The 60,948-nt window shown below is 41.0% G+C and overlaps 1 protein-coding gene and 1 long non-coding RNA gene across 6 annotated transcripts; both read left to right on the top strand.

Annotated features, from left to right (window-relative positions):
- Nucleotides 1-1,206: 1,206 nt before the first annotated feature.
- LOC118156282 lies at nt 1,207-4,221 on the top strand. Its single transcript, XR_004746215.1, has 3 exons — nt 1,207-1,369; nt 3,077-3,140; nt 3,626-4,221. It is a non-coding gene; the product is annotated as an uncharacterized LOC118156282 (long non-coding RNA).
- Nucleotides 4,222-9,045: 4,824 nt separating this feature from the next.
- C1H12orf75 (chromosome 1 C12orf75 homolog) lies at nt 9,046-27,180 on the top strand. 5 transcript variants are annotated; one of them, XM_035345882.1, is made up of 6 exons: nt 9,046-9,198; nt 16,418-16,442; nt 22,620-22,655; nt 23,694-23,773; nt 24,580-24,615; nt 25,994-27,180. In XM_035345882.1, exons 1-6 carry the CDS (start codon nt 9,156-9,158, stop codon nt 26,023-26,025), a joined length of 252 nt encoding a protein of 83 aa, XP_035201773.1. In that variant the 5' UTR covers nt 9,046-9,155; the 3' UTR covers nt 26,026-27,180. The 5 variants fall into 5 exon arrangements, with proteins under 5 accessions (XP_035201773.1, XP_035201769.1, XP_035201787.1 ...); XM_035345878.1 differs by having other exon boundaries at nt 25,991-27,180; XM_035345896.1 differs by having other exon boundaries at nt 24,575-24,615.
- The last annotated feature ends 33,768 nt before the right edge of the window (nt 27,181-60,948 follow it).

The raw sequence follows: 60,948 nt of genomic DNA, 5'->3' as shown, positions 1-60,948 counted from the left end.
GTTAGAGATTCACAGGTCTTATACCTTGGGTAGGAGTGTGACCTCTAGAAAGGGTGGCAACAGGGCCAGGCTGCTGCTATTAGCAAAGTAATTCTTCTGTTGGCAGACAGAACATTGTCAGTGCACTCAGTGCACTAACAGAGTTTTTCCAGGTGAAAGGCCAGTGTGAGTAAGCTCCAAGCAAGATGATAACCCACCAGGCCACATGCAGCTTGCTGGCTGTGAACTGTCCACTGTGCGCTGCTGCTTGAGCACCTCACACCAACTCCAGGATTTGCCTTGCAGCAGAGAAGCTGCCCTTCCTTTTTCTTTCTACTGTATGATTTGTGCATGGTAGGTGTTTTGCAACACCTATGGTAATGCTTTATATTATGTGTGCACTTGGCTACATAGATCCAATTCTTCAAACACAGATACTTGTGTTTGGCCTGTCGAATTCCTGGAGATTAATCAGGCATATTAATGTTGGCCAGACCAGTAAATAGTTTTCCAGCTCTTTCAAATTCATTTATGGTAATACATTACTTATCTTTGTTTTTCTTTTTTTTTTCTTTTTTTTTTCTTTTTAGAAAATAATAATAATAATAAAAAAAAAAAAAACAGAACATTTAGTACGACAGTCACATAAGTCATTATCTTTAAATACTCTGTAAACACAAGTGCTGACAAGATCCTAGGTCAGCAAGCATGTCTCTTTGTGATAACCATGAAGCATGTGGACAACATGTACAGCAGACAGAGTCAATAGGACCTAATTATATACATGAGGTTTTCTTAGAAGGGACTCATGGTTCCTAATTAGTTTTTCACTCTCTGAAATCAAACCTGTATGAAATGGCAAAACCAAAAAAGCCCCAAACAGAACAGCAATGCAAATCTATGACTGGGAGAAGAGGAATAATAATGTCATGGAAAATGTTCTTATCAGCATTTAAACGAACGTAATGGCTTTGAAAGAAATCTATGACAAAGTCTGCAGAGTTTTTCAGCCCTCGCCTGATGGAACTGCTTGTGCATACAGCTCCCGAGGTCGTGTTATGTTTGATTTACACTGTGTCACAGCACTGCCAAAAGGAGCAATGTTCAGTACCTTAAAAACTAAATCGAGACCGAGTGGCTTAGTTTCAAAGAAGCTGTCTGTTTATCGTTAGGTTGGAGCCCAGATCTCGTGACACTGCTGTGTGTTTGGTTTGGTGCTGCCGGCACGCGTGGTTTCACTATTGCAATGTTCTGGGCAGGCTTGCTGCGTGGGGCTACCAGGCCTGTAATTCCCCAAGCAGCGAGAGCTGCTTCTTGCGAGGCAAGCAAGATTTCATTTTTGCTCAAAAAGCATTTTTTGCACCTCCTTATTGTGGAGGAAAGAGCAAAGGTAAGGCCACAAAATCTAATTGTTCACTAATCGGAAATCAAAGAAGTAAATCTCCACAGCAATTATTTGAAGCTCAGATCATAACTTTTATGCAATCCCGTGCATTTTCAGAGCCCTAAGTTATGATTTTTTAAACAGATTTACACATGCAAGTAGCAGTAAGCAAAATACTAGTGTTTTTGGGAGTACTTCCAGGAATATTTTGAGGAACAGCTAGTCTTGGGTTTTGGGTTTTCCTTATCCTGTTGAACCTGAAATTAATGAAACTAGAGAAATGTTTAATGGAGAGATTCCCTATCTCTCTCTCTCTCTTTTTTTTTTCTTTTTTTTTTTTTTTTTTTCTCTGTGTCTCTCTCTACCCTTCACCTCTGCTTGTGGGTCCAGAAGCTGACACCATCTCAGAACAAGAGTGAATTTCTTCATCTTTATTATTATAAATGAGAGGACATTGTCCCCTTTATGTAGGTGCTGAAAGGATCTTTTCTGTGAGAACATCATGTATCTGCACACTGATTGCCTGCAGTTTGTTTTATTTTGTGTGCACAAATACCCTGCTTTTATAAATATTTCAAATTATATATTCAAAAACCTCTAAGTGCTTAAAATTCATTCGTATTTTGTCTGTCAAAAATCACATTCTGATTAAAATTCAGTGTTAAAACCATACTTTTGCTCTTTGTCAGTCAATGCAAAATAATATAATTACCCTATGTGGGTGTCTTTTTTGAATAAGCTAACACACTGCTTCCATGTTGCTAATTGTATGAATAACTTCTGTTTCCCATATGCCTAATATGACAGCAACTTCAATTAATCAAAATAATTAGCATCCTCTAGTACTAAATGCATACTTATAGGAAGAGGTGCAGTTTTGATAGGAATATAGTTCTTTTTTTTAAGGTGGCAACTATTTGCTGAAGCAAAGTTCATTTTTTTTCAGTAAAATGGCACAGACAAGTTACAACAGTCCTGCCCAGTGTGGATTATATATAGCCACTATGAATTATATATAGTCATTGTAAAAATTCTGGCAAATTTTAGTCTAAGTCTTCAAAATGTAGTATGTTAAATAATCAGAGAGACATAAATACGTGAATTTGATAATGACATTTTTCATCCTGAGGATGTGTCTCCCATTTCTACAATCTCCAGGTACACTGCACACAAAAAAGAGGCAGCAACTGTGCTATTTGGCTTCATTAGCAATATATGGCAAAACCAATTACTGCAGGTGGAAATCTGTAATGGAAATCTATATCAACAGTTCTTCAGGGGAAGAATTTACATCTGAAAAAATGCCTGAAAATGAAAATAAAATAGGTACCATTTTTCCCATAATAGTGAGGAAAAAAGAGCCTTGTGTACAAAGGGGTCTTTCTTGAAAAGACAGTTTAGGACTCTGCAAGACAGACCAGTATATTGTAATATTCTGAAAAGCATGCCTTTTTTCATATATATTTTTGAGACAGGGAATTTAGAAGGGATGCTCTGCTGCACTGACACCTCAATGACATGTCAGTATAATGTTCTTTCCTCTAGCCTTTTTCCATTTTTTAATCGTTTAATTTTTCTGATCCCTTCTTTGTTTGTAAAAGCTGATTTAGATGCATCTTGCAAATTAATTTATGTAGTGAGAGACAGAAGAAAAAGATCACTCTGTCTGCATATCATATTAAAAGAACAGAGCAAGACGCTTTTCTCCTCCAGAATAGAGCTTTGGGAATCTGGTTGTTATCAGAGCCAGTAAAATTAAAGTTGAGTGACCTCGGAGGTAAGGAGCACTGTTATGCATCTCCTTTTTTGTTATAAGACTTTTAATAGAAAGATCTAATATATCACATATATCAACCTTTTGGGCACAGAAAGAATGCCAAACTGCTTTTGAATACACAATGTAAGCGTTTGTTGTGCCCATCTGTTATTTTCAAGGGCACCTACCTTGGATTTTAGCAACAACTGCACCAGTACTAAACCAAGCATCCTTTTCAAATGGAAGAGACGGGAATTAAAAAAAATGTTTCCATGAATTTAAAATCGTAGTAATTGAAAGTCACTGGGGCTCTCTACTTGCTTTTGCAAATGGAAAAGGTGGGGTTGTTACCAAACCACGAGTGAAGAAATAAGACATGGGCAGTCAGAATTGCATTCCAGTAAAGATCTCTGTGGACATTTTCTTATTTTCTCTGTCTTTCGCAGAGAGGACTCTGATGGCTGAAATGTGACTGTATTTTGAAAGCTGGTAATTCCCTCTCCTAGGCCTGAACGTGCTGCAGATATTGGAACTTCATTTCAGTGCCGCTAATATGAATGCAGCTATCTATGGGGACTGATAAAACATACCTTCTAAATCACCTTTGTGGTTGATACAGTGATTCTTACTCCGACAGAGTTCCTATGAGCTTGGCAAAAGCTTGGGTGTACAGCCCAAAACCCAATCATCCTTATGGCACTAAAAGAAAAATCTTAGAGGGAGCGAGTAATAGCTGAGCTTGGGAGCATATCCTTCAAAGGCTCTGTGCAAGTGTGTGGGCTAAAATCTAGACCTTTTTAGGAAAAATGTGACACTCGTGAAGATACTGGTGTTGAATTATGACTTAATTCTTCTTCATGAACTTGCCTTTGAAAATGTGATTCTTGAACTCCATTTCTACCTTGTGAAACAGCTAAGAGTCATATGTCCTGGACAGTTAGCTTTAAAAAACAAGCAGATTTTCATGACTATTCACAATAATCACATTCAAGAGGTATTATTGCAAAATTAATTACATTGATTCTGTCAGATCTAGGGTTTTTTTTTTGTTTTGTTTTGTTTTTTCTTTTAAGCTGCTGCATTAGCTAATGGAGTATTCACATCTCTTCCACTCTTACTGTTCACTTAGTGATATGTTAGTGCTTCTCCATGGCTGACCAGTGGATTCCTGTTCAGTTCTGCCAGGTTTTAGAGTACGCTACACTTTCACTGATTTTGTTGATTCTGTCCCAGTCCGTGTCTGATTTCGCCCAATAATTAAAATTTTATCTGTCACTTCCAGGAAAGCTGGGACAAAAAGATGAGTGAAAATCTTGCCTTATGAAGAAAAATATCCTTGTTCCTGACACATGATTTTTTGTTTGTTTGTTTAAAGTGAAGAGTTTAAATTATTTTTTTCTGAAGTCAGCTTCCACAGACTGAGTGTGGGACTCCTGGGCAGGCAGAAAAAGCAAGGCAGGGGGGGTGGGGGGGGGAAGAGAGTTCAGAGGGAGCTCTTTGTCCACCTTTTCTCCTTCCTGACACAGAGTGCAAGGAGGGACACAGTGAACAGATTACAGTAAATCTATAGTGGGCACAGCAGTTTGGCTGCTGCCTCCAAGCAGAGTCCCCGCGCTGCTTTCTACATATGCTCGATGTTACTGGCACAATTTAATCACTAGAATGGCTTTTTAAAGTCCTTTCACAGATAAGCTCTTTCAAAGTATGTTCACTACCTATTGACACAGCTGCCAGGAAATGACAGCTTACCATCACTGCTGCTAACTGCAGTTGGGTATAGGGGATATGACAAGTTACAGCGGTGAGCGGCAGATTGTTTCCTTGCTGTTTATTCTGCTGCAAAGAACAAAAATCCTGAATGGCTCGGGCAGGAGAAATGCTTCACCAGTGTTTATCCCGATACAAGGAACAATCAGCAGTTGAAGTGGACAAGAGTTGTGCTTGAGGCAAACAGAAGGAGGTTCTTCAGACCAGATGTGGCTGAGAAGTGGAATGTGGGATATTTTGGCTGCCAAGGGCTTGCGTGGGCTTACGGGCAGGTGGGACAGGTTCACAGAAAAAAATCCGTTAAGGATTGCTAAATATATAGAAAACACATTTGTTTCAGGAAGGCTGTGATCTGCAAATGCTGTTAAATGGGGGAGGTTTTGAGGGGGGATGTATCATATGAGTTTCCTCCGTTCTTTCAGCCACTGTCAGAGAGAGGGTCCTGAGCAAGGTTATCTTTGGGGAATTGAGAATTTTCCAATTTTCCTTTTGGTAACTTACGGATTTTGTTATGTCATTTGGCTTCTGTTCTCCAGAACAAAGTTGTTAACACTTGTTAAGAAGAGAAGAAAGGGGAGGAGAGGGAAGGGGAGAGGAAGGGAGGGGAGGGGAGGGGAGGGAGAAGAGAAGAGGTTTTCTGAAAATGTTCACAGCAATGTAGACATCTCTATATACAAAATCCTGAACCATTTCCCTCTGCCATTTAATAGACACTCTGAATGGTTGTGGAATCACGACAGCTTTTACTAATAAGGTTGTGATATTCTCTTTTTTTAAAAAAAAATACTACTTCTTTTTTATTTATATCAGTGATAATAATTGATTTTTATTTTTATTTTTTTTTATTTTTTTATTTTTTGAATTTGAAAGTATTGATGCACTGAGCTTTGTTCACTGCCACGTAAAAGCAAACCCCAAGCTAACCCAAGAAAGCTTTTGTTCATGGTAGGCTTGGGCTAATGATTTTTTAAAACAGAATCATCCCTGTAGGTTTACTGGGAAAATGGGCTGTAACTGGCTGACCTTCCGTGACTAAATGATCACAATCGCCATCTATGCAGCACCACAATATTTGAACAAGGCAGTGAAAACTATTAACCAAGGTTGCTAGCTATAAAACAGCAGCGCTGTACCAAGACTATAAAACTGTCCAGGAAGAAACATAATACACAGTAGCATGAAAGCACTGGAATTTCATTCAACCTGAAAACACTAGAAGTGAGAATCCACCAGAACTTTTCCACTATTTAACTCTGATAAATGTTTTGTAGTGCAACCCTTGAAGTGGGAAAGTTTTGTCTTAATTAAATTCCTGTTGTAAATTTGTTTTGAAAAAAAAAAAAAATCAGGATGGTAACTAATGGTGATATTTTATTTTTTATTTATTTATTTTTTTTTCAGGACACTTGGGGTTTTTAGGGCATCTATATCTAAAAGATATTATTCAGAAGAAAACACCTAAGAGATGGTATTGGCACTATCATTTTTCTCTACTTGCGAGAGCTGAGATACAAACCTTTGGAAACGTGTTTTGTTAGAAAAAAATCATGGATGAATAAGGTTTTTATACAGATTAATAGATAAAAAATAATTCAGCAAAATATACATTCTCATACAAATAAGGGCTGTTACTAGAAGTAACTAAAGGGTTTTAGTTACCAGAAGTAACTGAAGGATTTGAAAATATTCTCCATAGACCTGCTTACCAGCTTGACAGACAGAAATAGTTTGGATGTCAACACTCAGACTAACAAAAGTGTTCAAAAAGGGAAAGTCACCAGAAGTTCAGGTCTGGATAATCCCTGTTAACTAACCTGCTCTTCCAACTGCGTAAATTTTAGGTTGATTTAGGGAAAGAATAACACAGAACTTTCTCACGGAAGTTCATATCCATACTCCTCCCGGTCTTCCTCAGAGGCAATGGAGTACACAGGGTGAGTGATGGCAGGTGCCAGGAGCTCACTGATGGAGATAAAGCACCGTTCTTTAACACAAAGCATTTGCTTGATACACTTGCTTATGTGACTGCATTTTGCTTTTCAGAAAGCATTCTGATTTTCAGAAATAATGTGAAATATTCTGCTTGTGCAGAGCACAGGTGAAGTTGAAACTAAAGTGTGTCTTCTAAATTGAAAGAGGAGACGCCTATAATGCAGCTGCCAAGAGACAAAGTTTGCCTGAGGGCCCTTCTTTTAAGAGGTTCAGGAAGGGCTGGCTCCTAGCAGTTCTGGACAGTACATACAGGTACGTATCACACTGCCTTTCTCCTAAGTCTCCTGGAAATGCTGTTAGCTCCAGCTTTGGGTGGGTATGCTGGAAGTGCCTTGCCCTGTTGGACTCAACCTGCACCCCTTAATTTGTGCACATAGGTCCCTCAGCTTCTGTTTGGTAGACTGAACTTGTAAGACAAGTGGAAGCGCTTAGAAGGATGATGCAGTGTCCTTCTGATCTCTTTGAACCGCAGGTTTCTGAACCAGACTCATATCTTCTCCTTGTGGCCATGGCAATGGCTCAGTGTGAAGGCATCTCCAGGGGATTTCGGCCTCCTAGCCACCTCTTCTCATATGTGAGGAGATGGCTGCTGTGCTCACCACAACTGCTTCCCCTCAGGTAAAATTAGGTATTAAAACCACGCTCATAGCTTAGTCCACAGTAGCAAGTTTATGGTCAGTGTGGGTTGCTGAGATCTTTTGTTCTCATATTAGAAAACCATACAGGATCTCAAGTAGCATGTCTTTCAGCCCTGCTTTTCATAGGACTCTTTCTTCTTTTTTAACTCTGCCATAAAAATGCACTTTGGGCTGATGCTAGGCACTTGAAAGCTCAGCCTGAGAATTTGTATTTCTATGTGATTTTCAGAAAACTGGCCATCAAAAGCATGTGCCTTTGGGAGATTCTTGCTGAAGCAAAATCTGTGCGTGTGTGCCTGGGGCTCCTGGTGGTGAAGGAGTAGTATGGCTGTGCACATGTGCCCATTAGCTCTGCCTTATTAAATTTTGAACCGATTGTTCAGTTTCATTTTACCAGGAGGGACAGGCAAAGACCTGAGATGCTGAGTTTCTGCAGATGTGATGGAAATAGGTGGCCAGCCAGGGGAGGGAGAACTTAAAAATGCACACCCTGCTCCAAGGTGTGCTCACTGCTGGGTAGACATGAGGGAGCTCATGAAGAGACCCCAGGGCATAAATCTGTAGGAGACTGGACATTATTGACTCTGCTGTGCATGGAGCTGCTTGTTCTTAATATGCTTGTTGGGAAATAGAAAATTGTGATGTCTTTCTTTCTCTGCTCTGAACAGACGGAAAGATAAAGCAACAATGTTTGCTATCTGGTTCTATTGTAGTAAAGACAGTTATCAGTCATTAGGAATTTGTGATGCTTGTGGCATTGATATGGCACTCCTAAGAGTTTTTTCTATGTCCTTAAACACATTTATTGCAGCAGTCATATCTATCTAACTGGAGTATTTGTGGTTGTATCCATTGGGTTTTGGCTCTCTGGTCATTTGGAAATCCTGAGCAAGATTACCTCCACAAGGCTTGGAAATATTTTAGCGCCCTGTGCGGAAGAAAGGTCTGGATTAGAAGAAACTTCAAATTCTTTGGGAGCAATGATGTACATTTTAAATAAAAAAGCTTCCTTGCAGACATTGCAAACTCATCTTCTCTGTGCTCTTGGCATGAATCAGGAAAAGTGAATCCGTAGCTCTACCAACCCGGTGGGTCTCCGGGGTCAGCGGGGCGCTCCTGTAGGAAGACCAGATGATCTTGAAGGTCTCTTCCAACCTCAATGATTCTGTGATTCTAAGAGGAGCTCCAAGAGGAACTGGCAGACACCTGCGAAGTTGCCCCCCGAGGGCAGTGGGGTCTCGCCCCACCCGACCCGTGGCAGCACCGGGCCCACCCGAGGGTCCCAGGGGCAGCCGTCGCTGAGTCCCGCGCTCGGGGTATGCGTGGGGAGTAGCCCTCGGGGTCCCTGCACCCTTGTGGGGAACCGCACCGGGGCTCAGGAGCCTCGGGGTGACGCGGGGCCGGGCGGCGAGGTGCGGGGGGGCTTTCCTCGGGGATGCGCGGCGCTGGGGCCGGCGGTTTCCCGGGCGATGGGTGGGGAGAGGAGGAGGAGGAGGAGGAGGAGGAGAGGAGGAGGAGGTGGAGGAGGAGGAGGGGTCCCCGCGGCTTTATCTCCCCCCCGGCTCCGCCCGCTGCCGGCTGCCTCCCGTCGCCGCTCAGCTCCGCACCGCTTCGCTCCGCACCGCTCCGGGCGGCGCCCATGGGCTGCGGCAACTCCACGGCCGGCGGCGCGGGCGGGCGAGGTAGGGGGGCGGCACGGGGGTCGGGGGGCCGTGGACGGGCGGGGAAGGCGCCCCCCCAAGCCGGCTGTGGGGTGGGGGCTGCCCCGGCCGGGAGCATCCTGCTCTGCCGGCCGCCATCCGCCTCCCCCCGGGGATGGGGGCGGTGTGCCCCGCCGGGGGCACCGGGGGTTTTAGGGTCAGCGCCGCGACCGTGAGGATCCGGGGGTGCCAGCTCCGTCCTCCTTTGGTTCCCTGTGAGGCCACTTGTGCCCCTTGGGAAGTGGCTTCGTGCCCGTCTGCCCGCCCGAGGGGCCGGGGACGTGGCGAGCCCGAGGTTTTGTGCACGTCGGGGTGTGGGTGCCCCTGGCCGGGCCCTCCGGCCGGCCCCGCTCCTTCCCCCCTGGCTAAAAGGGAGGGGAGAGCTGGGCAGGCGGCGCGGCTCTTCGTCCTGCCCCCGTAGAAGGGAAATGTATAGAAATAATAGTGGGCATACGCCGTATAATTACAAATACGAGCATTTATAACTCGTTTTTCATCCTGACTGCACCTGGCAAACAGTGCTGCCTAATTAAATTCCCGTCTTAAGTCTTTCAGCTGTATTTATTAAATCCGTAACCTCCTGACAATGCACAGCCAAATAGCGGCCAGGCCGGGGAGACCTGCTGGGTCTCAGCCTTTTGCAGCGTTGACTTGTTTTGACAGAGCTGTGGTGTGCCTTGGGTGACAGCAGGGCCGATGTGCGGCACCGACACGTCTCTGAGCGTGAACAGCAGTGACTCCTGCAAGTTGTAGGCTTGTGCGGTGTGCTGCCGTTCTCCCTGAGCCCCGCGCATTGTGCTCACAGGGGGAGGCTTTTCTGCTCTTATTGTTTACTTGACTGCTGTTAAATGCTTATAAATGAGGTATCACGTATGTGTCGGAAGCCTCTCTTGAGGCTTGACCTTCCAGCACTCTTGTCAGGGCTGTCACATTTGCAAATGCATTACTTCTCTCCTGCTAGTTGGTTCCTGCATTGCCATGACTCGAAGTTGTTTCCCTGCTCGTCCACTGTAGCTTCATAGGTGGGATGATGCTTGTTCACATCCCACGTTTGTTTGCTGGGTAAAAGCACCAGAGCAACTGTCAGAGCAGCTCAGGGGAAAATACTCATTTTGGGCTGGTTATTAGTCACTTTGTGGTAGCGTCTCCAGCACCGTTGGCCTGGCCACCGCATAACACTCCTAACAGGGCACCAACAGGTGAATGCTGAATGTGAACTCTGACAGTGGTGGTGTTTAGTGAGTTACTCTGAGCTAAAAGTTTGTAGGTTTAAATAAACGTGTCTACAATTGCTTTAAAGGCAGCTATTTTCAACAGGTGTTGGCTTCTTATATGATTTTCAGTGAAAGTACAGCCCCTTTGGTAATTTTTCTTGCCTGTGCTGTTACTCACAAAATACTTCAGCTTGCATTTCATGGCAACCTCTTGCATACTCTTTAGAAATAATCCACAGGTCTCCAGTAGTTTCACATAGGCTAAAATAACAATGCAGTGTAAAATCCACATTCAGTATACTGTAATTATTACTCTTACGCTGATAGAACTTTCCAAAGCAAGTATAGCTCTAAGAGGTCCAGGTCTGTTCCCAGTTCCACCAGTGTGAAACTGTGGTGTTACAGTCACCAACAGCTGGTAGTAGAATTAAGAAGTTCGCCATCTACTAGTTGTTTTTTTTTTCTTCATTTTAGCACTCCTTACATAGTGTGTCTATAAAACTAAAGTAATTTTATGTAGGGGAAGGAGAAGATGTATCATTTTTAATCCGAATTCTGGGGCTTTTAAGAAAAGTCTAGCTCTCAACATCTTACCAAAAGACATGAGTACAGCATGAATACAAATTAGTTTTGTGGCTTGCACAGCATGACTACATCTTCAACGGTGAAGTTATGACTATTCTACAGTCAGTAATGTCAAAGCTGGAGGTGCATAACATATAATTAACCTGTAACACTCTCTGTCATATTATATGACTAAGGATAATATTATAGCATACTTCACAGAACAGAGTAGACATGGGTTATCCTACTCCCCATTTTCTTCCTCTGGTAAAATTTTTGTTTTAGCCTGATGAGATTTTTCCTAAACAGACACGTATATAATGATAGTTCAGCTAATGATATTATCTTATGTTGCATGGCTGGACTGACATCAGAGGAGCTATCAGCCCTATGGTCTGCAAGACCTAAACTAATAGACATGATCTAGAATAGCATTTCTGTCTGTGGTGCAGCACTCCAGAATACCAATATAATTGACAGAGCCCAGCTTTTCCTTCCAGAGCATCAGACAAAAGGATTTGAGGCCTAAAGGCTCCTCAGCTGAGAAACAGTGACTTGTGTTATCTGAGCAAATCGATGAAATGGATCCTTCTTATATCCACCATTTTAAATGTTAACTATGGATTATATTTATTTGAAAAAAATCCCATTAAAGTTTTTATTACCACATAACAATTTTGTTAGCAAATTGTTACTTTCCTGATGTTTTGTTGTCTCATATATCCTTCTTTCATGTTATTTCCTGATGTTTCAGAAGCTCCAAAGAAGCACTTCTTTTTTGGTCTTTAAAAAAAACACACACCCTTACACATTAATTTCCTTCTTTTCTGGGCTAAGGCATTTCCCTCCATTCTAGTGTTGTTTCACAAGCAATTTTTTAACTGCCTCCTTCTTTCTATATCAATTGTAGTAGCAATGACAGCGCCTTAAATTATGGTACTCAGTGGAGGCTGGCAGTCTAGCCTTGATTTAAATATACAGACAAGCTGTTACTCTGTGGGAAGCTTAAAATACTGCCAAATTACAGTGAAGGAGAACTTTCACACCAAGTTTATACAGACTTATTAACTTCAGATTGGTGGAATACCCAGGAAACCCCTCTACCGTTATATTTAAAGCAATTTTTGAAATTAATGTTTGATCAGGTCATGTCTATGTACCAAACTGCCAACTGATGAGCTGAAGTAATCGATGTCAGGTACATTGATTTATTTCTACCCTCAGTTACACTGAATTAGATCGAGCATAACTCCATGGAAGTTAGGATTTGATTCCATGTTGCTTTTTTTTGGAGCCAATGAGAAGGGAACAAACAATAGAAAACTCATATGTAATCTTGTGTTGTATATGTGTACACGTAATTTTATTTTTTATTTGATTTTTATTACCATTTGGAATATTTGCAAGAAAATATTGCATAAAAATGTTCATTAGAAATTAATAGGAAAATCATTCATAGTCTGCTTTAAAGCCAGATGCTGGCATTTTTTGCATCCATGTTTCTGTTCATGTAAGTGGTTGCCTCTCATCCTTCTGTTTTTCTGATTTTTTTGTCTTCCACATTTGCTCATGGTGCATGCCTCAGTGTAGAACAATATACGTTGTGGCCATCAGTTCCTCTCAAACATTTTTGAATTTACTGAATTTTAGAATTACTGAAATTCTGCAGGGATACAAGTAACAAGCTGCTTTTGTTTTGAAAGTGCAGACCCCCTCTCACTGAATGGAAGATGCTTTGGGATGATATATATTTGTCCTTCTTTTGTGACTGTTTTAATGTCATGTTTTGTGAGGGATCCCAGCCCCACCATTCTATGCAGAATGTTTTTCCCCTGTAATCACTCGTGTTCAGAGTGATGAATGTCTGAATGTGCCTCGTTTATTCTGCGGGCTGTATTCCTCCTCCTCTTCTTGCAGCTGTGAAGTGCTAAAATGCACCCATGGTCTTACTGGTAGATGTGTAAGCAGAGGGGTCATTCAGGAGAACTCAGTACTTTATTTGTTATTATCCTGGCTACCATCAGTCTATTTCTGTGATTCGACTGGGAAGTTGCTAGGGAAGTGGCTGGAATAAGGCTGGGGAGTCCACAGAGTTCAGCTCTATCGTTTAGAGTTCTGCCAGGAAAGAAATGTGGTGCCTGTTGCAATTCCTCAGGTTCCCAGTCTTCCCAGCAGGTTACCAGAGAGGGTTCAGCTGTCTTCACTGCTATTACCTCTACTTAGAGCTTATCCATTAGCCACGTTGCAAAAACAGCCTTGGGCGGCCCAAACCAGCAGGAATCTATTAGACAAGGTTTGTGGGGTCAAGTGCTACCTTTTATTTTAGACCAAACTGATGTAGCTGGAAAAATGAATAGCCTTTCAAAAAAGCCTTTTTCAAGTAATTTTTATGACTACAAGAGCACTAAGTCTTGCAGCTGTGAAATAGCTATGCACTGTTTGGGAACTGAGAGTAAGCAAGGTACTTTTGCTGAACTTCTGGCGGGAGGAACTTGACGAGCTATAAAGCAATGTGTTGGTTACTAAACATGGACAAATTAGAGAAACATATCTGTGAAGTAACAGGAGTGAGGGTGAGGGAGCAAGACTTTAAAAACAAACACAAGCCTGTACAAACTGTGATGTTATTGGATCCATTGTGAAGTAAAAAACTGTATAAAGGGGTATTCTCCCTAATGAAGAAACCTTATTAGTTTTTACATAGAGATAGTTACGGGCTACCTAACTGAAGTGATGTTCATTCCCAAGCTTATAGTACTTCCAGCAAGAAAACTGTTTTGTGAACTGGAACCACTTTCAGGTCTAGATCAGATACTTTAGTGGAACCCAAGTGAATTTGGACTAAGTTCTTTTTTCATTTCTGCTAGTGAAAGTTAGAAATAACACTACTGAAAGCATGATGGACTCCCATCAATGGAAGTGAGGATAACCTAATTCTTTGTTCTTATAAAAACAATTGGAAACGAGCCAATAAAAATGATCTTTTAAAAAGTGATTTTGTTTTCATCATGCTTAGTTCATTGTGTTTCTTTGTGAGGTGCATTTCAAAAAGTTGCAGTGAGTTTTGGCTGTGGTACACCCCCCTAACATCAAAGGAAACGAGTGCCGCGAGGTGGGAGTGCTAGTGGCATACCTCTCAAACACATTCACAGCCATGTGGCTCTACATGAAGCCCAAGCTGGTGGGTCTGAGAGACAGCTCCTGTCCCAGAGTACTCATAGGGTCTGCCTACCAGGTAGACTTCCTCGGATGAGTGCATCCCTGTGTCCAGAGCTGGAATCTGTGCAGAGTACTGAGGGCACTGAGGGCAGCAGACTTACCGCATGGGTACCGCACTGAACCTGGGCATGGTGTTGAACAAGGGCATGGCATTGAAGTGTGTTTGGCAGTTGACTAAAACCTGACTATCTCCATACAGAACTGCAGCTGTCCTGTAGACATGCCATTCTTTCCACCCAGTTAAGGTTTCAGTTTGCTTATCAAACACTTTTGGTATACTTCCTGCACAGAAGGTGTTACAGATTTTTTAAACCAAGACCCAATGTGCTGAGAGGCCTGGCTCAGATTCAACAAAGGTTCAGCAGAGGCCTCACAAAGGGCTCTGAACCTTTTTGTAGAAATTGGGTTTGTTTTCAGTGAGCTTAGGTTGAGGTGAGAAAATGAGAAAGTTGTGGTTCTGATGCAGAAGACACAAATGGTTTCTTCTGGAAAAAAAAAATCCTGCTAGCTACAGCAACAGGACTGGGCTTTTCAACGTGTGCTCTCTGAGCTGTTGCTGATGGCTGGGCTCTGTCTGGGTGTGCAGGGTGGTGCCCTGAAGATAGATAGCTGAGCTAACTCTTAATGAACTAGCCTGGGTAGCAGAAGACATCTTCCCACATCAGCTGAGATTGAGGTTTGTAATGCAAACCGTACATCTGGTCACAATTAATTTGGGGGGTTTATAGATAGTACCATGTAGATATGCCTTTAGAGCCAAAAAGTCTCAGAAGGCTGCTTGGTAGAATGAAGTGTGAGAGCTCAGACCTGAGCTTATCATGCACAGTGCTTCCAGCTTAATGAAGAGTACCTTTGATACATACAGCTCTACTGAGATTTTGCTGACTCTGGTATCAATGCCAATAGAAGAAATGTGTATGGTCATGCAAGATGAGTCTATGTTGTTGCTGGGAAAAGGAGGGATGGTCAAGTAATAGGAACCGGGAATGAAATTACACTCAAGAGTTAGCTATAAAGAGAAGTTTCCTGCAATTCAAGCTGTCCATTCAGGTAGGTACTGCTGAAAGGCCTTGCAGGACTGTCTCTTCCTCCCTGGGTTTAAAATCAGGTCAGGGAAGGCATATTCTCATACATCAGAGTGCAATGAAAGATGTTTGCTCTTCATGGATATCTTTCAGTAGCAAAAATAAAGTTTTCTAATAAATGAAATGCCATGGCTGGAAAAAAAAATCTCTAAACCCGTAAAAATATTTTTGATTGGCAACTGTAGTTTCTTCAGAGTGAGCTCAGATAGTCTCTTCCAGATAAATACTGAGAGGAAAGGGAAGAAGTGAAAGGTCCTCTAATGTCTACCCTAGCCTGTGTAATTAATAGAAGGGATCATTTGCTGGTTACTCAGCTGAACGACATACCAGCAATAGCAACGCGTCATTAATAACTTGGGAGGAACAGGAAGGAGTTTGTACTTGAGTGCATGTTCCTCTCCCAGCAAGAAGCATCTGAGTCACCAAAAAATCAATCACTGAAATCAGGCAGTCTAGTTGTAGCTTTTGTCTTTTTGCTTTTTTGTTAAGTAGCATGATGAATTAAGGGGTGGTTGATCTATTTAGATGTCTGGGGCTTTGGATGGATGGTGTCCCAATGTTTAGATTATTTCTGTCTAGTTGTTTTATAAAACATTGTTTATCTGGCAGGAAGAATGGAGCAGTGTTTGCACACATAGTGCCATATCTACAAGTGGATCAAATGGCACGTGCACAAAATTAACAGGCATTTGGGAGTAACTGCTTGGTTAGCTGCGGCCAGTTTGTAACACACAAAACCACCAGAGGACTGAGCAAAATGAAGCATAAAAAATTCAGGAAGATGAATGTTATCTCATGTTGCTCTCATCCTGAGTGACTGCAGCTAAGGTGCTGGTCCACTGCACCATCATCTTACCCTCTGAGAATTTGGCCCAGGTCTAAGTATGACAGACTGAAAGGCTAATACAGATAATCATTAAGAATAAACTAGATAATCATGAGAAATCTGTTCTCTGACAATAGAAGATGCCTGTTACTATATCTGCCTCTTTTTTACAGTGCATGTAAGGAAGTTGTTTAGGACAGAAGGGCAGAAAAACATTTACTGTACTATCAGTTTGTTTCAGGATTATGCCATTATCTTGTAAACATATGCTTTTTTTTTTTTTTCCATTCTAGGTGCCACAGGGACTACTAAAGATGTGTAAGTACTTGCGCTACCTTTTCAAACATGTAACCATGGACTTATCTTCAGACCTACTAGCCTTATACTGGATTTAGTCATTGTAATGATTCATCTGGTTCCTGATATGTAATCAACAGCACCAGATGCTTATTGTCTTTAGTGACAGCTTCCATCTCCTCAAAACAACCTCACATCTTGTTTACTGTTCTGCAGATTCCTTCCCCTTTTATTTCTCTAGCAGAAATGTCTTTTCTTAGCCTCTGTTGAGAGAGTTGTCTTCCAGAGGTGGTCATTGTATGAAGTGACCACATAAGTTTCCACCAACCCCTGTGAGAGATTTAATGAGCCAGTCAAGCAAAACTCCCCCCTTTGCCGGAGACCTGGTAACCCATCCAGACTTCCTTTAGAAAACACCAACCTTCTCTATTTAGCTGCAGATGAGATCTTTAGCTAGTGAAGGTTATGACCCTTACCTTTTCCACATTGAAGATAATATCTATCAGCTCCTTTTTCTGTCCCTTATCTTTGATGCTGAGGAGCAGTGGGCAGCCCTACCCATCCTGTTTTTCTCCAAACGTGGAAGGCCTGAACCTCTGTTGTCCTGCTGCCTCTCACCAACTTCTGGTTTACTGAAAAACAGCAACAAAAGATCAGCCTTTGTCAACCCATTTTTCATTTGCTGATGCAAAAAATTGCAGGAACAGCTTTATTCAGCTACAAATCTATTTCCCTATCAAAGGAAACATTAAAGAAGTCATCCCGAGGTCTTGCCTTCTTTTTCATATAATTGTTATTTGCCACTAGAGTTTGAGCCTGAGGGACCGGGTAAATATTTTCATATTATGCAATAGGGATGTTCTTCAGCTTTATTTACTTCATTTAAAATAACTACTCTTAATTAGTCGGAAGAATCCTGGAGCAGAAATAAGGGCTGTCAAGTCAGATAAATGTGGGGAGAGAAGAGCATAAGAACAGGCTTGTCTTTGCTATTACAGAGCACGGCTGAGAACTAAAGACAGGTCTTGCTTGGCGGATGAGTCCTGTTGTCACAGATACTCTTGAGATCTATTACCCGTGTAATCTGTTTTCTGGATTTGCAGTCTCAGACAATAAATAAATTACAGAAGGCAAGCTTATGAGGAACCTCCTCTTGATATAGCCTGCAGCACCCATGCCCTCAGTACTCTTAGATAAACAAAACCACTGTTTTCAATTTATATTAGGGTCTTCTTATGTTGTCCAGGCAATTGAGATAATTTAAGCGACTGACTTAGAACTGCATTTGTTTCTTTGCTCTTTGGTAATTTTAAACTTCAAAATCACAAGCAGTGTTCAATTAAGAATGTAGTAGGCATGTTTCTGTGCCTGAATGTGTCAGCACATGTAGAACTGTGTTTTTGTGTGCATAAATGCTTGTAGGGCTGGGGCTTCAAGACTTAAGCTGGGAAAATACTGCTTAATAGGGATAGATCCTCTGTAATGTTTCAGAAAAGTATCAAGATAGCTTAGAAAAAAACTAATTACTAGTGCAGACTTCAACAAGGGAAGGGGTCAGTCCTGGAACCATTACTCATTCCGATAAGTACAGTGGAGCCAGCCGAACAATCCGTGTGAGTAATAGCATGATTGAGCCTTCAAGTCAGACACTAACAGATCTGTGTTTCTAATGAGGGGGAAACTGCAGTGATGACCAGAAAAGCCCTAGATCAATCATCCTAATATTTAGCAGCAGATTTTTACAAAGGAAGTAAAATACCAGAAAAAAACTATTTCAGTCATACCGTCTGTGGTTGAGAAAAGCGTTTGAATGCTCACTTGCATCATACTTTTCAGTACAGGATCCAGTTATTTTAATTCAAAAGATTTCTTGTTTCCTGATGGCGACTCATTGCAACTCCAAGGGCCAGGTGGATTGAGGGAGGGCTGGATCCTGCTCAGAGCCCTCCCAGGTGACTACAGACAAGCTCTTTTGCCCTTTGAGCCTTGAGTTGTTTCACTAGTAAACTGGCAACGGTGGTACGGTCTTCCTATGCAAAGTGCTCTGAGGGTTGAGGTCTGCACAATGACAAAAAGGGCATATGATCTGGGAATGTGATCTCTTCCTGCATACTCCAGCGCTCAAAAACCTGTTACCCAGCTTCAGCCAGCTGACGTACTAAAACAAGTACATTGTGGTAACTGGGAAAGTTTGGATGTAAGAGGGGTAAAGTATATACTACAGACTAACGCAATGCCTATTGTATTCAGAATGTGCCTGGGTTCGGAAGAAGATTAATAGCAGTATGAAGGAAAAAGGACACAATTCAAAACTGTGTCAAAATATTGGGAAGAAATCCATCAAATACAAATGTCAGTCCCTTGGTCCCAAGAAAGACTGTGAAACTAAGGTGACGAAATCTGTTGCTTGTGCAAAGTTTAATGAATTATTTCTGGCAGGACTGCTGAGTACTACTAGAAGGAGCCTGTATAATGCCAGAGTTCAACATGAACAAAGTCATAAAAACTGAGACAGGAAAAATGTGGATGGAGTGAATTAATGTGAATGCCTGTCATTTGATATTTAAAATATTACGTGAAAAATGGCAGTTTTTTTGCCATCAAATGGGCACAGGACTGATGGATGTAAAAACTGACAGCTGGAGAACTAAGAATATTTTTCAAACTTAAGATGGTGACAGGAGCCCTCTTGGGACAGACAAATCCTTACCAAAAGAAACATTTCTTCTAGCTGAAAATAGATGCTGTTACAGGGATTTGCTGTTAAATCTGCCTACCAGCTACAGGACTCCACCTACGCCACCTGCTGAAAAATGTGATCTCAGCTCCTTTGCAGTAGATGTCAACAGCATCTGAGAGCAGATGCAGTGACACTGCAGCAGATCAGTGCAAAGCGCATCAGGCTGTCTGGTCCAGCCTGTTCAGTTCCTTTTGCCATCCATTCCTGGGGCAGAAAGGCTTATCATAGCTTGCTGTTCCTGGAGAACACTGTAAGTGGAGGCTCTTTGATGCAGAGTGAGATATTTAAAATTTATATTTTGTGCTTTTTTCCCTAAGATAAGAGGAAACTAGAGACTCATTAGAGGGACAGGTCATGGGAGAGAGAAAGAGAGGTTGTGCTGAACTCCTGCATCCTCTGTGAGTCTGGGAGACATGGCGATCAGAGCACTGCCCAAACCAAAGGAGCTTCCTTCCATTCTCATTTCCACAAAGCATGCCAAACAGACATTTCCAAGTGCCACCACTGCAGTGCAACTCCCTGGGGCCACCTCTGTTCATGCCGTGTGAGCACAGAAGCAGCAGTGGTCCATCTGCCTCAGCTGGCAAATTGAAATTTGAACATGTGAAATCAGTGGACACTTCTTGAAATGGTGCCTTAAACTACAGACCAAAGTGTGTGAAAGCAAGAGATGTGCAAAAATGTGTAATGTATACCTTGGAGCAGCTTTCTTTCCCCTGCTGCTTAGAAATGAGTCCTCAGGAAGGTGGAAAATGGCTTCTTCCTCCAGTGTCACCACCAGAATTTTTTGTTCTTTTCCTCTCACGCTTCCACATTCCTCCTCTCTGTTCACCCCTTCTTTCCCAGCAGCAGTATGACCGATTGCACCCAGTCATAACTCAGCCCAAGAGCTGTGGCCTGCTCAATCCCAGACTATTTGCTACTGAGCATTTAAGGGAAAAGGCATTGTAAAATCAGACTTTGATTTGTAGCTGTTAAGAGGAAAGGAGGAAAGCAAAACATTTAAAAAAAACTAGCCTGCTTAACCATAGACCTGGGTAACTTGTTTTGGTAAGAGAATGACAGTAATGGTCCAGTGATGCCCCGTTACAGAACATTGCTAGAACAGAACAAAATAGTCCTGTTGCCTAGTAGAGGCTTTTTTAAACATTGACATTAATTTCCTGTTGGACAATAGTGATTATTATTCTTACAACTCCATTTTAGTGGCTTTGAGCTGCTCATGAAATTGTCAGTGCTTTTAAAGGATTCTTTTCTTTGCTTAATGGTTAATCTGGATTATAGAAAACGTTTCCAGTTGTATGAGAAAATCAGTCCTGTGACACATTTGGTTGCTTCAACAGAAGTGATTGTTTGTGATCTTCTGTCACCCAAGGTCCCGTTCTTAAAGTGCTGTCATTTTTTTATTATTTTTTTTACTAAAAATATACATCTCATTCCTACCCATTGATATGCACATTCTTTCCTCTTTCTTCTGCTGGAAAACTGGCCCATACTAGGATAAAGGATCTTTGCAGCCCTCAAGGAAAGGGGTCTGTCTGCAGGAGGACTGAGTGACTGAGGCTACATGGTGGCAGATGGGCAATGCCTTCTGAGGTGGCACTTGCTCCTCCAAACAGGAGTGGCAGGAAGACCAGGGAATGAAGAGTTTATTGCTCAGTGCCTCTTGAGTGATAAGACACAAGCAATGACAGCAGACAAGGAGGCTCACCCCAGGCAGTGGTATGCCCTGTGTGAATATCCTTTAGGAAAATGCAGTGTTCTTAGATTTACCCCAAACCTCTGCTGTTAAAGGACTGGTATAACCATATCTGCTGTGCTGATGCATAAAGGATAGTTTATAATGTTCTGCTTCTTAGAAAGATGTGTGAAATTATCTCCAGTTTGTAGCAATATTTTTAAGGTGCTTGCTATCTGCCCCGGAGAGTGCTGACTGAGGTCTAAGGGCCATCTCCCTGCATTTAAGGCCGTGTCTTGCTACCAGCTCTCTGCACTTTGGGCAAAAGCCCCCTTGACTTCAGGGGTCAGTAATGGCATACAGCCCTGATTATTAAACAGTGGGCACACATACCTTTCAGAACAAATAAATTAAAATAAGAAATGTCATATGTTATTGTTCAATGTCATAGTTCAGCAAAACCTTTCACAGCTACAATATAGATTTAGCCCTAAGGCTGGGTAGAGGCCAGCTCTCAGTTTTGTTGCATGGGGAGCAAACCAGAAATTCATGGCTCAGCTGATGATGGGGAGCATCTTTTCATTGCCCACATAGTTCAGGCAGTTGGTTCCTAGCTGAGGATATCCAGGCGACAGCATCCAGGTGAACAACCTGTGCATGAGCATTTGCACAGCAGAGCTCTCCTTGTGTCGGGGTGCTCCCTTCCCTGTTTGCAGCCTTCCCCTGCTGCGGCCGCAGCTGCGGTAAGGTTGGGCAGGTGTCACCATTACCCGCCGCTGTAGGGAAGGAGTGCAGGATGTCCATGGATTTGACAGCACTCAAGTTCCTTTGCCTCTATTTTTATTGCTAGGTTGGTAGGTTGCAAGCCAAGCTGACGTGCAGCAGCTGCCCTGATCCATACCCAGCCATGCATGAGGCAGAGCTCAAAGTCCAAATATTTAATCAAAGGCGGGTGAGTGGTTTGGGTGAAGGCTGATGCTGGGGCACAGACTGAGAGCACAGCACAGGCACTATACCCACGGGTAGTAACAATACCATTTTTATCTTTTAACCACATGTGCCTTCATATCAGTGCTGATTACTTTACCCCGTCCAGGTTCAGCCACGCTGGACAGTATTTCAAGCAGGGGGAGTCAAACCTTAGTGACTCCCTGTTCATTTTAATCTAAGGGTAGAAGAGAAGTAATTGTCCATTATGAAGGATTAGTAACAGTTGTTTGGTTTGCAAACAACTCTGACCTCAGTTGTAGCAGTACCTCACTTAACATAGGGGTTCTGTAGCACATTTTGGCACAGCTGCTGTCAAAGTTTCTCTTTCTTCATCTTCATTCCCATGCCAGCATGGATGGCCAGTCCCTTCCAGTCCTCTATTGGTGGAAGAACAGCCAAGGCTTGTTTCTGTTACGCATGGAGCCTTTATGTTCCAGTTATACGTGGAACAATGTTGGGAGCAACATCCTTTCACTCAGGAAAGATGCTAATCTACCAGCTTTCAGCTTCCAAGCCTACTTTCAGGCATCACTGGAGGGGGCTGTGGAAAGTAAGCTGCATCTGTTCTCAATCCTTTTCTTTTCTCCATACAGTAGATTAGAAAATTGTCACTCTTTTTTTTTTTTTTTTTTCATCCTTTGTGAATACTTTATTGAACTGTGGATGATCTGAATTAAACTGGGATCACTAGTAATCCCCTTCCTCCTTTGCCCCTGAATCTACCCAGATGGTGGCAGAGTATCTGAAATAAACTGTATGCTAATGTGTTCTGTATCTTTTGGTGTTACAGAGCAGAAGAATCTGTATCAGACGATGACAAAAGGAGGTAGGTCCTGTACTGGCTTAATTTGGAATTGACTGCACTGAGTTTTGCTGCTGGCTGTACATTCTTCCTTTTCTCCTAAGCCCCACCAATCTCATCAGAACAAGTAAAAGAATAGGAAAATTCACATTTTGATGATCGTGCTCCGCCCTGTTAGTGTGCTGGGGGAGGGAGCTTTGCAGTAAGATGAGCACACTGTCTCACAGTTGTAGATGATTTGGTCCATAATGTTCAGTGACCTCTGCCTTCCCACCAGCCTTGCCACAGATGGCATCAGCACCTGTGGGAGATCTCCACTGGGCTAGAAATTAAAGGAAATGTGACTCCATCATCAAACAAATCAGAAATCAACTCAGATCCCCAGGGATGTGGTTCATTTAGTACCTAATGGGTGAGAGCAGCTACCTCCAGGCATGGCAGAAATTTTTAAGGACCCCATTTTTCCACCCCCTTTCAGTCCTTGCTTTTCATACAGGTCTCAGAGCCAGAAAGTACACTCTGTAAGGGTATGAGAAGGAGAGGGATGGGCTATGAAAGTACCAAATACTATTATGTCTCTTTCTACTAACAGTCTTCTCCAGTTGTGGCCCTAAGGAGGGAGGTGCAGATCCTATTTATTAATGAGGAGAGGTGAAAGTGTTGTTTAATTGGTGTGCATTGTCTGAAGTGACATGCTTCAGCGGTCTCAGCATTGGGGCACTGCTGTCAGACTGTCTGTCTGTTGGAAACTGGTGTCCAGGAGAAGCTGTGCAGGTGACATGTATTGTCACAAGGCAGGTGGGATTTAATGAAAAATAACAGGAACTTGAATGAAATACTCATTTCACAGCCTTAGGTCCCACTTGTGAGTAACAGCCAGCCTCAGGAGTTTTTTCCCCCCATAGCTGTGGGAAAGGAGGGCTCTTCTAAGGATGCTTGTGCAGAGATGCATCTTCTCTGACCGTGCATGGTTTTTGTAATGTCATTGCGTGACACTGATGTTATAGGAAGAAGTGTTCCAATTAAGCTGTGTTGTTTCTTAATTTTTTTTTCTCAAATCAGGAACTACGGTGGTGTGTATGTGGGTCTGCCATCAGATGCAGCTGCCATGGTTTCCAGTCAGACGAAAGCTGCACCGAAAGGTATTGGAAGGTTGTGTATTGTATTTGTCCTGCTTTCTCAGTTTAATTTTATCTAGCAAGATGTATTTATCCTTTAAAAATCAATGATTACTTCAGACAGACCGACCAGCCTTGGTCCCTCTTGAGGCTGTGAGGCTATTTATAATCGTCAAAGTGATTGCTCCCATTTATTTAAGTTCTAACACACCTACTTTTGTCAAAGGATCATAGAGCAGATGCTGCCAGGGTAGTACATTGTCTTCTGAACAGCTTCTTCATGCTCTGAGTGGTGTGTGAATTCAAGGAAAACAAAAACCTGTTAGGATTAAGAGGCTATGATATATGCACTTGCAGAGCCTTGGCAGTATTTTTAGTTTTGAAGGTGTTTACTTGCATTGTGGTGAATTCCAGTAATAACAGTTAGTAAATGCTTGCTTTCAGGTTTATTTCTGTTCTTATATGAAACCCAGTGCAAACTGTTTATTTTCCATGTTATGTTTTTAAACAGTGGGAAAAACATTTGGTTTATAGGTACTTAAAGACAAGTCATAAACATATTTATGAAATCATGTAATATTTTTCAGATTTAATACAACAAAATGCTGCTGTCACTTACGTACACCACAGAGCTAAGTCACTGACTGGAGCTTCCAAAATGTGCTGCAAAACAAAAAAATGAAGAAAAATAACACTATTTACCGTAATAATAGTACTTGTCTTTGGAACAGTGGTACCTCTGTCGCATGCTTTGTTAAACCATGTTCTAAACTGGCAATATGTTACAATGTTTTAACCATCTTTACCTTTTGTTTTCTGATTAAGATTAGAAGGAAATAAACACAGCAAGATCCAAACAGCTGGAGGTACGGTATGGCTTAATTAACATTATGTCTTTGGGATGTATTAGTTGGAAAGAAACGAGGTGGTGATGCTCCCTGAGATACCGGGTGGTCTGGGAATCAGCTGGTGGCGTTCTCAACTGCAGCGTAATTCTTCTGAAGGCCAAAGCAGGGTGTCAGTGCTGCAGACATAAATCAGACAGTAGGTAAAGTCACCTTCTCGATGAGAAGTGTGAAGCAAGGGAGCTCCATATAACCTCATTTGGGAATGAATAAAAATCAGATGTCCTTGTGCTCACCTTCAACCACACCACAGCTGGTCCTGCAGCAGTACTGAGACAAGTGTCCCTGGAGACAAAGCTTTTCCCAGGAACAAAGAGTTTGCAGTCAGAGTACTCCATTTCCACTCTGAGGACCAAAGTGAGGCACCCACAAAGGGACACATTGGAGCTTTCCTCCAGTTACGAGAGAATTTGTGGTGCTTCATTCTCTGCTAGCTACGACAGGACAGGGAAAATTGATAGGCTCTATTTCTGAATAAAAGTTTCAACTAACTAATTAAAAAAAGTTTTGTGCTTTTTTTTTTCTTCATGCCTGAAGAAAAACAAAACAATCTAATCTTCCATTCAGAATGTGAACTGAAGAAACACTGGCAAGTGTTTAGCTGGTAGGGAGGGGGAATTATAAAGCTGCCAATGCTTTCCATAGAAAGAAAAAATGTTTCCTAATTTAGATGAAGAACCAGAAGCAGTTCTGGCTGGTCTCGGTGCTGGATGCAGGGCCAGCAGAGCAGAACATGGCTATACTTGTTACTTTTAGTCATGCGAATGGTGAAAGCTCTCTGGGCTCTGCTAGGAGCACTCGTATACAGGGAGACCTGCAGTTGGTCGTCACACCTAATTTGAGTAACTCAGCTGAGATGTCTGAGCTGGGAACACTGACACCCTTGATCTGAGCAAGGTCGAGGCACTTTCTTGGGGTTGAAGCTTTCCGTTCATGGTCGATAACTGGAGTCTGAATTAATTACATCCTTGTTTAGGTGCTTCAATTGAATGCATGAGGTTGGGTGGAATTGATCTCTTGACTTTTTTTTTTTTTTTTTTTTTTTCTGTTCAAAATAGTTGAAAGTTTATTTTGGCTCCATTGCTGTAAGATCAGGGAGTGGGTGCTGATTCAGGCTACAGAAGCTTTGTACAGATGAACACCTTTAAACCTGCAAAGGGGCTTGTGAACTGCAAGAATATATGTGCTCGTGTGTCTGGAGGGCATGTGCCACAAATATCAGCTTCTACCACAAACCTATTTTGTGCTTTATTTATAGAGTTACTGTATAGCTTTACCAGTTCAGCTAAATCTGTTCATCCCTTTTTCTTTTTCTTTTTTTTTTTTTTTTTTTTAGCAGTCTTCTGCAAAGACCATTTGCCAGTGCTTTAGCGAGAGTTGTCTTTCTGCTGAAGATTTTTATATTTACATAGCCTTCCAGAGAGCAAAACAGATCAGAGCACCAAAAAATCAAAACTGTTGCAAGTTCCAACTACGGGTAAAGCTCAAAGTACAACATTGGATCAGTTTGCTATGATGGTTGCATTATGGAAACCTCCTGCTGTTCTCCAGTGAAAACAAAATTAAGGAACTCATGGTGGATGTTTCTGCACAAGAGCTAACTTTGATGATCTGCAACTTATTTCTCAGTGGCCATATTGCAGATTTCATCAGCTATCAGCTACGCTTCGTATATTTTCTCCAACAATTTTTGATAGATTTTATATAGAAAATCATTACTACTGTCCACTTAATAGTTCCTATGGTAGGTTCCTATAAATTTATTGTTAATTTACTTCAGAGTAATATATTTGACAGGTTTGCATCTTTTTGGTAATATTGCAAATTTTACTATTTTTGCTGTGAAAACTTTAAAGTGAAATAGGCATAAGACCATTGGGCTCTTTATAATTGCTACCATCACTTTTATACAGTGAAATTAATATTAGTGTTTAATTTTCACCTTTTAAAAAGATACAGCTCAAGGAAATTTATTTAAATAAGGACAGTGTATTCCATCATAATATGTACATCTGTTTTTATTTTCTTCAGCTTTATCTCTTTTATAAAGCATTACATGGAAAAAAATACTAATCAAACAAACTATTATGTTGTCTTCCCTTCTATGTGATATTACAATAACATTTCCTTGCATAAGGATGAAGTGTTGGTATTGTCAGAGATAACTGAACTAAACTCCAGTGTTGTGTCTTTTGAAATGTAGAAGAGTTTTGATCCCTATTTGAGTTTTGCGTCCCTGACTTATCTCCTAGCATCTCAAATATGGAAAACTGTAACAGAATGAGTGTGGTTATTACTACAGCAAATTGTTGTATTAAGTAATGGATGGGACACTTTAAAATTCATTACATTTATAACAACTGCAGGTTCCTCACTAAACGTAAAACAGATTGTACGTTTCCATAGCTGAACAAGTATTTAAATTATTAAAGCCTTTTACATCATTCTTTAGTCAAACTCTTTAATAGGCCATGATGTTATACATTAAAAAAAAAAAAAAGTCCATATGGCATTCATGTTTTACAGTAGATCAGTGACCACTTTTAAAATTAAAAGAAAAAGCAAAATTTAGACATGAAGAAGCGAAACACTGAGAACCCTAAAATTCCTGCCCATTTCACCGACATGTATTAAGACAAACAACTAATGGCTATGATTTCCAGGAGCTTGCAGATCTGGCTTTAAACTATGTGGTAGTTTATATGGTGTGAGGTCTGTAAAAAGAAGTACTTAAAGGTACTCCTTGCTTGCCCTCTTTTTAAGTGTTTGTGGCAATACTTACTGCTATTCTTCAGAACTCTGCTTCTTGCCTATCAACACTTTCAAGTCTCCAGCTCCCAAAGACAAATACACAGCTCATACTTGACCCCTTCAACCTAGAACCAAGATGAAATAAACTTGACGATTAAATATCTCAGTATGAATGAATGTCTGTAAATTACACTTGAAGACTCTTGTTCTTACAAGCCAAATTCATGAGAACTCAAATAGCACTGGGTAATAAACATGTAGGTTTGCTTCCCACCTGCTTACGATAGCATAAGGATATAGTTTCCACATTACATGTTCCACAAATGGTTTGAAGAGCACAAATTGATTTAGCAGAAATCATAAGGCCCATATCTGACCTAACCATGTTTACCTTTCCCAAAAGAAAAAAGCAAACCATGTAAAAGCAGTTGTCCTAGAATAGATACATCAGAGTTCAGCTAGTGCTCAAAGAGACAATGATAGACACTACTAATCTCCCCAGTTATGTCCGCTTCTATCATTTGCTTGCTGGGAAGAATCATCAAAAGGATGGACTGAGCTAAATTCAAATAGCACTTGTTCTGCTGCTGACATCTGAACCCCATGTGTGAAAATAAGTGGTGATCTTTAATGAATAGCTCCTAGGAGTTGGTGTTGGGACAGTTGCAAAGTACTTTTTCTTGTTTTACATCATCACCTAATTTTTCCTGTGCAGAGTTGCAGAGAAATGAGGAGCAAATTACAGAACTGGCTTCTTAATGATTCATCCCCTGAATGTGTGGGAGGTATGGTGGTTTCTTTCTTCATATTTTTGTTCCTCTGCATCTTTTCATCTCAAAAACTTACTGATCAAATGTCAAATGTTTCAGTATCATGGGCTGGAGCCTCTGCAATAGATCTGCATTCACTTATGCCACGCAGGGCTGTACTCATCAAACTGAAGAGCTAGGGCCATGGCCTTGTCTTAAATTTGCAGGCTCTTGTCTTTTGTTTTCTCAAGGACCTGGAGCTGTAGAAACTATGACAGGACAATGTATTCTGTCTTGGCCAAACTCCACTTAGGGAATTGATTTTCTGTTCATCAAGATTCCTCCAGGATGAGTAGCATTTCTTAAGCCTTTGTTAATAAGAGCACATGACATTTCATGGAGAAATGAGTAAATTATTTCAAAACGTACGATCTATGGATATTTCTGTTAGGAGGAGGAACATAAAAGAAACCCTATATGCCAGCTGACAGCTGTGTATTTGATGGCATCCTTGGAAGATACTTAGGCACTCAGTGATGGTTCAATGTGAGAATGCAGACAGAACACAAGAAGCCATTGAATGGGAGAGCTATTCTTGAGGAATAGCTTTTTTGTCAAAGTGTCTTGAATTGCCATTTGTTAAGAAGGGACATTTAAATGTTGGGGCTGCGATACTATTTCCTTTGCAGTTGTCACTCTCCAGCCAAAGCTGAGGAAGTATCTTTTCACTCTGGAAATACTTTAGCAAAGACAGTGGATTCAGGCTTTATAATCTCATATGCTCCAATCTGGAATTATTTGACAGCTCAGAAATATTATGCTTGAAGTCACATAGCTCAGCTCAGACAAGTGATTCTTGAAAAACTTATGCCACCAAAGCATAGGATTGAAACTAGTTTGTGATTAGCTTAAAAACAGTTGAGATTTTTACTGGATGGAAATTTTGGTCTTGTGCAAACTGTTCCACCTAGAAGACATCTGTTCCTTTGAATTACACTGATGAGACAGTTTATCTATTTATTTATTTATTTATTTATTTATTTTCATAATGCAGAACCTGGGGCTTAGCCATAAGGACTCAGCTTCTCAGTATCTGGGTGGTCCAGGTGGAGATACTTCCCATCTTGTGTGTGCCATCCATGTTGCAGCGTAGTTCAGAGGATGTGACATAGCTTTAAACTTCTGTGTTGCTCAAGCATTAGATCCATCACTAAGAGGGTTGCAGACAACCTGGTAAAGGCCAGTGTAAAACATCACATAGAGCTCAGTTAGGATTCACTCACTAGGAGTGAAATCCTCTCATAACAGAGACAACACGAGGCTGAAGCTGCAGAAGAACGTAAAGTTGAAGTTTGTCTCTAATGAACACAAACACGAAGTACTAATTTACTTGATTTCATCCTACATCTCTAGCAAAGGAGTCTGTGCTGTATTGGATTATGGTTGAAATGGCATCAGTTTTTTTAGTAACTCACTAGCATATTGTTCTCTTTCACCCACACAAGTCTAGTGATTCTCAATAATCATGCTTCCTAAGCAGTTGGTGAGTCACTACAGATCTGTTTTCTGCAAAGTAGCCTTCTGTTTTGTTCCCATGGTGATCAGAAGTGACAATTATTACAGACTGCTACTACAGTTCCTCTACTGCCTGTACCCACTAAAGTAGCTCTTATCTGCTTATAGTTCCTTGGAGTTTTGCAGTACATCATCATCACTTCCTATTGACAGTAATTTGAGCACTTCAGGTGAATTGGCTTTGTGGAGAACATGCTGGAGGAGGGTGATTTGTGGAGTATTTTTGTTTTGCAATGCATTTAGAAACAGACCAAGAAAATAATGGTTCTGTAAACTTTCCACAAAGCAATGGTATGCAAGTATTGCAGGAAATCTTTTGAGGCTGGGCTAAATGATTCAACCTTTGTTTTAACACCAAACATGCAGAGAACTTAGATTAATCATAATAAGAGCAATTTCATTTTACACGATCTGGCAATTTTTGCTGTAATGCTAGAGTTTTCAAACATAGGAATATTTACCAGACAGTAGAAACCTGCCTGTGAGTGTTTGGAGTGGCTGTCACCCACGCTGTAGGAACTCGTGTATACATGAGCACTTAACGTGAGCATGAGCAAGTGCCTAAAGGTGAAGATAGGACCCTGCTTGTGAAACTGATCATTCCATGAAGCACAGTGAAACTTCTTAAACCAAGTCTCATTAGCTTAACTCTAGTGAGAAAAGAATAAGAAAGATACCATGGGATGGAGCGTGCATTAAATGGATTTAGTGTGCCAGAAAGGAAGAAGTCCACAGGAGGAAGAGGATTATATTATTATGCAGTAAAGATAGATGCAGAAGGAGGTTAGGAACTGAAAATGACGTAAAAAAGGAAATAGTTTAATTAAGTATCTGCTCCATTTCTCTGTGATTCTCATCTGTTGAAAATATAGCAAGAAGTAGACTACTGCCAAGTCATTTTAAGCTGAAGATAAATGTGGTTGGCCTACTGGTTCATTCCCATTCCAACTACCAGAAGTCTGAGATTGTGAACCTTTTGGGAAACAAATCTCTCTCTCTCTCTCTCTCTTTTTTTTTTTTTTTCTTTTTTTTTTTTTTATGCCCAGAATAATGAGTCCATGAACCTTATATGTCCCTTTATGTGGTACTAGGATATATAAATATTCTACCTTCTCTTTCAGACTGTGTTCCCTTTGTTTACATCTCTCTATGCAGACCTGAGCTTCTAGTTACTTTGGAAGTTTACACCATGTTTGAAAAACAACTTGGTAGGCTGAGAAAATACACAAGATGTAAAAATCATTACCAGGCACAGTACAATAATAGATTATAGAACATGCAGAAAAGAAACAAGAGCTTAATCTGAAAAACAAAGCAGAGTTAGAAACAAAGCTTTGGCTTAGTTATGACATGTATTTTACATGTCTCATAACCAGTGGATCACTGTGCAAGTGATTAGTTTGGATCACAGCACCCTTATCAATGTTCTGGGAATTAGCAGCCCATTTACAGAGTTCTGTTTCTGGTCTTTGACTCCAGTGTTGAAGGAGAGGGCAGTAATGTGAAAAACTAAAATCCACCCTTAGCCATCTTTGCCCATGTTTTATTTGCCAAATCTTAGTGTTGTCTGTAGGATGGCTTCAGCTATATAAATGCTGAGCTTATTGGGTTCTTACTGCAAGACTATGATTCAGATCAACATGTTAATTGGAGACAGGTCATTTTCAATAACTGTTTTGTGGGGGATACCAGACTGGAAGAAAACATAAGACTTTATTGGGGCTAAAGAGGTATTCAAGTTTTGGAGAGAGTCCACGTTGTGTCACTACCAAACTACTTGACAGAACACAAACATAGCACCAAATTCATAAAGAAATAAAATCTAAGAGGTAATGCTCACCTTTCAGCTTCAATCTATTATCATATTTATGTTTATGTATTACTGGACACTGACCATGACTTTGAGCTGTGAATATCTTCTGTCAGCTAGGTTTGTGTTCCCAAAATATTATTGTTGTAAGGAAGAAAATTGGAAGGATTCCTACTACCTGGTTTTCCATAGGAGCCTTACATGCTTTTGGGAAATCAGCCAATTTTTTTCTATAATATTAGAAGATTTAATTAGATCTTAATGTTTAAATGGTATTAATTTGAGCAAACTCCAAGTATCTGGTTATTATAACAATGCACTTCATCGTTGAACACTTGCAAGAAACCAGTTGCTTACTTCTTCTTCCTCTTCCAAATTGTGGGTTAGTTTAATAAATGATTAAATTCTTTTACCGTTCTATCAAAGGAACTGCTTTGGATCATCAGATAAAAGGAAACCATTTTTGGCAGGAAATTAATTTGGAGTAAGGAAACTGTGCCAGCCAGGGGAGATGGATCTTGTATAAATTCTAAATTCTGTTTAATATAATGACTAAGAGTTGGAGTACTTGCCCAGCATTGTTAGAGAGTCTTTGTTCAAAACATCACTGTTTGCATAACAATTACTTATTGAGAAACCCAAGATTTCCAGTGACAAGAACCTCAAAAAACTCTAATTGGAAAATAATTGTTGATTTATGACAATAACTTGCCAAGAGCAGCATTATATTTTTTCCTTCAAATTTCAAGAGGAAGCCAATTTCTCATCTGAACCAGTAAGGTAAACAAGCAACTCATCCTTCACAATTGCAGACAATTCTCATTCAGAGATACAGGAAAAAAGAGGTAAATGGTATTGACTAATTCTATCGTAGAGACATATATGCTTTTATACTTCAAATGAATATACCCCCCCCCCCCCGATGAATTAAACTTAATTAGACTAGTCTAATCTGTTTTCCTCTTTCAGGTATTTTTATTAAACATGATCTTATTCCTTCATTTTTATCTTTTATTATTATTATTATTATTTTAAAATCTTTTTTCCTCTTCTTTTTTTTTACTTTGGCTGAAATAATCCATAGCAAAAATATATTTATGATATCCTTGTTATAAGAATTTGTGATCTGTAGTAATTTTCCAAACCTCTTGCACTATCCCCCTGGGGGGGCCCCCCCCCCGCGTGGGTGGGGGGTGGTTTTTTTTAATCTTGAACACAGCCTCTGACATAAAACTCTGCCACAGACCAGGTTTTACCCAAACAGCTGGGTTTGCACATGGATAATATTTGGTTGTTCTCTAAGTGTAGCTTTTACTGCACATCTATCATCTTGGCATTTTGACTGGCATGGTTTTACGAGTCTTGTTGCTCACTACAGGGTCTTGAAACTTCATCTTACACTCAGCATATCTCCTAAAACTGTGTCTTCGGACAAGCAGTTTTGTGCTGCAAAGTTGGAATGCACAAAATGGTGGGAAAGTATTTCCATCACATTCCACTTTGAGCAGTGATGTGCAAAACAAGAGTAAACATTAGTAGGAAATTAGGTGAGAAGATAACTTTGCAACATTGCACAATCTCTTTGGAGAGGCTTGAAAAGATGACAAAAAGTGCAAGATGATAAGAATCCGGTCCTGTGATTCACTGTCATAAAGGCCTGTATTAGACATTGCAAATTATACTGGACTCCCTTGTACTGTCATTGCAGTTGCCTCCAAGTTGTTGCAGTCTTGTAATAATTTCACCTGCAGAATTCCATAGCTTGTAAGGGAAATTACTTCCAGGTGACTGTGGCTGACCATTTGACCCAGAGATTTATTTTTTTAGCCTAGATCACAGGGTATGTCTGATGTGCACAGAGTATAGCTCATCATAGTCCCCAAACTCCCTCTTTTCATCATGCTGGTTTGGTCATGTGGCTCTGCAGTGCACCTTTGTGGTGTCTACCAGTATAAATAATTGAAGTAGTTTGAAATAGGCAGCTGTTAGGTTGGTGGGGCAGAAGGACACCTCCATGACATACTCCTGGTGATCCTACTGTCTTCTTTGCACTCTGGATAAGATACAGCGGTGTCCCACTGAAGGACCAACCACATGCTATCCCCAGGTGGGTTGTACCAGGCCATATCCCAGTGAGAGAAGACCAGTGCAAAGAACCCTGCTGTGCTGGAGGGGCTGGCCTTGTCGTCAGCTGGCTCAAGTCTTACATAGCGTTGGGATTTGTTTGTCTGCTTTCCGTGCTCTCTTAGCAGCAAAGCCCAAGTGACTGCACTGAGTTTCCTTTTATGTGCCTCCTGAGCAAGCCTTACGTTCAGAGCCGTGCTGGTGACAATCAAATTAATCACAGCCCCATCGGCAGCTGAGCTTCGAGCTCTCCTGGCACCATCAGAGGAGGCAGGCTGTAGCCTGGGATGTCAGAATAAATCCTTGTCCAAAGTAGGTCAGCAAACTGTGCCTGGCCTCGAGAAACAGCTTTGTTCAAAGACAGCAAATTTCTTGGTCTTGCTGGAGATCAGTTTCTTCAAATGTCTTTCGTGGGAAAGAATCCTACAGACCTGTATGGAAATGCTGATTCCCTGGGGTCTGAACCCTCTGGCAGAACTGTGCAGAAAAAATGTTCTGAACAAAGAGAATCCCAAAGGCTTATTCAAAAGTCCTAAAAATGCATGAGGGAGGAATCCTTTCGAAGGAGTCTCGCTATACCTCTGTTGTCCTCATTTCTGTAACGTTCAATTGTTTCCTTCCTTAAAAGATATAAATGTCTTAAATTTCAATTTTACAGTACCCATACATATAATTGTAGCAGCTAAAATTTACCTGTTCCAAAATACTTATTTAAAATTTTGAAAAGAGTTACTCTATGTATATTATTCTGATTTCTGGGAAATTGCTGTAATTAATTAATCATTTCCACAGCTTGTGGTTGTTTATGTTTCAATGTAAGGTTTAGCTTTAATGTAGGGACTCAGATGCTGGTATTAAAATGGCAAGTTGTCTCATTCTGCAAAATATTTAGCAATGACAGCGTAAACAGTACTGCTTGTCACTTTGTCACAGCTTGTGGCAAAGTTACAGTTCATGGACATTGTTTAAAAATCAAGTAATTTTAAATAACTTTGCTTCTTATGGAGCTTGTAGGGCAAATCTGAAAGATACTAGAGTCTATAAAAATACTGGCTCTGGGCTACTTCAGATTCTCATGAAAGCCATAAAATATGTCTCTCAGTTCTTGTGTTTATTTATTTATTTTTTCCTATGATGAAATCTGTGCTATTGTCCAGTTTCAAGGTGACTCGTTATAGCCCTATTCTAACCTCTCTACAGACGCTACTATGATTCTGCAATAAAAGAGGCAATCAGCCATTTCTGGGTGCTCTGTAAAGTCTTTAAAGCAAGAGAGTTTAAATAAATGTTTGCATCCTGGTGTGTTTTTATGACCTTCAGTGCACTCTGGGCACTTCTAAACTATAAATAAGATCAAAAGATTCACTCTATCATGTTCATCCTCTCCCTCAACAAACATTCAAAAAATTTAAGAATGCCAAAATTATGCTTCCTGATACATCCTGATGCATCATGATACATTTAAAAAAAAAAAAAGAAAAGAAAAAAGAAAATCAAATTCTATATATATATATATATTTTTCCACAGGATACATGCTCAAATAGACTAACCTAAGTAGATACGTATGAATGTTTTCCATCAAAGTTTGGCAAATCTTTGCTTGTTCATTGTATCATTGCTTTGGACCAGTTTGTTTCCCAGGAATAAACTTTCTTGTAATGCCTACAAAAGTTAGACAATAAAAATGACATTTTAAAAAATCTCTTCCAAGGTAAACACTTATCTTTGAACTACTAAAAGCTGGTTCTTGGTCACCCAAAGGTGGTCTGATAACTGAGGGCACTGGGATTATCAATTGTTGTCTGAAGTTCAGAATAAAATGTCAAACATCCAGCTTGATGAATCTCAAGTTATTCTGCTTAGTCTAGACTGTAAGTTACTAGGAACTAAAAAGTTTTCATCATGCTGCTGTGGGTTAACATGGGTTAAAATAGGGTACAAGGAGGCTGATACCCTTACTGCTTCTCAAAAATAAGCATAGGTGCATCAAGAGATAATGCGGCATCTGAAAAGAAACACGGTACTTGCCTTTGGATAGACAGGAACTGCTCGGGAGCATGATGTAAAAATGTAAAGTTTTCCTAACCAGCAAAATAAGGAGCCTGTAAAAACAGTTAATTTAGAGAGTTATTTTCTCTGTCTTTTTTGTTATTGTTTTTTGTTATTGTTACTTAAAGCCTGGCTACTTGTGGAAGAAAGCCAAAAGTACACAACTGCTATTTTTCAGCAGGTTCTCTGTTTGACTGGTTGCGTTTGATTTTTATTGTTTATCTGATTTCAGAACTAAAAATAGACATGAGAGACTGGGAATCAGAAACTCCAGTCTTGACTATGCCACAGGCTTGTTAGTCTTGGCTAAATCACTCGGGCCGAAACCTTCAAAAACAGTTTTCAAATTTGAGTGCCCAAGCAGAGAGCTTTTGTTCTGATAACATCTCAGCACTCCTTCCCCAACAAAAGCCAAGAGCGTGTAGTGGTGAGCATGTTCCTGAGGCTCTTGCTACCACCAGCGAGATGGGGTTGCCTGCACGCTGCCTGAAGTGGTTCTAGCAAGGGCCTGAGTCTCCGTCTCGGTCCTCTCCCTCCTTACTGCCTCCACCTTATGTCTGTGACAACACCCAAGAAATGCAGCTCCAAGGGGTTGTGCATCAGCTGGAGAACAGGGATGTAGTGATGATAGAAGGTGAAGGACGGGGATTTTGGAGGTGAGCAGAAAAGCAAGAGTGTGTTACTGTGACGTTGATTAATTGCTGTTTGTTGAAATGCCGTTCCCTGCACTTCTTCAGTTAAAATTAATCTTTTCTAGATGGAGAAAGAATCAGTAGCTTGGCTTCATTATGAATGCTGAGAAACACTGAGAAACATTACTCATGCGAAACATGCGAAACAGCTTTTTTTTTTTTTTTTTTTTTTTTGCCCCCCCCCAAAAACCCCCAAAAAATTTGTGTTTTTTTTTTATAAAATTGTAGAAATTTTTTTTTTTTTTTTTTTTTTTTTTTCCTTTGAGGAAAAATAAATTATCTATGATTTCATTCCCTGCCCAAATGCAACTGTAGGAATCCTTGCATGAATTCCCCCACCATGTTCATAGCCCAGCTGAGGATGGAGCAGCGAGCCCAGAGAACCATGCAAGCTGACCCTCAGCTCTGCATGTTGCAGGCAATGCTTTTTTGACTGAGAGTATGTCTCTTTTAATTTGCCAGAGTTAATACCAACCATACCCACTTTCTGGGTTGAACAGCTGCCAGTGCACCTGTGCAGAAAGCCCTGGCACCAGCACACTTGCGTGTTTTTTTGATGTGTTTTTTTTAGCAAAATTCCAAGTGTTGCAAGGACCCAGAGTGAGTTTTTCACACAGTGAGATATGAGTGAATAAAAAGCTATTTTGATCTCATTTGAGACTGTCTTTTCCCCGTAGTAGATGCACTTCCCGGTGACGTATGTCTGAGCAGATGAATCTCTTTTGACTCTATGGGCAAGTGAGTGAAGTAACTCCACTTGTCGCTGCTCCCAAACTGTTAGACTAGCCTGTGCGGAGGCCCAGCCTGAGAATAAAATATAATAAAATACAAAACAAAACAAAACAAAACAAAACAAAACAGTGTCACAAAAATCCAGATATAAGCTTGTTTTACCCAAGAAAATGTGTGAATTTTGTGATCATGCTTTGCTCAGAAGGAAAGGTTTCATTTGGACAAAAGGCTTGTTCAGTTGTTCAGAAGGCTGTCCCCCCTGGTGACTGCAAAAAGGATCAATGACAGAGGTAAGTAAGAGGTATTTTTGTGTTTCCCGTATGTCCAGCCTTGGCTCTGTTAGATCCTTGGTTTAGCATCAGATGTTTTTCTTCTTGCATTCACACCCTCCAGCTGATAAACTTGTACTGCTACAAGGGAGCAACCAGCTCTTGCTGGGCTGGGGACTTGAGCACAAGGACGAGGTGGTGCGGCTGGACTTCCCCAGGACACAGCAGCAGTTGTCTCTCCAGGGCCTTAACTTCACTATTGCATGCAGCTGCAGCCTTGACAGGAGAAGCCATTCACAGAGATGGCAAAAATAGGAGAGATCCCAGCATACTTCATGCTCTGTGCTTGTTATCAGATCCATCAGACTCCTGCGTGTGATCATGGTGTATTAAATGCCAGCTGAGCAGTAGGAGCCAAGGCCTTTTTATGAAGTCACCCATGGTAACCAGCCTTGGCAAGGCCATTATGTTCTGGAAAGATTTAATTTTTTTTCCTTTCCTGTGGTACTTTGAAGGGGAGGATTTTGTCACATTCCCCAAAGACCAAAGAACTGGGGCCAGCAGGTGGCACAAAGTGAACGTAGAAGAGAAAATGTTTGTTATCTCCTCTCTAGAGAAGCTCCAGTAGGAAAGGTATGGTGGTGTGAGGGGAAAGCACCACATGAGGATGCAGGGAGCACATGGAGGGAGAAAAGCAGCAAACAAACACAAGAGAGCATCAGGAGGTTCAAAGTACGTGGCGGAGTTCATGGTCTGTGAGGGAAAATGGGAAAATCAGGGGCATACCATGGCCATCTGAGTTTTTTTTTAAAAAAAAAGGACTATAGACCTGTGGTAAGATTTCAGGTGCAGGTGCCAGGGAAGGGAAGTAGGACAGACATTGTGGAAAAAATGAATTCAGCAGCAGTCACCTCAGGATATTTGCAGGCTCTGAAACTTCTTCCTTTGACAACTACTATTGCCAGGAAAATCCTGGACTTGTTTCTACAGTGGACACATTTCAGGTATATGGAGCAGAGGATTTACAGGATGATGGCTTGACTGTGATTAAAGTGGCAGAGCAGCTTTCTGGACAGGCGAAGGGAACCAGACATGGGCAAGTGGAAGCTTCATACTGCGCAAACCCTCACTTGGAAAGGCATCAACATGCACCTGTGTAGGATTCCCCAGCAGAGAGCAGCCTTGCTCCAGCAGAGCTGGGTTTGCATTCCAGCTGCTGGACACGGCTCCTGCAGCTCTCCGGTTCTGTTTGGACAGGGAGCAATGGGGTTACTCACAGAGGAAAAACGACCATATGGAGCCTCGATTTTCTCCTTGCAACAGGCAAAATTCAGAAAGAAAGAAAGAAAGAAAAAAAAAAGAGTATTTAATGTGATAAAAATTCTGTACTTAAAATGGAAAACTTTGTGCGCAAGAGAGGTGAAATGTAAAGTTACTTATTTGTGAGGTCAGATAAATATGTGTATTTACTCAACATATGGCTCACCCATAGCATGAGGAAATTAGAGTTCATTACATCGTACACTTTTCATCGTAAGATTTAAAACTATTAGTCCTGCAAGCGGTGCAGTGTACTAATTTCAATGTCTAATATGAGGCACTTAGGCCTGACCATCAGAGGTGCAGGTGACCTGCAAATGTAATTGAGCTCAGCTGAGGTTTGGGCCATTGACATCAACACAATCTGCTGTCTCTCATTAAGGCCCTGAACGGAGGTATCCTAACAAAAAGGAGTGCTACTTAAAAGTCTGGCTAGCAAAAGTATTTGAGACCATGTGGTTAGTTGGGGATGAGTCTGAACTGGACCTGATTGTAGCCAGCTGCTGATCACACATGCTGTGAACTGGCAAAGTTACTTTTCCCAAGGGGCCGGTGAAGTATGTTCAGTGTACAGTCAATGTTTCCTTTACAGTCCATGTTTCCCTCTCCTCCAGGGGCTGAAATGTCAGGGAGAGATGCCATTTTTCTGCAGAGAGAAAAGCAAGAGCTGTCTCCTAGTGCAGGACGGGTCCCTTTGAAGCAGCCCCGCTACTTCAGAGGGTGGTCAGCCTGGAGGGCTGTGAAACTGCATTACTATTGCATAGCCCATTGCTCAGACCTGTACTAGGGCCCAGTTACACACCACAGTCACTAGCAATAACAAAAAAAAAGAAGTAAAAAAGACATGAGGGAGACCCTGAAGGCACTAGGGGGCCTTAACAGCCCTGACTGTTTCATCTGGAACTCCACCCACACCATGGGCCTATTTCAGCAGGCCCAAGGCTTGTGGCTTGTCCTTGAGCTACGTTGTTGGTGGGTCTGTCTCTAGCCCTGTCTCTGGGCTACAGGCTGGACCTTCCCAGTGCTCTATTGTGGCCCTGGCCTGTTTGCTTGTGGTTGGATACTCTGCTACTGGCTTGCCCCTTGCTGTGCTATGAAAGCAGCCCATTACCAGCTTTGTTCTCCATGCCCAGCCCTGTGGGGCTGCAAGCCTTGGTGAATGCCTGTCTGTGCAGGGCCAACACTGACACTTGGCTTGTCCCCTGTCCTGTGTGGCAGCCCTGCATATCTCACTGGCAGGTTGCTGGTTTTGTCCTACCTTTGTCCAGTTGATATCTGCATGGTGTGTCTCCCCTTTAGCTTGTGGGGCTGTCTACGCTGACATTTCCCTGGCTTTTTCAGCTCTGAAATCTCTGCACTAATTATACTTGCTGAAATACGAGCCTTCTTCCAATTGGGAAGGGATAAAAATAAGGCTGTTGTCCTTCTGTTGTGCATGGATCCAAGCACTATTTAGAAGTGGGTCCTATTCCTTTCCTTTTTCTGGGGGGTTTTGCAGTCATATGATACAACCAAGTGATGAGTTGGGCTGCAGTGTTTTAGATGGGAGCTACTATTTTCATTGGTCTGTCTTACCTTACAGTAACACTTTGTTAGGAAACGTACTGGCATGTCAGAACCAGTGGGTCCACTTAGCAGGCCAGCAGCAAGGTAGCAGAGCACCCAGAAAACTTGTGATCATTGTGTCTTTGATGCAGACCCATTTTTGCCTGCTGGAAGACTAAGAGGTTACAAAATCGTAAAGCATCATGTGCTTTGTGCTGTAGATACTTCTCCGTAATTAACTAACACATGCTGCTGGTTCATTTCTCGTGGGCAGATACTTAAGGCTCATTCTTCATTTGGGCTAGATTTGAAGTGGCATCTTGAAGCAGGAAAATGACAGCCATGATTCCTTGACCCACTCAGCTCTCCTTGGTAGCTGAAGGGTTGTTCCTCCTTCAAACACTTCCCATCACCTCTGACATCTAATCTCTTAAAGAAGCCAGGCTATTTCAGTCAGTTTTCAGTATGCATTTAGTGGTATTAGGAAAAATAAATATGCCAGCAGGAGAATTCCACACTCTGAAACAGAAAAAAAATGAATATAAATACTTGGGGTGATACTTCCATAGCAATAACAAAGAATTCCAGAAAATGATTCTTTCTGCATCAGCACAGATTAAACATTTCATTTGTCCTGGTCTATTTTAAAGCTATCAAAGGGAATGGATGACCAGGCTTATGGAGCTTCAGTGCATGCATTCCAGTGCATGAAGAGCTGTGTTGCTGCAAAGCCTTTCCAACCACTTTAGTTATATTTCAGAATCCTGCACTGCCAGTCACAGTTATTATTCTGGTTGCTCTTAGGAGTGACTTATGCATACAGAGTGCTACACAACCCAGTGCACTTTAAAAAATTGCAGTTATTCACATCGTTCCATCAGTTGTCATGCTGTGCAGGACTTGGTCTAAAGTGAAGAAACCCATCAAGAAACCCAGAAGTGCAACAAAAACAAACCTGGAAGAGGAATATACAGATTCATTTATCATTTACTGTGCTGGCCTGAGACACAGAGAATAACAGATGGTAGCTGTGTTGCCCAGTGATGTGTTGGAGGATGTTTAAATACCTTTGAGTAAACATACCTGTGCAGGATGACAATATTACCCAGCAGATGAATAAATAAGACCTTTTTCTGAAGAAGAGTATGTGAAATGTGGTAACCCTTATTAAAGGCCAAGACTAGCAGAAAAAAAAAGAAAAAGAAAAAAAAAGATTTATTGTTTGCTGAAAAGTAGACACCCTAAGACCTATTTAGTGTGCAAGCAGTCCCATTGGAATGGATGGGACGATGCCAGAGGCACCTGAGCACAGCAAGAGGTGACCTGGGGCTGTGTTTGCCATGCACACAAGTGGTCAGGTTTATCTCGTGGGGGATGCTACATCATATGTGGGGGATACTCAGTCTCATTTGAGTTTGTGCCTCCATACCTCCATAGGTGTTTATTTTATTTTGTTTTGTTTTATTTTATTTTATTTATTTTTTCGGGGGGGTGGGGGGGAACAGACACACGGGTTGTTGTAATAAGCTGAAAAACTTACTTTGAGCTTTTCTTGTGCCTGGGACATGAGTAATGGCTGTCTCCCATGTCTCTCCCAAATGAAGGAAAGGCTTCTACTGCAGAGGGACAACGGGGAAAAAGGATTGAAAAGGTCTTTCCCTTCTGCTAACCTATGATATCACCAAAGACTCAATTCCTAGACTTAAAAGGCTATGATTTTTTTTCCTCCAGTAAAAAGTGTGGAAATTAAACGCATTTGTTCCTCAACAGTCTTGAGGGAAATAACGAAGGCTCTGTGCCTAGTGACTGAGCCCATCCCATGTAAGCTACTCCACTCTGTCTTTAAAATCTCTCTGAGATAATAGGTCTAGTGTCATGACAGTGATAATTCCTCTGCTGACAGGCTGTACACTGCAGCAGTAGCTCAGCTTTAACTACTGGAGTTAGGGATTCCTGCTGAGATCTACTGGTCATACCCTGCTTTTTAGGTCCCTATTATCTTCCTGCCATTTGGCCAATGTGCTGTCCTGCTTCTGCCAATGCTGTGGTTTCAGGAATGGAGCATTTTTACTCTTGAAATGTTTGAGACCTGTTGCAAAGCCCATTAAAATTGATGCAGCTTTCTTTTATGGATTTCACTAGGTTTGGCTCAAGTCCTCGGCAACATTGCTCTTGCTTAATGTGAAAATTGGAAGCAAACTTGGGTAAACAAGCCAGGCTAATATTCTACAGGCTGACAATAACTACTTGAAGGACAAGATAAGGTGCGAGAGGGTGAGGAAAAAAAATTAAACTTTATTTTAAAAAGTTTTATCCAAACAACCTCAGGCTTGGTTTGACTTCGGTGAAATATATTTCTAAGTTTATATGAGTATGTCAGCTTTACACTAAAGTTCATGAATGAATGCCAAATTTCAGCTCTGAAAGAGAGAGACTTTCAGCTTGTGGCAAAACCCAGCTCAACTTTCTGCATAGGCAAGGGAGTTGCCAAGAGCAGAAGATATCCCATGGCATCGTTTGTTAATTCCAGACATGTGGAGAGCCAGTCCTGATGCTAAGGGAGAGATTGAAATAACTAAAGCAGTGCTGCTTGGCAGGGAGATGGGTGATGTTCACAGCAGGAGATCTTGCCTTCATGCCCTCCAGTCCCTCTGATTTTCCATAGCACTGCTCCTTTGCCCTTCCCTGGTTGTGTTCAGTGCTGCTGTGGAAAAAAAGTGGCCTGTCCCCATCCTTATGGTGAAGAAGCTGGATGCTGCCTATGCTTCTGAGAGGTCTGAAGCTCTTGCAGAAGGAAATGGACTGCCTTCTGCCTCAGCCATGGCAGCTTTAGTAGTTGTGCTTTGGTGTGCTCTTCTCAGGAGTCACTGACAAGTACACTTCTAAATTATTTTGAAACTTGTGCTAAATGGCCTTTGAATAAAGCAAAGTCATTAGAAACTATATATTATTTTGCTGAAAGCAGCTGTTACCCGTCTCCTTCAGAGATGGGATCCTGAAGCAGCAGTGTGACTTTGTATAGCAGTTTCTGTTTGTGTTGATCTGCAGAATATTATGAGCATGATAAAATGCCAGAAATTTGGTAAAGAGGGACCACCCTGAATTTTAGTAACAACTTTGCATAAAATATCGGCTTTTTAAAAGCTCCTTGGCTGCTGTTCGGCTTTGTGCTATTCTTTCAGTAAAGAAAATGCTCCCACTCTCCTTCAATTGTAAAATATATGTTGTATTTTTACAAAGAGATCTTTAAAAATCTGCAGTATACCAAACAGGAGGGACTCAGGGTCATGAAAGGGCCTTTAGCATAAAACCTTGGGAGATGAATTCATTAGCATGCTAGTGAGTGATGTAATTTTGCTGATATTAAATTAAGGCTTGATTAATAGGCCCAGCCTTTTTCTGAATCACTTTCTGAAGCGCTTCTTTTTTTGGGGGTGGGTGGGGAGAAGGAGGTGGGGGAAAAATTTGCCTGTGTTTGTGGAGGTGCAATCATGCTTTTTGCATTTGCTGCCTATATTTCAAGTTGGACTGGTCTTTGCCATGATTTTTGCAAATTAAGCTACTGCAGTATTTTACAATCTGCAGACCAGATTCGATCCTCATGAAATGAACAGCTACTTTGCAGAAGGCAGCAAAGTTGTGTGAAGTGTGACATCGGCTCTGTCTGCAGAGCCATTTTTTTGATGCTGCTGTGAAACTGAGCCAAAGGAACGTAAGAGAAATCTTCATTTTCCTCCTTATGTGAGAGTGTGTTGCCACCATGATCTCTTAGTATGGAAATCTTGCGATATTTAACCTTTGGAGAGTAAAACCTGTTAAAAATGTAATAAAAAATCAAGGTCACAGTCCCTTCCCTCATTCTTGTAGGAACCTGCAAGGAATCAAACAAAGGCAAGCAGTTTTAAAAGATGTCGAAGAAAGAGAGATGTAGATGATAATGGAATATGAAATACTGGCACTAATGTGGTCTAACTGGCTCTTACTAGAATTTACTTCTTCCCTACTCCTGGGCTGTTATTTAGACACTGCTGACTTTGGTATGTATGAAAGAGCACTTGCCTGTGAGAACCATTCCAATTAATGGGACCAAGCTGTTTCATGCAAGAAAGGGCTGGAGAATTGCTTTCTATTTATGCTAAATTAGAGTGGACGTGAAATAGCTAGGCAAGCTCTCAGAGAGGCTGAAACTTTAGTAAAAGTTTGTTCATAAGAAGCCTGATCCCAAGCCCATGGAAGACAATTGTAGTTTTTCCACTGACTTCAGTGACCTTTGGATCGCACTCCGAGTTCTGTACTAAAGCTGGTGCATGTTTTATTTTATTTGCTTGTGTTTGTACTACTGTTTCTATCCAAAAGCAACTGTTAGATTTCTGAAAAAGACAACTTGAGCAATTAGAATGAGTGAAACTTTGCTGTGAAAAAAATGCCAATAGAAATGTGCTAATGGCACCCAGGGATTGTGTATTAATAGAGACTAATGGGCCTAATTTGATGCCACAGGGGGAACCCTGACACTATTTGTGCTCTGACACAAGTTAAATGTTAACAAGTCCCCAAAGGTGTTTGAATTTGGGTCCCAATTAATGTAACCACATGTAGGACTTAGCCATTTGCATATACCTAAGTGATGCTTGAGGCTTGTGAATCTTGCTGTTTTTGCCTATGATGAGTAGGACAAGATGCTACAAGATATTGGTGCTCTGAAATGTTACTCCTAATATTTCAGTATTTGACCCCTATATAGTACAGGAGGATGGAGTCCCATGATACCTTTGAAAATATCCTATGACCTACCTGCGTGGTGACAGAGGCATCATGAGACTTTGTACACTACATTGCAAATACAGAACTGTTTTAACTGGTTTTCAGAACCAGTGGTTGCACTGCCAAGTTTTCTGGGCAAGGTCTGCACAGTTTAATTGCAGATCAGCCATGCTGAGGAACATGCTACACAGATTTCTGCTCCTGGAAAGCAGCATTGTAAGCCCAGGTTGGCATGCTTAGATAGCACTATGTTGCATGGCATAGAATTTATTTACTCAGCCTATGCAAGCAGAGGCATTTACCTCCATCATGTGACTCCCTGCAGGTGGTAGATGTCCTCAAGTCAAATACTTCAATTCTGTGTTAAATTTTGCACAGGTACAGGTATCACTAAAAAGCTTTTACTGTCATGGCTTTTCAGTTGGAGTCTAGATGTAGCTGAACATTGTTGCTGTGTTAGACCAGGTCTTTGCACAACATTCTTAGTCATAACCAGTCCAGAAAGAACTAAGGATTCTTTGGAAGAAATTCCTACATCTACTGGCATTTCTTCAGCCTGCACAGTGTTGGCATGGGACCTATTCCAAACATGCTGTGGGTTGCTCCCTGAAGGTCTCTCCATTCAGAGCTGTCTGTGTTTACAAAGCCAGCTCTATGCAGTGTTAGATGAGAGTGTCTAAAATGTCGATTCTCTATTCTGAGTACAAACCTAGTGTGGTAACAGGTCTTTGTGCAGACTTCTCTCAAGAAGATATCCTTTGAAGGTAATGTGGAATTGCGCAGGACACTTTCTTTTCTTTCTGCATTAAGTTCTGGATCCAAGGGGACCCACTTGACATCACAGAATTGTTTTTGTTTCCCTGGCATCTGTGGTTGTGGTACTGCTTAAATATGTAAGTTATCAGATCTGCTAAGAATGCTTGTAGGGATGGAGGAAGGCAGCAAGTGATCTGCTCTGTGAGAGCTCCTCAAGACCACTTGTTCTGTCTGGGCCTACTCATGGCTTCAGCTCTGTTGCCCTGTGCTACAAAGCTCTGTGGTCAAAGGCACTTGAGGCATGTCCAAGGTGAGGCCAGAGCAGCAGTGTAACAAGAACATTGCATTACACACCATTTCTGCCAATGGACTTGACTTATTGTCCCTGCTCCCCAGAAGTCAGTCACTGCTCTTCCTCTTCCCCACTGTGTGTTGAAAGAGGGATCAGTTCGTATGCACATCTCCAGCCCCATGCATGCACCTGATGAGTTCAGCCACGGTTACACCACCTGTGTTCCCCAAACTGGTGAGACAGAGTGACTCTCAGAAGGAGGCCCAGAACCTGCACAGATGTATGGTGAAAATAAAGCACCTAAAGCAGGCCTAGGTCTGTTCAAGATGTTATAAATGGACACTCCTCAGTTCCACCGTGGACATCAGGTATGCGAGAGCCCAGGGAAGCATTCGGGGTGCTAGGGTTGGCATTGCAGGCAGTCAAGTAGAAGCCGTAAGTTTTACTCTGTAGCCTGATGCTTCTAGTATTGGAAAGAAGGGGGACGAAGAGAGGGCTAGAATAAAAATAAACCCAAATACCTCCCCAGAAGCCTCATCTGCAGCCAAATAAGTCACCAGCCGCCTCTTTCATCCCTACTGATTTGCCTATTTACCTTGATTTTCTAGCTGGCTAATTTGCTAGTTATTGCTGGCACCTTTCTTAATGCTCCCTGGTTCCCAGAGGAACACATCTGGGCTGTGTGGTACCCTGCAAATTTGCAAAAGAGTACTGGTGAGGCTGTTTTTCTTTTGTGGCATTCTACTGTCATAGATTTGGGAAGAGGCATAGACTCCAGATTTGAGGCACAGATAGGGCAGATTTATATGTTGATGCATCCTCATGGTGTGGCTCAGCTAATCAGCCACGGTATCCCCATTTGAATATTTCCCTGTCTAGATATTAGAAAAAACAAAGCCACAATAAAGGTGTACTGTTTCTTTCAAATTCTCTTCCTGCTTTTAAAGCAATAATATAAGGATTTTCAAGCAATAGCTTTTCAGCTGTACCTGGAATGTGATTGTAGGATTTCTTTATTTATCTCAGGCTTGGATTGATCTTTCCTGAAGTTGTTGTATCTGTGTAACTGCAAGGCATGTGCTGTGTATTCAGGCTTCCAGTACACAGGGTACAAGCATATATGTATGTTCCACCGCTGGCAAAAGTTTAGAGGTAAAATAGCTCACAAATCCTGTGACCCATTGGTTGCTGCATGGGTTTTATTTCAAAGCCTTTAATTCACAGCTACATCTTCCCTTTGTTGTTTGTTTTGAAATGGATCCTCTCAAGCTGTCAGACTGGAAGGCTGCCCAAAAGACTGTGACATACAGAGAATTGATCTTCTAACAGTTGGTCCACATAGCTGTGGCAACGTGCTCATGACGACTTTGGCCTTCGTGAAGCTGGGAATTGTGCAAGCAGATATGTGTCAGAGTACATTCAACTTATTCAGATCTCTGGACTTCTTTTTTTTTTTTTTTTTTTAAAAAAAAAGAAACTGCAAGCAGGGATTATTGTGATGCTGGTCATTTGCAACCACAAATGTTACGAAAGCAAAGCTGACAAATTGGGAGAGAATGCAGAGGACAGCAGTAAAAATAAAATCTTTTAGAATTAAAACCAGTAGGTCTGAGGTAAAGAGAGTTGGGAATATTCCCCTGTTGATAAGAAGCCCAAAGCAAGAAATACATTTCTGAAATATATAAATATAGATATGTTATAAAAAGTATAAAGATTGCCTCAGTATAATCCTGACTCTACAACCCTTTGATAGACTGAGTATCTTGGGATTATAAAGAGAAAAAACACACATTGTCTTCAAGCATGAAGTGAGCAAGCTAATCCCTCTGGGTTTTTAAAATACTAGGGACAAAGTGGTCTCTAGAGAAGGAGAGCTGTAGCACCTGAAGGATTCCTGTACTGCAGCACTCTCTCAGAGGAACTTGCCTTATTTAAAGATGGCAACAAGTCTGTTAAGCACCGAGCTGAGTGCTGAAAGTTAGTTGATGCACACTGCTTTCTCCTTTTTTAAAAATGCTTCATTATGCAGTCAGCTCCTGCATGCTTCACTGCCAAAGCTCAGAGCTTCACCAGGTATGGGAAACAATAGAGAAGGAGCAGCTTGGCTGGCCAGTTCTTAAAGTTACTCTCTGTGGGTACTTTGAATTCTTTTTAAGGATTCACCTTCACAAAGGGTAGGTTAGGTTTGCTTTTTGAAATCATAGATATCCTAGAAAGTGCATAGGAGCATAAATGTCAGCTGAACCACAGCCAGCTTTCTTCTGTTTTGCCTGATGTAGACACTGAGTTTAGCTGTGCTTTTAAAGCAATGTTTTCTTACTTCATTGGATTCAGCTTCTAGGGTTGAGCAACCTGGAAGTTGTCTAGAGATGTCTGAACCGCCCAGTACCCTTTCCAACACATCATTAACATAGGAAGTGTTTGCTCTTCATGCACATATATACACATATGTGAATATTATATTGAGTTATATTTTCATATGTGCACATCTCCACCATCAAAAATAAAGCTAACTACTATTTTACAAAATTTAGAAAATGCTGTTTTTCAGGACCTTGAATTTATGAAATTGCCTGCATTCATTCTTACATTTCAGGAACATGAAGTAGAAGCTGTGACCTTGCTCAAGCAGGAGTGAGAAGACCTGTGCACGTGTATTTATGCATGCATGTTTCTGCGGTTGCAGAATTAAAAAATATATAAAAAAGCCAAACCAACCACAATATTGGCCAAGGGGACAGTCTGTTGAGTAAGACTGGGACATTGTTAGCACTGGAGATACTCATCTCTAAGGTTTGGGGCTGGGTTTAATATGGGTAAACATGCTGCTCTGCAAGGGTGTGGAATAAAACTGCAGAGAGGTTTCCTTCCAGCTCTAATGCTTCTGTGGAAGGCTTTCTGGAAAGTAGATTAAATGGCAAACAACCCCATGTAGTTATGGTGGCGCTGAAAATAGCAAATGGTTTTTGGTTTCACTGAAAAGCTATGTGGAAAGCTGCGTACGCTGGAATTGAGGGGTTATGGATGACAGCAGTCACTCATCCTGATGAGTCTTGAAACATCTTTATGTTGAAAAAAAAAGATCCTTCTATCAATACTCTGTATGACGTTTACTGGCTAGCTGGGTATGCCGTGAGAAGACAGGGCTGTCTGTCCATAAACATTTTCTAACAAAGGAAGGAGAAAGCCTGGACTGTCTGACTCACATTTAGACTCCTCAGATGGCAAATAAAGCGTGGAGCAAATCCTGTGAACTGATGAAACTTGGGTTAATGATGTGTGCAGAAATGGACTTCAACATCTAGCTGTTCTAAATTTTTATCCATAAAAATAAATTGAATCTTGAATTATTTAAATTGAATTATTAATACATTTTAGAACAAGAGAAGGATGTGTTGTGACTTCTTTCTGGAACAACCCTATTTCGTTTGAAAGGGTATCCACTGTGGAAAGGAGAAAGGAAATTCCCTTCAGTTTCATGTGTCCTGCTTGGCAGAGCTGTCTGGTGTAGTATCACTGGTTTAAAAAGATTTGTGGCAAGCAGATAATTTCTCCATGGGGACCAGGCAGAGCAAGTAGTATCTTAAGTGATGTCCTTTGTAGGACAGACTCTAGTCTTGGCAGTGCAGCCTTAGCAGCAGATCAAACACAGGCCAAGCTGTGCCCCAGGAAAGGAACCTGAGTTGATACAGGAGGACAGAGATGAGTTCAAGTAAGCCTTTTAGAGGCTTTTTACATCACTGTCCCTTTTTCTTCTTGGTAAGGCTGGCCTTTGCATGTTGGTACCCTTCCTTCCCCTCCCCCAATTTGCAATGTATAGAATATGTAAATATATAGAATATGCAAAACATTGCAAAATGTGTGGCCAAATGCTGTGTATTTACAACCTCTCTGCAGCAACCGCAGCTGCTCCTTATGTGGAAAAGTGATATATCCTGTTAGCTATGCTAAATCTGATGTAACTAGGGGAAATTCTTCTCAGACTGCCAGCAGCATATAAATGTCCCCGTCCAAGGAATGAAAGAAAATACAAAAAAGATGTGGGAATACCTTTGCTAATAGCCAAAACAAAACAAAACAAAACAAACAAAAAAAACCCACCACAAACAAACAACAACAACAACAAAACCCAACCCAACCCAACCCAACCAACCAACCAAAAAAAATCCAGAACAATCAACAACAAAAAAGCAAACCTCCTAAACATCCATGCCTTTTATGCATGGTTTCCCCTTTCATCAGTGGTATGATTCTAAACTCAACTAGAATAGATGGAAAGGTTGTTATTGATCTCAGTAGGTTTTGCTCAGTATCCATACGATCTGTACAAGCTGTTTCCCAGCTAATTCCTCTGGAAGTGCCTGAAAATCATTGTTTATTAAAACGGTAGCATCACATCTCTCACAGAATCTGTGAGCTCACACGATTCTTACTGTCAGTTTCCGTGCTGGTACATCAACCTTTTCACAGTTTCTCTACCCAGATCCCCTGATACATTGTTAGACGTCTGACACACAGACAAAAGGCAGGTGTTAGGGTAGGCAGATATTGACACTACGGACAAAAATGCTCTTGAGATAGATCCCCAAGCCTACTGTAGACCTGTAGGCCCATCAACAGTTTGAGGATACAGGGGTAGTGAGTTTGTTCATCAGGTGCTGGGCATTTGAACTTCTGAGTTTTAGCGATATTGGCTGTGATACTTGAATGGCAATCAAGAATACAGGAACCTGGCAATATAATTTTTAAAAGGCATTGGAGAATTTCAGCAACTGGATCTTTGTCGATTGCTTTTGGAAACTTCTTGAAACCTATAAAAAGATGGAATTTTGGCTTTGATCTCAAAGAAATAAATGTGTTTAGAAAAGTTGCTTTAGTTAAATACTGAAATCCTATAAAATACAGAAATGGCTGGTTAATTGGTGAAATCACAGCGGGGCCAACTTGGAGGATTAATGGAATACTCTTCTGTTTTGGTCGATCGAAGTAGACAGAGAGCTATTGGTCTGTCTTTTAGCCTGGGGATATAAGTTTGAATTGCTTTGTCTTGCTGGAATGTACTGTGCATCCTTAGGGATAAAATAGAATCGAAGAGAGAAAAGGGAATTGTACTGAATACATAATATAATACGGTGTGTTGCATGGTGCACATAGTCAAAGGTTTATATATAATGTACAAACGTGGGCTATTAAAAAGTGTTGTTAGAGTGGCATGCTTGCTCGACTCACATTGATAGCATGTTTATCTTTAATGTGTTTCAATGATTCCGTAATTTTAATGCTAATAGACCATTCCTGTGGTTTGCTTTATTATATGGAACCTGAACAGTGTTTTCTAAGTCATTTTGGCATCTATTCCAGTTGGATGAGAGAAACTATTCCAGTTGGATGAGAGAATTGATTGAAAGCTGAAAACCAAAACATATCAGAGAAAATGCCAGCCAGAGAACACAATATGGATAATATTAAAGCCAATATGCTATTGCTACAGGGTTAATACTATTACTAGGGGTAATGAATTCTGAATGCTGTTCATTTTTAATCCCTGTCTTCTCTGAGCAATGAAGTGCTTGGATCAAAGTCATAAAGTGTAGGCATAAAATAGAAGTTTGAAACAGAATATCCTGAACTGACCCATGCATGTATATGTAGAAGAATGAGATAATATATATATAGTTTGTGGAACTATTTGCATACTTGTATGAAGGACTTTGTTTAACATTACCAGGAGAGATTTGTTTGATACTGGCCTTAAGAGCTGGCAAGGGATGGAGCACTTTGGCTCTGGTTCAGGAAAGCGTAACATTAAGCATTCAGGAGGATTTACTTGTATCCTTAAAGTCGAGCACATGTTTAAGTGTCCTGTTGGCCTGGGGCCCATTTGTTTAGTATCTTGCAGAACCAACTTTAAAATGGCTGAGTGGGCAGAGAAGTATTAGCTAATGTTATCGCAGCCAATGCCTGGAAATAAATGTGGTGCACTTGCCTTAAGTCTCCTTCTCTTTCTCCCCCTAAGGGCCATTCTGGGAGTTTTCCAAATTGATTTGGGAAGTGTCCCCTGTAGGACTAAACCCTGCCTCATCATCTTCCAGGCTCATGAAAAAAGCTCTTGTTGACTTCATTGGGGCAGGGTTTATTGGTTGGTCTTTAAAGCCTATTCATAAAGGACTATCTATTCTTCAGAAAGGGAAATCTTTTGGTGGCTGTAACTGTTGGCAGCTCAGTGAATGCATCTTCCTTCCAGTGACAGACGATCAACTGCTTTGGGCTCACCTTCCTCATCTTCCCCACGCCTTCCCAGTGTACTGCCACTGCAGTCCTGTCATGGGTGGATGTGACAGGGCTTGGGCTTGGGTTTTGCTGTGGCAGATCTGCTACTAAAAACTAAAAAACATGAAAAACTTTCCCAGTGACAGGCAGCTATGTGCTGGGACCTGTGATCTTGTGAACTTGAAGCGAAAAACTCACCATTTCTGTTATGGCTAAACAATTATGAGCTGCAGTGGGATTTTTGTTCTTGTTCTTTGAGTCTAGCAGGAGATTGCTTTCATTGGTATAACACAATTGCAGTGTTCTCTGCGGTATGTTATATCTGGCAAGAGTGCGAATGATAGAAGTGAGGCTTGGAGCACCTTCTATCTTCACAGCAGGGAGGCTGAATTACTGCTAAAAGGAAAGCCTTTATTCATTTATTAATGTATTTTTGTCAGCTCTAGCCAACCACAACTTGTTTTCTTAGACATGTACATGTGGAAATACTCGGTGTTTTGAATATGCTTTCACATAACGTGTATGTAACACTGCACAAGTACTAATAATCCAACTAAAACCGGCTCTTACTTGCAGAAGTTCTCTTCAGAAGGCCGTTTACTGTTTTATGTTTTAACGTAATGTTCCCATTTGCCAAGGGTGTTAAATACAAATCTAATGTGTTCGAGCACTGAAAAGCCCAAGCTTTGATTTAATGGTCCAGCGGGTAGAGCATGGATTTGAGAGAGGAAATTGGCTTCAACCAATGTCTTCTTTGACTTCAGACAGCTCCCTTTGGCTCTCAGTCTCTGTGTGTTTAAATTGCAGATAATGAGCTTGTGAATTTTTTGATACCAGAGCATTTTATACGAATTCTTAATTTACAGTTTGTTTACTTATGAAAGAAAATCATACTCAAGCTAAGGAGACAAGTCCTAAGTAAACTGTCTTTCATCGTGCTGTATAATTATGTGTTCTGACTTTATAAGTCCAGTGACATGCCCAGAGGACTGCATGTAAATACCAGTGCGGTCTTAAGGTAGCTCAAGGGTGGTCAGCCTTCCAAAGATGTAAGCAGCAAAAGGATCACAGATGGAGATCATGGCTTCGTGTGTCCTGGGACTGTTAATCCTCTCCACCAGTTAAGACATCCCATTACCTCACCCTGCTGCTCTTAACTTGGCCACCTGTTATTTCATGCAGCCCTGGAGTAATCGCTACCTTCATTCATTTGCAAGTCTGTTTTCTGCTGCAACTTTGTAAATTCACATTACAAAGTATTTCTTGTTTTTAATACTTCTTTGTGCTCTTGATCAACCCAGGCTTAAGAAGGAAAGCACAGTTTTATTCCATGATAATGAGAAGTATAAGAATGTGAGTGAGTGAGAAAATACACTGTACTTGCAGGTTAGAGATCCTGTGAGATCAGTTTGAGCAGCGTATACCATAATACCAAGATGTCCAGGAATGGGAGTTTTTTCAGCTTTACTTTTGTCTGGTCACTTCTGTGATTGTGGGCATGTGGTGTCATTTCCTAACAGGTTCAGCTATAATTTCTGCAGTAAAGCATTGTGTGTTTTCTCATTAGACTGTTTTCCTCAGCCTCTCTACAGCTTCAGCAACTCTTTTCCTCAGTTCTTCTTGACCTTTACAAACTTTACAAGACTTTACAAAACTTTATGCCACTGGAGAATATTTTGTTGTTGGTATTGACAGGGGAGCACAAGAGTATTTCAGCTATGTCTTTTGATCAGAATTAAGTAGGACAAGAGACATTTTGAGCATCCTGTTGAGGGTGGCCTCTTCCCTTGATGGGACATGAGGCCTTTCCTGGTAGGGTCCTTTGCAGCCATCCAGGCTATAAAAGGTCAAAAAACATCGGTGATTCATTCTCCCACAATGCAGAATGGAGACTTGCAAAATATTCTAACTGCAGTAGGAGGCTTAAGTGGAGTTGTGGGGTAAATCCTATGTCATTTTCAGCATAAAAAAGAAAAAAAAAAGGGGGGGGGAGGGGAGGACAAAAAAAAAAGTCAGATAAAAATTTTTACCTTGGCCCAAGAGAAGTGTTTTATTTCATTTTTGGTATTTTGTCTTTATTTGCCAAATTCAAATTAATTTAGCAATGACACACTGTTTCAAAGTAGAAGTACAATATGTTGTTTTTAAAAGAAGTAGAATGTTTTCCCACTGTTTTTCTCCAGTCAAAACAAGCTAATGAAGGTTGCCATGGATTTAGAAAATTACTTGACCAACTCAAATCAGCATTTCAGATTGTGTTTAGATTTTCGACTGTTTGCTCTGATCTCTATTTTTAAGATTTAATTACTGAACATTTCTGTAAAGATAAAGAGAGTCTAGCGAAGCTAATAGGGTCCCAGTTGCGCGTTTTAAGATCCACACAAATAGTATGCTGTTCATAATTATTTTTCTCTGTAAGAATAAGTCCCAAGTCTGCTACAATGTTTTTACAGTGTATTAAATGCAGAAAACAGACCTGTCAATCAGGCATGCTAGGAGAGGCCATATCCTTGGAGTTCTTGTCATTTCCTCTGTCTCCTGAAGCAGCAGGCATGGCCCCTTGGCCTTTCTCTCAAAACAACCTAAATGGATTTAAAACAGATTTCAGCATGGTCAGTGTGGGGTGTTCCTAGCAGGTCAAAAAACAGAGTGATTATGGCATGGTGCTCTTATCCTGTCTTTGCTTTCAGGCTAAAGGGCCTTTTCCCTGTTCTTTTTGTGGGGTAAACTGTATGGCAGCAAGAGATAACGTATTGGTTAGTCTTCAGCTAGAGGGACAGTCTTTATTAGCACAATGGAAGAGGTAAGTATTCAAACAACTGATCAGCAAGCAGCTGGAGAAGGTTGTGAAATAGAAATATTCAAGCTCAGCTGGCTGGAAAAGTATGAGCTGAGATTATTAGAATTTAGGTCTACTAATAATACATTGATGCAGGGATTTAGAGTACCTTGCCATCTGCTGAAGGAAAAAGAAAAGTAATAATGTGTTTGCATAAATATCACCTTTATTTGAATCTCTTGGATCAACTAAAAGGAAGCACAACTAGTTCTTCAAGGCAAATTCTTACCCTTGAAATGAAAAGGTATTCATATGATACTTATATTCAGCCCTTCTGGACTGCTACATCTCTGTAGCCTTCAGTAATCTACAGTGAAGGGAATATTTCTGAGATGGATTTAGAGAAGTTAAGTTCAATCCATTGGTTAAATTCTGCTCTTTCTCTTTGGTGAATGTGGTAAAATGTGCATTTAATGAGAAGACCAAATTTCACCACAGAGTGGAGGTACAGTTCTATTAACTGGAAGAATCGTTTTTTCTTGTACCATAGGCAAAACTGGCTACAGTTTGGCTTTTTAGTCTGTGTATCATGTAGTTTAGAGAAACAATTCTTGTTTTTCAAAGGACTGAATTTTAAAACATTAAATCTCCATTGGTGTCATAGGAATGAATTTTTGTCTGTGCAGTTGGTTCATTCTGTATGTGTTGGTAGTTGGCCACTGGTTGAAAGTACTGTAGGTATTGGTTATTGAGGTATAGCTCAATACCATGCTACAAAAAAAGATCACATGAAAGTAGTCGTAGATGATCTTTCATATGACATTGAATTGAGTTAAAACTACAATACTTATAGAGTAACTGTTGTCTTCAAGGTATATATATATACTCAGCAATAAAATAACTTAAGGAAACCACGCATGAAAAGTTAAGGTAGGTGCAATATTATGGGAAAAAAAGGCATGTTCATTGTGTTAGTATATGTGATACTACTTCTGTCTTCTTGATAAATGACAGTTCCATTCTGGAGGCTGAGATGAAAAGCAGCAGGGGGATTTATGCCTTTGGGGAAGAGTTTGAACACACATTCTGATGGTTTTTTTGCTTGCCAAAAGAGTGATCACTTTGTACAAAATGTAGGCAATCATAGTAAGACACTTTCTACTTTGATCAACATTAGAAGATTAGATTCCCAAATGCTGTAAGCCAGCAAAGATTTGCTGATATCAGCAAAAATTTATTTACTCCAGATGAGAATCTAGAACACTGTGGGGCTTTAAAGTTGGGTTGGAAGAATTTATTTGATGATGAGACATCCATTTTATTAGCTATCAGTTTGATTAAACAATCCAAAGACAGTGCATCAGCCATGATTCTGGCAGGAAGAGATGGATGAATGAAAAATTAACCAGAGGTGGGAAGTGAGAAGATTTTTGTTCATTGGGATTTACAAAAGAAGATTTGAGAAGAAACGTGGATAGGGAAACTTCTCAGTAGAATGCTAAATACCTAATGAAATACATCTGAGAGACAACTGTCACAAAGATCTGAAATGATGTAAACAGAAAGTAACTGAAAGAGATTAGGCCTAGAGATTCATTCCAATTTCCATTTAAGTCAATTGAAAGACTTGCATTGGCTTCACTGAGAGATGGCAAGTGTCCAAACTATTTAAGCATGATCAAGGGCTCTCAACGGATAACCTTGGCTTTGGGGCTGACTTCTCTTGCACATTGCTAACATCTGCCCTTTGGGATATCCATGTTGTGGTGAAGAGATCTCTTCTGTCACACAGTGTGGGAGATCTCCTTATTCCTTTGTCCCTCTGTACACATGACCTTGTACTTGCTAAGTGTGAGAACTTTAGGGGCTCTGTTGTCACTTTACTGAAATTTGTCCCTTGACTGTTCCTTTCTTACCCTCTTGACCTCTTACAGAGGAACTCCCAGCTCTCTCCTGCCCCTTCACAGTGAGACAATGCAGCATTACAGGCTGATGATGGGAACACTTTGGTGGTCACCGTCTTAGGAGGCCAAATTCACTGCCTGTTTGTAAAAGGCTGCTGTAGCCAGTTTAAGAAAGATTTTTTTTATTTTTTATTTTTATCATCCATATTCTCTCCATTCCCCAGTGATTAATCAAGTGATTCAGTCTTTCTCTTTGCCTGTGTCATAGTTCCAGACAATAGACTTGGAAATTTCCATCCATCTGCACTTGGAAATGGTGGAAATTACCATTTTTGAAAGGGGTTAATAAAATCTCAAACAGAGAGTCCAGCAGAACATTTGAAACACTTGCCAAATCCTTGCAGGATGGCTGAAACACTAGCTCTCCCAGGGAAGCATTTTTACTGAATATCTTCATGTCAAATAAAACACACCTCTGGGTAAGCTTGTGTTTCAGTATTTTTAATAAGAGAAGATATTATACCCCTGCTGAGGAAATAAGGATTTAGCATTTTAGAACAGGCTGCCAAAAAAAAAAAAAAAAGGAGGGGTGGGGGGGGATATTAATAGAACCCTCTAACCCTCTTCAGGACAAAAATGGAGAAAACTTAATCAGAGTGAGAATTTTGGCAAATCTGAATAAAGGAACATCAGTCAGTAATGCTCATGGTTAGCTTGGGTGGTAGGAGTAGTAATCTCATCCCAGCAAATTCCTACAAGACTTGATTGGAATGAAAAACTAGACAAACATATTTAATTGGGCCTGAGAGATGATTTCTTTTTTTTTCTTGCTTATGCATTTCAATTCTTGTCACCTCTTCCAAATGTGGAGGGAAAGGTAATGCTGGGAAAGCAGAGGCTGTCCCTTGGAATCTTTCCTTCCATACAGAAAACCTTGAAAACCTTAAATCTGTCATCTTTTATTTGTCCTCCTGAGATCTTTTAGGGATTTGAAGTAGACTAAGTGAACTACACATATTCCCAAACCAAAATGGAGTCTCTGAAAAGATTGCATATAAACGTGGCTACATTAATTCTCCTATATTTCTTCCAGCCAGGTCTCTTTTACCTCTTGCATTAAATATATATATATATATATATATATATTCATTTCCCACGTTGTGAGATTAGAAAGTAGAAACTGTTGGGTTTCAGCCAAATGAAGGAGACTAAAGATCTACTAGATCCAGACACACTTCTGATTCTGTCTATCTGGGACGAATAGAAAGTAGAGGGTTGTGTGCAGGAAGATGTAGGAGGGTGGGTGATGTTGGTCTCCATGCCCAGATCAGGGAGACGGGTGTCATTCTATACAAAGGGCTGGATTTGAAGAGAGGACCACCATCGCAGTCTGGGATGCAAATATATTGCACATAGGGGCTAATGGCGTATGTTTGAAGGTTAGACTTAGGCAGTGAATCTGGATGCAATTCTACAGTTCATTTTTCATCCTAAAAGGCTACCGGAAGAGCTTCAGTTGGTCGCCATTTTTGCTGTGGAGCTATGGAGCCTTTGGATTCAAGACACAAATAAGCATCACTTTCTCAAGCTGAAATGCTGCCTTATGTGACGTACAAATACATTTTGCAAAGAGGAGATTTGCTCAACTGCTTCTGAAAGTGACTCTATGCAGGCCAGAACTCTGGGTCTGAATTAGGCTGCACTTGAACTGTAGGGGCAAAAACTGTATGGAAAAAAGTGCCATAGGACCAGCAAGGCTCTCAGAGCATTTAAGAGAGGTCTTAGGGATGCTTGAGATTGTGCCTAAGAGCTTGTGGTATTGCAAAGCCATTGTAGGAGCCAAATATCACCAGAACATGGAAGTGAGCTGGCTGTGGTCATGTTCCTCCAGGAATGCCTCTTGTTCAGCCATCCTGGTATAGTCTCAGTGTCAGTGGGCCCTTGTAAAGCTGAACCAGCTTTGCTATGCAGAGAACCCGTAGAATAAGGTGAAAACGTTCCCAGTGATGGCAATTCTGTAGCAACAAATTTCAAGTGTTTCCCAATTATTTCTACAGTTTTTCATAGAATTGGAAATATTGCAACCTCCCCCCCCCCCCCTTCAAATGTGTTTTTCATGACAGTGTGAAAAAAAAATCCAGTTAATGTTGTTTACATTTTTTATAGTAATGAGCATACTATTAAAATATGCATGTCTCAGAACAGCATAATGATCATCAGAGTTATTATTCAGAGACAGACAATAGCAATATTAATGAGGCTCAGACATCTGTCAAATTAATCTGTAGTTTAAAGTTCAGGAAACAAAGGCAGGATTTAGTTTTTCTAACTGTGATTTCCCACTTCTGTCAAATTCTGAGTGGATGTGAGTTGCCGAAAAGAGATTAATTTATATATTTCAAGAGTTTATATAACCATAATAATGAGAAACTTAGGAGAGTTGATACAGTGGGTCTTTAGAGAAAACTCTCCCTGATCTTGCCACTTTGGCATGGGAAATCTGGAGGAGTTCAAACAGCATAAACGTATAGCAGAAACTGGGGGAAATAGCCTCCATGGGAATGCACTAGTGTGTAGAAAAAACTCACAAGCATTCAAATTCAAGGGATGTCTTGTATTGCTTTACCAGAAACAGGGATACACTCTTGTTTTTATATAAGGGCTGTCAGTCTCCCCTCTTGGCAGAGTTCAGGTGGTTGTGAGGGGAGAGGAACAATCTGGTGGCACTTATTTCACAGAGTGGAATTTAAGGCAAAATCTGGCTGTTGAAGATGAAGCAGGGCATTAGCATACTGGGGTATTTTCTCTTTCACTTCACACATTCTCCTAGTCTCTTTTTCTCTTCATCAGTTTTATGTAACTCTACATCCAATGTGAGAGGGTATAAAGTCAGTATGGCTGTAGAGTAGTTTAGGATGAGCTCCAGGAGCTGCAGATTAAGGTTTCACTTGCTCTAGCTGGGGCTAGGCAACTGCTGCAATGCACATCACAGCACTGCCCAGAGCAGCCTGGGGCTGCTGGAGCCAAGGGAATGCTCCTTTGATGCACAAGCAATCTCATAGCCTCCTGGTGAGCAGCCTGCCTGTGTAGTAAGCACATGCATCAGTCCTGTTCCACTTTAGAGTTCAGGAAGAGGGGGTTTGAAACATATTGCATACATAGAGCCAGTCCCATGCCTTGCATGGAAGATTTGGGGGTGTCATTTGTTTGCAGTTCCTTAGGCAGAGTCTGCTGCCTGTGGAGAGAAGCATGGCTCAAGCATCCCTCCTGAGAGGTGAAAGTTAATGGTGGTGGGTGGGCTATAGGCAGTGTGCCTAGTATGAGCAGTGTCCTGCTTTACCCCAGTAAACAGTAAGCTGAAAACTGTGAGATAATACATGCTGGGTTTGGAAAGCTATACTCTGGGAGAAAAGAACTGGTTTACCTTAACCTCCAGACGTTTAGAATAGGTGATGCCATGAACGGGTTAATGGGATCATGAAAGATAAACAGCCATCTTTTCTTTGTACAAAAGGTGCCTTCTTTTCCAACTCTCCTCTTGTCCAGTGCTGTGTACCTGAAACAGCAGAGAGCATTAAATTCATGAGCCTTGGAAAACCCTCCCTTTGAGAGAAAAGCTTCCATCAAAGTACTTCCATTGCCACCAGTGAAATGCTGTCAGATTGAGCCTTGCATCCTTTCAGTATATCATAAGGATTTATAGGATTTCTGTTCTTCGATGGCCCTTTACACTGTCAACTTTCACTGCATGATATAATTAATCTAGCTTTTTCATTTGTCTCCGGTAAAAATAAGTGAAATAGCAAGGATGTTCAAATCTAGCAAGTCAAAAAATCCTTGACAGATCTCTTCAACTGATGTGTGTTTCACACAGTTTAGAGTATGGAGTTTCACACAGTTTAGAGTATTCCA

The sequence above is a fragment of the Oxyura jamaicensis genome, chromosome 1 (genome assembly GCF_011077185.1).
Source record: "Oxyura jamaicensis isolate SHBP4307 breed ruddy duck chromosome 1, BPBGC_Ojam_1.0, whole genome shotgun sequence".
NCBI classification, from domain to species: Eukaryota; Metazoa; Chordata; class Aves; order Anseriformes; family Anatidae; genus Oxyura; species Oxyura jamaicensis.
This window is presented reverse-complemented; position numbering and strand designations above follow the sequence as displayed.

Bases quoted from the DNA above. Each gene is read 5' to 3' on its own strand.
- C1H12orf75 (XM_035345875.1), top strand. From the start codon at position 9,156: ATGGGCTGCGGCAACTCCACGGCCGGCGGCGCGGGCGGGCGAG. The intron at 22,656-23,693 runs GTAGGTCCTGTA...TTCTCAAATCAG, and splicing joins TCAGACGATGACAAAAGGAG to GAACTACGGTGGTGTGTATG. The intron at 23,774-24,336 runs GTATTGGAAGGT...AATATTTTTCAG, and splicing joins GACGAAAGCTGCACCGAAAG to ATTTAATACAACAAAATGCT.